We start from the raw sequence: 72,089 nt of genomic DNA, 5'->3' as shown, positions 1-72,089 counted from the left end.
TTTTGGCTTCAGGATTCTGTCTAGCACTAATGTTATTGAACGATATGATATCACTCTTAAAAATCTAAGCAGGGCGATAAACCTGAATAAATGTGAGATGTCTTACCTACTTCTTTCGATAGATACTGAAGCATAATGACTCTGGTGCATGCATGCACTCTCAGTTGCTCAGTCATGTCTGACTCTTTTCAATACTGTGGATTGTAGACAGCCAGGCTCCTCTGTCCATGGGATTTTCCAGGCAAGAATACTGGTGCATTCCCTAAGTTTACACTTGTTTTTAAAGTGAGGATTGATTGGATGAGAATATATATATTTTTTCCCCAATACATTTGGAAAACATTTCTCTGTTATCCCAACACTCCCTGTTCATTAATTTATGCACTGATCAATATTAGTGTGGCAGAGGTATTTATTCCAAGATCTCTCTTCCTTTCATGTCTGGCTTCACTCTGTTAATTCACAATTATTTTCATAATATTTTATTGTGATGCCACAAACTAAGAACAAGTCTCTGGAGGAAATAGTGTTCCAAGGCATGGCCATCATTAGATGACAATAAGCTTGTTTTCATTCCAACAATCTTAGCTTTGTTAAAGGCTAAGTGGAAGAAATTAACATACTGCACGCCTTACAAAGAAAATTGTGTCTAATTATTTTGCTTCTCAAATCATCCCGTGAGGCATTGATTGGGCTATAAATATGTTTCATTTCAGTTACCTTTGGCTAACATTTATAATTTTTTATTGTTGTTGAAGATAGTCTATTAATTGAAATAAGATTATTCTACTAAATAAAGGTAAATAAAATTACTTGGAGGAGGATATTCAAGTAACCATTCATTTTGGTCAGAAATTAAAAGTACAATGAACCAAATATCTAAACATCTAAAATGCAGCGTTCAAACACTGTCTGTACCTTTCAAAAAAATGAAATTCAATTTAGAAAATCCTAAAGAAAAATCTGTATGTTGACTTTGCTATCAAGGGCTGTGGTAGGCAGAGTAATAGCCCCCCAAAGACAGCCAGGTGTGAGTCTGTGTAAGCTGTGGATATACCACTTAGCATAGAGGGTTTTACAACTACAGTTAATATCAGGACCTTGAGGTGAGAGGGGCAGGCTGGTTATCCAGCTGGGGCCAATTTGATCACATGCTTTCTTAAAAGCAGAGAGCCTTTCACACTTGTGGCGAGAGAGGGAAGATGGCGGAAGGGCGGTGAGAGACTCAACATGGCTGACTTTCAAGATGGAGGAAGAGGCTGGGCGTCACGGGGAGCAGGTGGCCCTGAGCAGCTGGGAGAGTAAGTGCACAAGCTCTCTCTTCCAGGAGGAGCGAGCCTGCCCTTACCTTTGACTTAATTGTTGGGGCCTATATGGAACTTGTGACGTACTGAATTGTGAGAGAGTGAGTGTGCTGTTTGTTTTTTTTTTAACTACGAGCTTTATGGTAGTTTGCTTTGACTGAGAGAGAAAATTAACACAAGGTTTTATTGTTGCATGTGGTATTTTAAATTAACCATGAGAGTTTAGAAACACTCTATGAAGCAGCCATAATTAACTCATGTCTTCTTGGGAAAAAAAAAATAACTGTAGGAATTCTAACCAAATTAAATATTTATAGATAAGTAAAAGAGGAGCTACAGACACAGGCCTGGGTTTGGGTTTGTAGGTATTTACCAGGTGTTCTTTTCCAGCCTTTTCATGGGAAAGGAAAGTCACTACCTTAAGTTCCTTAAATTTTCTGCTTTTAAGGAGGCTTGTGGTTAGATTGGCCACACTTGGGTAATCCAAGTTACTCTCTCCACATCAAGAATCTTAACAATATTCACACCTGTAGAAGTCCTTTTGCTATGTAAAGATAATATTTCACAAATAAAGCATGAGATTGAGAGAAAGGATTTAAATTTTGGCTTTTCATGGGGAGATATTGGTTTATATACTTTAAAAAAGCTTTTGTATGTTTCACAATGTGCCTTTCCTGAGTTATAAGCATAAATTAACACTCCAGCAACCAAAAAGTTATGTTTTAATCGGAAAAACCAGCATCTGTATCTTGCAAAATAGTTGAAGTCTCTCTACTCTAGGAAAAAAATCAGAACTATTGTATAGTTTCACCACGCTATAATATCTGCAAGAATCTAAATATGAAAGTTAAAAGTAACATAAAAATGGAGTTTAAAGAAATTTTAGATTTTCCCAGAAGACCAGGGCTTTGGAAATCTGTGAAGTACTTTACTCAATTTACATTTGAATGAAAAATTAAAGAAAATACTTGCGCAGATTACTTGATGTCCTGCAAAAGGAAATAAAAATTTTTAAAAATTGAAACATTAATGGCATACATAATATATATCAGGTATGTCACATATGACATTCTAACCTTTTAAACAAATCCTGTCAGGTATTACATTTTTCTGTTTTTACAGATGAGAATATGGAGGTTCACATTTTAGTTGTAGCTGTAATCATGGAGCTGATAAATGACAGGAGAATTCACTGCAACTTCTACTGACTCTGAAACTTCTGCTTTTTAAAAATCTCCAACCTAGTGCCTCTCCCTTTTAACTGAAAAATAAGCACAAAGATAACCCCCATGTCTGCACAAAGCCAAACAAATCCCTGTGAACAAACCGTACAGACAAGCCAAGTGGAAGCTACACAATGGAACTCAGTCTGCAGTGGATTACAGGCGCTCACATACACTTGGATGCTCCTCCCAGGGAGAGGTGAGGGGCTAGGTCTCCTCCTCTCGATCGTGGCTGACCTTTGCATAGCTTCTGTTTTGATTCATAGGATATGGCATACGTGAGGCGATGTCAGATACTGGGTCCTGGCTTCTTCCTCTGACAGGTGCTCCTAGTCTCTGGGACAGTCGTGCTGGGACCCCTGCTGAGGCTGCCATGCTGTGAGGAACCCCAAGCTGACTATAGGAAGATGTGAGTGGGATGGAGGAGGGGGAAACCCAGCCATCATCCCCTTCTCTAGCCCTTCCTGTCCTCCCAGCTGAGGCTGACTGTGAGCAGAAATGAACTTTCCCTGCTACAATCCCATCCAGATCCCTGACCCTCAGAATCATGAACTATAATAATTCCCTTTGACTGGGGCATGGTTTGTTATCCAGTTGAAGGCAATCAGAACACTGATATATAACAGTTGATTATTTTGTTCTATGTCTATATATGATAACCATACACACATTCATCCTGCTTTCTGGTTTTTCTAGTCATTCTTGAGGAAAGGAATTGCTGTTCATGACTTCATTTTTGACTGTTCTTTCAAACTAATATTCATTCGAATGTCAACAAGCCTTAATGCTTGGACCCTTTTGAGCCAAGCACTTTTCACTGAGGAATCGCCACACAGTTCATTGTTTTCATGTTTTATCCCAGTGACTTGCGGTTGCAGATACACATTTTAGGATGAATTTAGGCGTGCTGGTGAAAATAATATAGTGTCTGATGTATCAAAAAATCTTAAACTGGAAAACAGGCTCAAGGTCAGTATGCTGTGGTTAATCCCCTTGTGAATGGTAAAGTAGTATATGAGTATTAGTCATTTTCACTTAAAGCTGTTTGATTATTGAGTCCCTACATTCAAGACAGTGGTGATGGGTCTGGTCCAGGTGTCTCAGCTTCTTAAGTGATAGCTTGTGACGCATGATGCCAACATGTAGACTATGTGAGAAATAAGGAAAAACCAAGAAAGATGAAGTCCACAGCTTTTGTAAGCAAGAGATTGTTATCTGGCTGGATGGGTTTATGTTGTTCACAGCTTGACTTTAGTAGGAATTGCAGACACAGCAGGGGGACATCTATGTATAGTCCCATACATCCCAGTTTGTGTCTTACTAACAGATGTGGGGGTTACAAAACAGGCATCCATGTGGACTGGAGCCTTATCCAACAGAATGAGGTTCTTGTAAGTTTCACAGAATGTGGACCTGTTTAATGGAATGTGTTTTACAGAAAGTCAGCCTCCTAAACATAATAGGAGCCATGGCCAGTCTCTCGGGTTAGTAGTATAAAATATGACTATGATGAGGGAAAAATAGAGCCACACTGTCCATTATGGCAGCTCCTAACAGGACCTGGCTATTTAAATTAGATTATTCAGTTCCTGTGCAGTACTGGCAGTGCTCATTAGCCACGAGTGCCTGGGTACCATATTGGGCAGCCCAGATATGGATCACTTCCATCACTGCAGAAAGCTCTGCTTCATATTACTTTTCCAGAACCAAGTTGGGCTCTTTTGGAACCTAGAGGGTGGAAATGCTAAATCTAGCCTGTGATACTCTAGCAACCACTTTCAGTTGAAAGGTCTGCCAGCCTGTGTATTGATCTGGAGAATCCTAAAAGCTGCTGGAGCCTACACATGCCACCAGACTTTGAGATCAGATAGCACAACACTTGAGAGCATCCTTGTAGTGACCTCTCATCTGTCTGCTTTATTTAAACTTGTCCTGGGACTCACCCCTCCATTCACAAATGTTTCCTGAGACCTGACTCGGGCACCAAGATTCTGTGGTGAACAAAACATGTGCTCTGCTCTCATACTATTCATGGGGTTCTAAAGGAAATCAGTCTGGATATTCATTGGAAGGACTGATACTGAAGCTCCAATATTTTGGCCACCTGATGTGAAGAACTGACTCATTGGGAAAGGCCTTAATGCTGGGAAAGATTGAAGGTGGGAGGAGAAGGGGATGACAGAGGATGAGATGGTTGGATGGCATCACTGATGGAATGGACGTGAGTTTGAGCAAGGAGTTGGTGATGGACAGGGAAGCCTGATGTGCTGCAGTCCATGGAGTTGCAGAGTTGGACAGGACTGAGCGACTGAGCTGAACTGCTCTCGTGGAGATTACATTCTATGCGGTGGAAATGCTTTTTTTTTTTTTTTTTAATCAAGCACATTAAGATAATTTTATACTTTCTTAAGTTCTATGATGAATATTTTTAAAAGGCGATGGAGTGGGGAAGGCTGGTGTTCAGGTGACTAGAAAAGTCTTTGTTGAGAAGGAGCTAGTCACACAAAGCACCAATGATTCATTTAATCCATAAACATGTTAATATATGCACCCCTATTATTAGCCAGCTAATGTACTAGATTACCAGTGGGGTGTTTGTACTACCACTAAGTCACCATAAATTGTGTTAGAAATTTGGGACCCATGTCCATTCCCAACATACTGTATTGAAATTTCTTGCATGTGGTCCAAAGATTAGTATCTTTAAAAATCACTAGAAGTAATTTTTAGTCATAGGCAGAATGATAGTAAATACACCCGAATGTTCTCTTGAACTTAACTTAGTAGAAAAGAGAAACAATTAAAAGGAAACAAATATGATCAAGGTTATATTTGCTTCAAAATGAATAAGGCATTGGAGAGGACGGAAAGTGAATTGCAAGAGACAATTAGGAAACTAATTCATATTAAAAGTTACAGAGGACTGAACAGGAGAAATCAGAAAAAATAGTGACATTTTTTTTCCCACTGTGAAATTAGAAAAAATAAAAATAAACAAAGTCAGCAGGAACCCTGAGATTTTCAATTTCATGTCTGATATAAAGAGGATGATGTTTTGAGATATAACCAAATCATAAATATTAGGAGAAGGAGACTGGGGTTGTGTTCAGACATTGTAAATTTGTAATTCTTGTTGTGGTTGCTTACTTTTCCTTTTTCTAAAGTTCCAAGAGAGGCATAAGTAACAAATAAAAAACATGATTTCATGCCAAAGACTAAGCTAGATAAAATTACTCATGCCCAAGAAAATTTTAAGGCTGCCATGTTACCCAGAGTACATACACTGTAAACTGGGATTTCCGAGTTAGATCCACCTTCTTATTACAGATAAAGTTGAGAAGGAAACCAGGCTTTTGTCTTTTCCAGAGTCAATTTTAGAACTTGTATGATGAGGAATATTCTTCCAAAACAAAGTCATCTAACATCAAAGTCCAATTAAAAAGTAAACCGGACTAAATGTATTCACGTATTAGCTCGACCCAAGTCTGGGAACTGGGCCAAACTTTTCAAATTATACTGTCATTATTTACAAAAAAAAAAAAGGAAATGTTAACTAACATTATTAAATAAAAGCACCATACACACACACACAGGGACCAAAATAAATGCTAATGTTAATGAATGTTTAAGATGTATATATACACACAGTGAAGATAAAATACCTCTTGAACATTGCTGGAAATAGTAGCTATGCCAGGAGAAAATTTATACAGTCTCCTTGGCTGTAGGGTACACATTTATTGTGTTATACAAATATACAAAAGAGTCACTTCCACAGTTGCCTAAAACAAAATTGAAGTCTAACACTTTTCATTTGAAGTTATTTCCGCTGCTCCATTTCATGATGAATGGCAGTTTATGAAACTTACGTGTTTTGAAAAATAAATGTAGTATAAGTGATACCTTCGTCTGTGAAATAGAAACTTTTTGTGTGCATTTCAAGGAAAAAATTACATCTGTTGATAGTTTAATTTTTTTTCATAATCCCACTTTTATCTTTTAATGGATGTGAAATAAATGAAATTCCTTTTTCTTTTCTGCCTTTATATTACCCCAGCTGTGTAGCCACCATCAAGATATCATTTTATATTCTTCTAGAATCTTATTTTTTTTTATTTTATTTTAATTTAATTGAAGTATAGCTGATTTAAAATGTGTTAGTTTGGGGTACACAGCACAGTGTTTCATGTATATTGTTTTTCCTTATAGGTTATTACAAAGTATTGACTATAGTTCTCTGTGTTGTATAGTAGGTCCTTGTTTGTTTTTTATAGTCTGTATATGTTAATCCCAGACTCTATTTTATGCTTGTAGAAATATACATTTTTGTTGTTTTTTCCCAAATAAAAATGACTTTGCAGTGTGCTTTTTTGGTTTACTTACAGTGAATGTTTTTCCAAATCAGTACATATGCACTTGTTTCTTTTTAATTACTCCATGAATTTCCTTTAAGATATTTTCTATCATTGATTTAAGCATTTTTCTGTTAATTGAGAATTCTCCTTCAATTTTTGATTGAAGTAAACGACACTGTACTGAGCATCCCTGAAAATATTTTTGCTTGCTTGTTTGTGAAAAGCCAGTATTTCTGGAGGACAGACCCCTTAAAGTAGAATTTCTAGTGAAATTGGGTCAAAGGCGATGCCTCTTTTCATTGTGACAGATAGTGCTAATCTGACTTTAAAAAAGCTATCCTTATGCCCATCAATACCATTGCAAGAGCTCATTTTCCTTTCACTGATGTTATCAATCTATGGAAATGTTGCCAATCAAGTAGATGAATAAGTTACCTTGTTTAACAGAAAGCTGATATTTAGTATTCATGATGGACCCTCTAAGTGTCCTATTGGCCACACTCCATCTGGTCCTGGGCAGATATTTTTGTATTTTGTTTGGATGCCATATTCAGGCAAGTTATATTTTGTGCGTAAGAGTTTTCCTAATCTGACCAGACATTTAGGCCACCTATCTGGATTAAACATCCCCTTTTCCTATCTGAAATATTCGATCTCTCCTGCCTTGCCATAGGGTTGTGTGTGTGTGAGACGATCACCTCTGTGTGGGGTCCAGATTTTCCCAGGGACTTTGAAGCACGGTGACTTCACTGACATGTTGATGAGCCCAGACATGAAGGAGGTGATGATGACAGAAAAGGATAATTGGGAAGTTTTGCCCTGGGGAAGAAATAGTTTGTGTCTGGGAGAGAAGGGCTTGACCATTCTTTCTCAAGTGACATTTCTTTTTGAAAGACAGTGTTAAAAGTGTGCAGTTCCAGAGACAGCCTGGTTATTGCAGAAATATCTACCATGGCATGCTTGAACTCGTTTTCTTTCAAGGTTGGAAAAAATAGAAAAATGTGCATCTCTTGAAGAGATTTCCAAACCGTCATTGTGAACAGTAATCCAGTATTTCAATTTATAAATTGAAAGGGTTTTAAACAAGAAACAATTATTTCAGGCAGAAAGCAAACATAAATGCCAGCAGCCAAAACAACCTGTGAAAAGATATGCTTAAAACGGAGATTTTTATATATGTGTGTGTGTGTATATATATATATATATATATATACACACACGTTTATCTGTAGCTCTTGACTTTTAAATTCTACAGACATTTGACCCTGAGAAATGAATATGAAACATTAAAATGTTGAAGAAAGGCATAAGAACACTTGAAAAAGAATATTTTTAATATTTAAGAAAATACTAATATTGTGTTACCAACTCCAGAGCCAAACAGGAAACATTCCTCAACATGATTAGAAGTTAGAGGGAGAAGAAAACCGTAATAATAATGTTTTATTACTTGTGTTTTGGGAACACTGTTATTTGCCAAGCACCTAATACGTAAAAGTAGATTCACTCTTATTATACAAGTTTGTATTCTTTCATTTTAAGGGAAGGAGTCAGCAAAATTGTCTTACTGCACATTGTAAAAGCTTTAGGAGTGATTAAGTCATGCTTCGTTAGAAAATCTCAGGACCCTTTAGCTTCTACCTGTCATGCTGATTTTTTTTTTTTTTTTTTTTTGCGGCCCTGTCAGCTTGGCCTCTGCTCAAAAGCTGTGTTTTTTCTTAAGTTGAGAGTATTTTTTTAAAAACAAATTCAACATTACTAATTCAAATATTATCTTAGTCTCTGAAAGTAAAGAGTGATACAAATTGCATTAAATGCTTATCTATACTTAGGAAGATCTCTCTCTGTGAGATAATACATTTTATGTCTCTCTCTATATACAGACTCTTTCCTTTTAATGACTACGTAGTATTTCCATGGATACTTTGTGATCCTGTGGACAGTAGCCCACCAGGCTCCTCTACCCATTGGATTCTCTGGACAAGAATATTGGAGTGGGTTGCTTGCCCTCCTTAAATTACTCTCAGCAGTTATTTAATGTTTACATTTTTTCCCCCAAGACAAGGACTCCTTAATGAGCATTAACCATATGTGTTTATTGTTCCAGGTATCAATCTACCACATTCTCTACCCACACATACAAATACTGTGAAAATCATTTGCGTTGGTATATAGTCCTGTTACTTCTTTACTACAAATATTGCCACATAAACTCAACAGCACGCAACAAAGTATTTTTTTTACCTAATTTTTGTCAAAACTAGCATCTTAGCATTTTTTTTTAATTAATTTTTTTTTTAGCATTTTTTTAAAATTTGGCATTCCTAGCACAGAGTCGGACACGACTGAAGTGACTTAGCAGCAGCAGCAGCAGTATGTTTTATGGTATATAATTACTACTTAAAAATATTTGTTTAATATTAGTACTTAAACAATATTTGTTTAATATTAGTACTTAAACAATATTTGTTTAATATTAGTACTTAATATTTGCTGAATGAAAACTAAACCTTGGCTCTTTTCTCTGGTTTTTAAACAAGAGAAAACAGACTGATAAAAGAAATATTTGAACATTTTGTGCAGTATGAACAGACATATTAATGAGGATTTTTTGGATATTTGTGAAATTTTTACAAATAATTTTATTGTTACTCAAATGATTAAATAATAATCATACTTTAAAGAATCATATTGAAATGGGAAAATTGGTTTCATCTCAGTCATACCTTTCAAACTTTTTCAGTGTAATAATAGGTTTTCTTTATTACAAAGTGATTTAGATTGAAGTATAAACGTTCTGGAGAGATTAGATACTACTACATTAGTTTGCCACATTAGTATAAAAAAATACAACATGTATTAAACTAGTATACATGGTTCAAGATTTTATCAACCAACTCAAGTTCATTAAATTTGCTCTGTTTCTGGTTTTTTTTTTTTTTTTTTTTTTAATTTTTTTTCAATAATGGAGGCTCCCTAAATTTCACTGGGGCTTTCCATGTACTAATTTGTATATCTATCATTAATATTTGGTCATTGATTTAAAGTTTCAGTGTTCTTTGGCTAGTTTTAAATAAACTTAAAACTTGTTCTTCGTTCTCTGTGTGAACAGCCAGATTGACAGGGAAAGTGTCTGGAGTAACAAGTCAGTATGGTTGGTTAATACCCTTCTCTTCTTGAGCACGTAAAGGAACATTTTTTATAAGAAGCCTTTTTAATGCAATGATTCTCTTAAAAATCACACCAGTAATAATTCTGTGCAGAAATAAGGCAGCCAAATGTGTGGAAATAAATTCCATTTGTGTATAAAATATCTAAGATAGGAAAAATTATACTTGTAAAATTTAAAGCTAGCTAAGGATTCATTGAAAAAAATTTTCATATACCATCCCTTCAAATCTGGTTTTAAAGAGGCTGTAACATAATTCTAGGAATAAAAACCTTCTGGAACCGGGGTCTATGGAAAAGAGATTACAGCCCCCATAACATTATAGAAATGCAAAGAGCTTGCACGATTATCTCGGAGAAGTTTCTTTTCTTTCCTTGCTGTAGACAAGGAAACAATTAAACAGGGGTTCTGAAAACATTGCTTTCTATAAGCATACATTTCTTCCATTGGTGCTGAATTTTGTATTGATTAATTACATTTTTTTCCTCTTTGGAAAGAAAACTTTTAAGGGTGAAAATCACTGTTGTGCTCACATGAAAACTTCCTATTGACTTTGAGAGGTAAGCATTGACTTTTGATGGGAGGGTGCAACTTATTGAAGACAGAATTTGAACCCCTGGTGAGATCCTGATTCTAGGGTATAGTTTAGTTATCTAAAAAGAATGTGTCTAATGTCAGTCTAAAGAATCATATGCCTTTAGATTTTTATATGGGAAAGTTCAGTAAGACATTTTGACATAGAAAATTTCAACTTTGAAAAGGAACTTTTAAAAAAATGCTGTTTGTTCATTCTTTTGAAATATATCTGAGTACAAGAAGAGTAACTAAACAGCAAGGAATGCTGGGCACAGGGTTTTCACCACTTTGAACTGTCAGATAGTTTCTCAAAATGTATCAGGCACTGGGAAGTCTAGGGAGGTTTTAGAAAGTAATCAAGCAATGGCTGACGATGCATAAGCCTGAATCATCTTATGTGCCATTGCGTGTCTTTTGTAGGCGGGAAAGTCATTGCTGACTGTGATGGGGGCTGGGTGATATAGACTCTTAATGCTCTCAACATTTTCCAACTCGCATGTCAGGCCAAAATTGTAATAACAAAGCTCAGGGCAGCTGCCTGCGCTGGGTTTGGTTCTAACTCAGGTGAGAACATTCATCATGTCTCTACCCTTCATGAATGCACATGCATACAGGTTTTCAAATATAAAGTCAAAAGACATTTCAAGATTTGAATAGAACCCTTCAGACTTAAAAGTAATCTGAAAGCACAAGAGTTTTGAAACTTTCCCAAGGATTAAACAAATGGCAAGATCTTGTCTGTTTAAATGCGTATGTCTTCAGGCCTGTCAGATCTCATAGAGTCATATTTTCAATAGAAAAATAGCAGGTTAAATTTAAACTGTACAGAGTCATGCAGACTCCTCATTTCTTTTACTGGTTTGTCCTAAAATCTGAAGTAAGTGATTTTGCAATTTTATTTATAGTGTAGTATTTGAATAATAAAAACCCAGTGTTTCTTTAATATATTACATTCTTCTGCAGGCCTTCATATATACTCAGTATCTAATATGACATTTATGGTTAAGTAAGTTAATTGTTGCAGATTCATGTAAGTGACTTATTTAGGACTCCGTTAAGGATTTAGAGGGAGAATGCTGCTATTCTTTCATAATGTTATTACCTCGTGCCATTCCAATAACATTTAATAGATGGTTAACATTCTCCAACATTAAGCTTGTGGTATGGGAGCTTTGAAAACATCCCATATATTTGGATTTCTCTTTATCAGTTTATCAGGATCATAATCATAATTTAAAATCAGATTTGAAATACTGTTTTCTAAAAAATCTGATATATGTATTTTTCCTTGGGTGGGAGGCAAGGAGAGACATTCTTTTGGTATGCCCTGTTCATCTTTAGGACTCATTGATTATCAGTTCAGTCACTGTATTTCTGAATATGAGAATAAATATGTTTATTGAAACAAATCAACCATGGTGTGACAAGTTAAAATTTGTTTGCAGAGATAAAGTCAGTTCCTATGTAAAAATGTATAGTTAAAATGGTATAAAACCCTACTTCCTCATAAGGACAACCATTGGTTCTTTGACAGAACAAGTATTGATTGAATATCCAGCCATTCCACACAATAACTTTCCCAGACTCTGAATTTACAGTGATGATTGAAATGAACAGGTTTCACAGAGACTTTACAGTCCTTTACCTGGGAAAAGACTCTCAATAAAATGGTCATAGTAATAGATGTTTTCTTGATTCCAATTTTGATGACAATTCTGAAGGAAAGAGACCCAAGTCAATGAAACTGGCTTAAAGTAGAGATGGGAGAAAGTCTCCCTCTTTGCAAAGAATTGCTGATTGAGCTGAAGGAAACCTTTAGGATAAATGGTTGGCAGGGCAGGGTCTGGGGGGCATTCCAGGAGACATCACAGAGGAAAAGACCAGGAGTGGGACCTACTCAGGGAGTGGAAGGAAGCTCACACTGGAGGAGGATGCAGGGGTGAAGGACCACAGCTCAAGATGAAGTCAGGGACCTGATTAGGCAAGGAGTCTGAAATGGATCCAAAAAGCCCTGGGAAGCATCAGCACAATGGGTCCCTTCAAAAATCCAGGAGATACTGTGTAGCACAGGGAACTATATTTAGTATCCTGTGATAAACCATAATGGAGAAGAATATGAAAAAGCATATTTAGATGTTGGAGTCAGCAGAAATTAACATTGTAAATCAACTATACTTCAATTAAAAACACACACACACACACACAAAGTCTGAGAGGACAGTGGCAGGCATTGGTGGGGTAAGGCTTGACAGTCACTTCTCTGCTATGTTTTTACAGGTAGAGCAGTATTTCAAAGCATTATCTGGTGCTAGAATGCAGTAACTAACCAGCATGGGAGACTAAATCAGAACCCACTGGTACCCGCAAACGAACATCAACTCTGCATGGTCATGTGACTCTGAAACACTCTTTCAAACTGACGTATATATACACTACGATATGTAACATAGATAGCTAGTGGGAACCTTCTATAAAGCACAGGAAGCTAAGCTCAGTGCTCAGTGATGAATTGGGTGGGATGGAGGGAAGTCCAAAAGGAGAGGATGCATGTATGCATATTGCTGATTCACTTCTTTGTATAGCAGAAATGAACACAGCATTGTAAAGCAATTATACTCCAATAAAAATAATCCATAAATACATAAATAAAAGATCATTGTAGGTTGCTGGCTGTCCGAGGGTTAGACTTCTGGTAGCATCCATGACCCTGCAGTGTGAGATCTGCTTTTAGTGGCAGCTCTTATGTTTCTTCACGTAAGCAAATGACAAATGACGCTTGTCCTTCTGAATAAGCAGGTCTGGGTTAGGATTATCAGAAAGTCAGTACTTACACCCAAGAGAATGTTGCCACCAAACCCAGAAAATTCCACCTGATTTGCTAAAGTGAAAAGCTCCTCCCTGATTGTCTGGAAACCTCACCATCTCCCCACTCTGGCTCTTTTATGAGTTATCATAACTCAGCGGTAGCTGTAATGTAACTGACCAGCACTGATGATGAAATCAATAACCACTAAACAAAAATAAATGGTGTTTGGGGTGTAAGAAACACTTAGCCATTTTTATCTTAGGGAAAGTACATCTGACTGAAGTGTGCTCCAACTCCTCATATTTCACATTTTTTAAAAAATAAACTCCAATTCTGCTAAAATTTCTGCAGTATCTAATCAATATATATAACAGTGGCCTGTCTCTCTGGGCTCAAATAGAATCAGTGCGTCATTTAGGGAGGAAATGTTATGTCATTTTATTCCATTAAAAATCATTTCCTGGTGGGAATTTATTTAAAGCTCTCCCTACTCTTCAGCTCAAAAGCTTTCACACAAGTAAGCTTTTGGGAGGAGACAATGGAGAACTTAGTTTTAAGTCTCTCACAACTTAGGATGTAAAAGGTAAAGTGATGCCTCTTCATCCTCCACATAAAAATAGCTTTAAATATGTAAATATTTCAATGCCACTTTTCAGTGGAATAAAGTGAGACGATACCACTTTGAAAGCCTCAAGATCATCAGTTCATTTTTAAGGGTCACTGATTCCTAAGTTTCTACATCCTGACTGATTCACCTATTAAAATGATGGAACCATTTGGGAATATCGAGGTGTCATGATAGATTGGTCTTTTTGCAGGAATATGGTGATTTCTCCTATTTCTATTTTTCTATTTAATACAGATGAACATGAAAGCTGCAATGAGCTGTGTGTCTGAGCTAGGAAACCTGCTGGAATAGGTTGTAACTTGAGGAGGATTTATGGAATCACCAGGAATAGACAACACAGTTTAGCAAGAAGTTTCCACAGGTATAGAAGATGGCATATAGATGGGTATAGAAGATGGCATAACTTGGGACCTTGAAAAAGGCCATAGTAAGCCTCTGATGATAAAAAGAAAAAGTGTATCCTCTAGACAGTGTATGTGGGTATCTGTAATTTACATTAAATTTATAGACATATATAAAAATTGATCTATGAGTTTCTACTTATATCTACTATCTTATCTATGTACTATTTGCTTAAATATATAGGGTGACAAGGGCGGCTACATCTTGCATTGTCTATTCTGGTTAGAGCATGAAAGTACGAAGAGATTGTGATTAGAAGCATTTATGATTCAATCAAGTAGTCAGCACTGTCAAGATGATTTACCTAATCAGGTATAATGTGGGGCGTATGATTGCGGACGATTAGTCTGCTGTCTTAAGAGTCAGGCTATGGATATTTAGGTTATGATTTTAGAGTTTAAGAGGACAAAATTAATTGCCTGCTGAACCCAGAGCCCCATTCAGAAGAGACTAACAGGCAAAGGCAAAAATGCATGATCACTCATGCTGACTTGATTGGCTCTGATGGAACCACAGCAGGAAAGGTTCGTGACTGTCACACCTGGAACTAGGTTTTGCTGACTCATGGGGCACACACGTTTTGAGGGACACATGCTGTGAATTTGCAACGTAAATGAATAAAGTCACACGTAAAGTATAACTATCTGGTCCTTTTCATAGCATATCTGTTGACACTGAAACAATTTCAGATGAGCTATTGACAAAAAAAATACTTACGAATAACATGAACGTATGGTCCTGCAGTCGTCGCCAACTCTGTGTGACCCCGTGGACTGTAGTCCGACAGGCTCCTCTGTCCCTGAAAGTTTCCAGGCAAGGATACTGGAGTGGGTTGCCACGTCCTCCTCCAGGGGATCTTCCTATCCCAGTGATTGAATCTGTGTCTCTTACATCTCCTGCATAGTCAGGTGTGTTCTTTACCACTAGCGCCACCTGGGCTGCCTTGTCAAGTAACAATTTGTCAAGACTCTTCATTTGAAGTTTTCCCCTCCCTTTGTAAGTAAAAGAAACATTTTAGTTGCTTTCATTCCCCACTTTTTTTTTTCCCCCTTATTCAGTGAACAATACTACCTCTTCTGGCCCATATGAGACCTATTTGGTGGAGCGGAGCCTGTTACAATAACAGAACTCTCAGAAGCATTTCCTGTGTTAGAAATCCATCCCTTACTTCCTTCAGACTATTATCAAAGTTGATTAAATCACCTATATTTTAGGCGCTTCGTCTCTGACTTCCTCTGATTTATGGCCGAAATTGTTGCACAGCATGTGAGAGTAAATAGGATCCCTTTTGCTCATCTTTTTAGTGCAAAATAAGTCCATTGATAATAGTAGAGAAGGAATAACAGAAGAGACAAGTCTTTTTTTTTTTTGAACCCAAAGAGCTCAGGACTTATCTTGAGGCTCTCAGCTCACTGCTTGCTTAGATTTGGAGACCCTGTTTCATACACTGCAGCTTGCAGTCAAAGGGCTGGACTTTTCCTATATAATTTCTTTGAACACAAGTGTCTTCTTGGTTGGGTTCTGCATTTGTCCGTTTTGCCAAATTATCTACAAGTAGGAATATTGAAATGAGATCTTAGCAATGTACTCTGGATGTCAGTTTTCTCTTGAAGGACAGTTATTAAAAAACTCCTAGGATGGCTCATTTGCTTCTTTTTGGTACAAAGCGATGTCATCATTTTTTTGAGTATTATATTTCTCCTCAATAATTGATATGTTACATTAAAGGAACACAAAATGGTCTTAATTATACAATAATGATCAAGGCAAAGAGTGTTTCCTGGGAACTAATGGTGGCCTGAGAGGACATGATGGCTTGAGGTCCAGCTGGTTAATAAGCCGCAGGAAATGCTGTGGGCCAAGATCTGTATTATTTCACTGAGATGAAAATGAACCAGAAAGGGGGGCGGCAAAATGGACTTTTCTCCGCTAATGGGTGAAATGGCCTCATTCTGGACGCAGAAGACATTTCAGTAGAAAGAATGTGTTTCATAAGTGCTAGATCGTAATTTTCAGTGGTTTTTGCTTTTTGTTTTTAACACAGTACAGGATAGGGGATATTCTACTTTTGATTGGAAACTTTAATGCAAAGTTTAATGAAAGTACTACACAACTTTGGAGTCTTGTCTAGTCTTGTGTGTGCCGTAGAATGTATGACCAACGTTTGTTGTGATAGCTTTTTTTTTTAATGTGTGTGAGGTAGATATATATTTTATAAACCTTTAATGTTAAAAGGTTACTTTTGAAAACATTCATAAAATAGTTATTTAATAAAAATTAAAGTACAGGCTTTATTTTCTTTTGTTTCTAAGATTCTTTCAAATGTTAGGGGAAGATAGCCGACTAAAAAGATAGCTTTAAGGTCTTAAGCAGTTTTACTTAAATTATAAATACAAGATTGTGTTGTTTTTCAGTCACTGAGCTCAGTCCTGTCCGACTCTTTGAGACTCCATGGACTGTAGCCCCCCAGACTCCTCTATCCATGGAATTTTCCAGGCAAGAATACTGGATTGGGTTACCATTTCTTTCTCCAGGGACTCTTCCTGACCCATGGATTGAAACCATGTCTCCTACATGGGCAAGCAGATTTTTTACCACCGAGTCCATAACAAATGTGAACGCTGTCTTTTCACATTTTTTGCTGCTGCTGCTGCTAAGTCACTTCAGTCGTGTCCGACTCTGTGTGACCCCATAGATGGCAGCCCACCAGGCTCCCCCGTCCCTGGGATTCTCCAGGCAAGAACACTGGAGTGGGTTGCCATTTCCTTCTCCAATGCATGAAAGTGAAAAGTGAAAGTGAAGTCACTCAGTCGTGTCCGACTCTTAGCGACCCCATGGACTGCAGCCCACCAGGCTTCTCGGTCCATGGGATTTTCCAGGCAGGAGTCCTGGAGTGGGTGCCATCGCCTTCTCTGTCACATTTCTTATGTGACAGTAATCCTGGCTCAGTTCATCTATAGAGATTCCGTGAGAGGAGCTGGCATTTGAACATCTTGAGAGATATTCATCTCCCAATGAATGATATTCAACGTATTGACACAGTCTCTATCAGACTAGCTGAAGGGGACGGTCATATGATCAGAATCATTATGTACAGAAATGCAGACATCCTTAAAATAATTCCTAAGTGCTTTATGTTTTTCAAATGAGTGAAACAGTTTGAATAAATATAACAAGTTTAGAATGAACATTTAGACCCATGTCACCATCTGCTGAATGGATTAGAACCCAACTGCAAGGTCAGATTCACAGCTGAAAAGGTGCTCTCTTGCATGGGGCAGAGGAAAGAAATCCAGAAGTCTCTACTCCAGCAGAGTAGCTGTACCTCCCTTAGGAAATTCTTCCAGGTAGAGATTTATTGGAATCTACAAATGTCCTCTTTAAAATGCATTGGACCCCTTGGTATATCATAGGCACCATAGAAAAGTTGCCTTCATATTGACATGAAATGGCTCAAAAAGTAGATTACTTTTCTCCACGTATCTCATATAATTTCCATTAAGGAAATACAGATTTTGGTAATGGTTGGTTGAGAGAAGTTATTTTGAAATAAAAGGAAAGTGTGCCAGGGAAGAATACAAGAGCAGAGAGCCGTGAGTCATCAGACACATTTTAGGGGAAGAGAGGGAAGAGAAGGGAGGTGAATCCAGGAATGGAGAGGCAATGGCAATCCAGACAGAAGAGTCTGCAGCCAATGGTACACGTGTTTCCAAAGAACTGGACGTGACTTTGTCACTCAGTGTGCACACACATGCACACACACGCACACAAAGCAAGAGTGCACTGCAACCGTTTTGAATGTTAGTGCTATTTGGCCCTAAAGAGTTTTTCTGATGAGATGAATCCTGCTAAATAATAGTTTGTGACCCAGTTTGAGTCTTCAGTGTATCTTAGATGTTTGTTTTCTCAATCACATGGCTACATAGATCAAATGCACGGCCTGTCAACTCCCATTCAAGGAGTTAAAAATGAGGGAATGTTGGGGCCCATGTCTGCAGTGTGGTACTGACCTTGTAGTTGAGGCATATTTGAAAGCTTGTGTTTTTCATGGAAGACTTAGAACAGGGCAGGATAAAATATGTTGTTTTTTTCTTCTTGATATTAAGTAGCTGAGACAGTGACTAGAGGCCCAGCTCTGTTTTCCATGCACGCACGTGCAATCCAGGTTATTTTTAAAAGTTTATCTACTCCTCACTTGATGGCAAAACTTTTGAGACAACAAACTCCTTCATTCTTCACTGTTGTGTGTGTGTTTGTGTGCACACATGCTCAGTCGTGTCTGGCTCTTCACAACCCTATGCACTATAGCCCACCAGGCGCCTCTGTCCATGAGAATTTTCAAGCAAGAATGCTGGAGCGGGGTGCCATTTCTTACTCCAGGGGATCTTCCCAACCCAAGGATTGAATGTGTCTGTTGTGTCTCCTGCATTGGCAGGTGGATTCTTTACCACTAGCAACAGCTGGGAAGCCAAATACATTAATATTGAATGGATAAGTGAATGCTAAATGCACCTGAATATTCTGGGGACTAGTCTGTATGTTCTTTTAGCATTATAGTTAGATAAACTTCCCATAGATTAACAAAGCTCTTTGTGTGTGTGTGTGTGTGTGTGCGCTTTGTTATTTAAAAAAAAAAAAGTAAGCCTTGGACAGGAACACCACACTCTTCTAGATGTAAATATTCTGTCTCTTGATCTGTACTGTGAGCTGGAGGTAGGGATAGATTAGAGATTAATCTATCTGAAAATCAAATATAATACCTCATACCTCCCAACATTCCATAGTTTCAGTAGATTTAATTCCATCCTCTATCCCATCAGAAAAGATCTTTCAAAGATAAATGAAAAATATGCTGTTGTTCTGTCACTGCTTAGAACTAGCTGGGAGTTTGCTAGGCCAAGTGGTAAAACCTGACACATGACTATCATTCTTCAATAGTTTTATGCAACTAACATTGTATATTTTTGGTAATAATGAAAAATTGTTGATGTTTGGCTTTTGGCAGGAGTTCAATATACTAAAACTGGGTTTTCATTTGTTAAATCTATACATTCAAATTATATACCAGTGAAGTGAAAGTCACTCAGTCATGTCTGACTCTTTGCAACTCCATGGACTTTCATGGAATTCTCCAGGCCAGAATATTGGAGTGGGTAGCCTTTCCCTTCTCCAGGGGATCTTCCCAATCCAGAGATCAAACCCAGGTCTCCTGCATTGCAGGCAGATTCTTTATCAGCTGAGCCACAAGGGAAGCCCTATATATATGTATATGTATATAGAGAGAGATAGATACCAATAAGACTTGGGAATTTTGTCTCCACCCTATACATGCATATATATAAAAATATTACAGGCAAAGTGATAATTAACAAACTTCTGGGAATGAATACAGAGTATATTCTAGTGTGACAGATTTTTTTTCTTTACAATATTAATTTTATGTACATCTACTGCATCAGATACTCTGGATTCCCTGGGGAAGAAACAAAAGCCTTACCCAACATTCTTCCACAGAGAAATTATATTAGCAGTCAGTGTGTGTGTTTTCCATAGCTCAGTCATGTCTGACTCTTTGTGACCCTATGGACTGTAACCCACCAGGCTCCTCTGCCCATGGAAGTGCCAGGCAAGAATACTGGAGTTGGTTGCCATTTCCTCGACCAGGGGATCTTCTCCACCTAGGGATGGAACCCAGGTCTCCAGAGACTCCTGCGATACAAAGATAAACCAAACACATGTAAAAGATTTCTTGAGAAATAAAAGCAAGTAGTAAAGTATTGAATGAGTGAAACAAGAAAAATAATGCTTTCTGCCTTTAAAGGAATTGGCGACAATGATTGTGGAGAGCAACTTGAGACTTAGAAACTCCATTAATCAATATAATTTGTATACACAAAAGGAAGGAGCAGAATTTCAACCCCCAAAAGGATCCCTTTGTTTAATTTGATTTGTTTCTTTGTCCAAGTTTACTCAGAATTACCTGAAGCTTTCTATCCAAGAACAAGCCTATCCCTTCTCTTATTAATTATTAATTGGAGTCATTACCTGGTAGAACCCAGTCTGCATATTTGCCCTACCTAATTCACGCTGAGGTGCCGTGGGATAAAGATGTGGTGTTCCTTCAATGAATCTGTGTTTCATTTGTGGCAGAATCTCTACAAAAGTATTGTCAAGGGTGTATAGTCAAGTGTGTTGATGGAAAATTAGGAGAATATAAATATGTAAGAACTGGGAAATATATAATCTTAAACACTCTGCATTATTTTTATTATCCCTCTTTCTCACAGCCTTATGAGGCCTTGGATACTAATATAAAGACCAAAATTAGAAATTTCTCTGTGGAAGTTTATTGCTCAGTCTGCAGTGCATGCAGTGTTGATTCTAAAGCTCTAACTCAAACAACGACATAGTTTGAACATCTGGCCAAAACCAGGACAGGAACAGACTCACAGACATAGAGAACAAGCATGTAGTGACTGAAGGAGAAAGGGGGTGAGGGAGAATAAATTGGGAATATGGAGTTATCTAGTGGTAAAGAAACCACCTGTCAAGGCAGGAGACATGGATTTGATCCCTGGGTCGGGAAGATCCCCTGGAGAAAGAATGGCAACCCACTCCAGTATGCTTGCCTGGAGATTCCCATGGACAGAGGAGCCTGGTGGACCACAGTCCATGGGGTCACAAAGAGTCAGACATGACTGAGAGGCACGCATACACATACGTGCACACATGAAATTAGCAGATACAAGCTACTGTATATAAAACTGATAAACAACAAGGTTTTACTGTATAGCACCAGAAACTATACTCAGTATCTTGTAATGAACCTGTAATGGAGAAGAATCTGAGAAAGCATATAGATACGATACATATATAGGTAGATAGGTATTTGAATAATTTTGCAACACACCTGAAACTAGCATAATATTGTAAACCGACTGGACTTCGATTTACAAAGACAAAACAAAAGCCCAGGACCTAATTGTTGCTGTGGTTGTGAACTGTGGACAAAAGTATTTTCTAAGAGGATGTATTTTTCTTTTAGTTGTCATTCCTAGCTTCACAACAATGGATGTACATAGAAGTCACCTCTGATTTTGACACACTCACACATACCCACAGGTGCACAGGCTTTCAAACGTAAATGAACAAATACACAAACATACGTGAAGATTTGTTACTATGCAGCTCACTCTCAAATCTCTTTCCTTTTATGTTGTTAATTAAGATGTATGACTTGCCAGGGTTGATTTAATTTTTTCTCGAGACTGAGTTGAGCTTAAGACACCAGAATATTTGGGTGTTTCTAAGATACGTAGCTTCTCGAAAAATCTGAGGCTCTGACATCCTGTCCTTAAAATGTTCCTTGTTGAAATGTAGATAGAAAGAAACATTAATTACATAAAAATGAAAATATGTGTAACTTGCAAAACTACTTCCCATTGAGTATGTGTTAAGGGCTTGGTCGCATTACAGGATCCACGGGTGAGGGCCTTACCCACATATTGCAGATGATGAAACCCTCATGGAATGAAAGTGACTGGGACAAGTTGCACAAAGTATGAGAGGGAGGTCTCAGCTCTCTCTCTTCAATTCCACAGCTACAGCATCAGTCATAAAAGCAGAAATAGCCCCACTCTTTTTACATGCTAACTCGTTCTGCTATACTCATTCAGCCTTATATATGTTTTATGCTTGACGTAAAAGTCACAAAATTTTAGTGCCAGAATGGACCTTATTTTCGTAATTGGGTGCTGAGCTGCATTCCTTTATTTGTAAGTTCCCTTTTCTCTGAAAGATCTATAAAATCGATAGGACTATCCATTGACTTTCAGGTGGGTTTAAATTTTCATAAGCTTTTAACCTCAAATCTTACCCATAACCCATCTGGCTTAAGAACCAGCTACATTCCAAAGGCGTAGGTAAGGTCAAACCCATGGGAAAGTGGGTTTTTCTTCCGGCACTGTGAGCCTTTCCCCTGACCACACATATAGAATGACCAGGCCTTCCCAGATTATCTCTGGTTGTCTATGTGCATCCATTTCCACTGTGTTTGAGTCAACATGATGCTACTTGATCTGGCATTCACAGCATGTTCGCAGCGTGTAGCACATGCAACTCACCAAGTTCAACCCGACACTGACTAGTCTCCAGTCAGCTCCCCGAGATGAATTCACTAAGGCGTGGATGCCATGGCAATCCTCCTTTTCTATTGCGAGCTTAAGTCACTTCAGTCATGTCTGACTCTTTGTGACCCCATGGACTGTAGCCTGCCAGGCTCCTCTGTCCATGGGATTCTCTAGGCTTGAATTCTGTTGTAGTTTTCCATGCCCTCCAGAGTATCTTCCTGACCCAGTTTCTCAAGTCTCCTACATTGGCAGGCAGGTTCTTTACCACTAGAGCCACCTAAGAAATCTTACTTTCAATTTCTAAATTCATATCAGTAATATTTGTAACAGTTTTTGATATTAGTAAGGCATCAGACCCCTCCCCCAGGAAAAACTTTTTTGGTAATTCACAACATCCAAGCTGCCAATGCACTGAGAAAAACTGAAGCTGCTGCTGCTGCTAAATTGCTTCAGTCGTGTCTGACTCTGTGCGACCCCAGAGACGGCAGCCCACCAGGCTCCCCCGTCCCTGGGATTCTCCAGGCAAGAACACTGGAGTGGGTTGCCATTTCCTTCTCTAATGCATGAAAGTGAAAAGTGAAAGTGAAGTTGTTCAGTTGTGTCCGACTCTTAGCGACCCCATGGACTGCAGCCTATCAGGTTCCTCCGTCCATGGGATTTTCCAGACAAGAGTACTGGAGTGGGGTGCCATTGCCTTCTCTGATATTATAATTTGTATGTATGTATTAATATGTGTTAAATATTTAAATAATGAATGAGAATCACATGGAATTTGGAAGAAGTTTTACACCCTCTACTCCTAGAGCACTTAAGTCACTAGAACACATCAGAGAAGTAAACAGCACTGCTCAGCTGGGCCAGAGAGTCAGGGCAGATTCTATCCTTCACCCGCAATAGGAAAATGAGCTGAGAAGTAACAGAATTCATCAGCAGTGGCCAGAGAAGAAGGAAAGAGCATGCTTCCAACCAATCAGGATGATCGACAGCATGTATGAACATTACAGTGAAACATGAAGTCTTGCTACATGCATCACTAGAAATGGCCTAGCCTGGACATTAGCAGCTAGAGGAAGCCAAGTTTCATGGCTGAGTAGAACCAGTCTTAAAATCTGCATAAAACATGTACTTCAAGTAAACCAAAAGCATTGAGAGGAGCCAGATGGATCTCAAGAAGTTGCATAAAAATGACAAGTGGGATGCCTACTGCACTGTGTCAGTCCTTCAGAACTTTGGATAGAATTTAGCATTGATGCTGAAGCTCCAACACTTTGGTCACCTGATGCAAAGAGACGACTCAGTGGAAAAGACCCTGATGCTGAGAAAGATTGAAGGCAAAAAGAGATGCAGGTGGCAGAGGAAGAGATGGTTAGACAGTATCACTGACTTAATGGACATGAATCTGAGCAAACTCAGGGAGATAGTGGAGGACAGAGGGACCTAGCGTGCGGCAGTTCACGGGATTGCAAAGAGTCAGACATGGCTTAGCAGCTCAACAGCAAGTACATTTTAATCCAAACTTTAAATATGTGTGTGTCTAACTTCTCAGGACCATTGAGAACAGGTCTGCTTACTACTTTTTCATTTGCACTGTGATGGACACCTAGTCCATCCTAAAGGAAATCAGTCCTGAATATTCATTGGAAAGACTGATGCTGAAGCTCCAACACTTTGGCCACCTGATACAAAGCACTGACTCAGAAAAGATCCTATGCTGGGAAAGATTGAAGGAAGGAGGAGAAGGGGCCAATAGAGGATGAGACGGTTGGATGGCATCACCAACTCTATGGACATGAGTTTGAGCAAGCTCCAGGAGTTGGTGATGGACAGGGAAGCCCGATGTGCTGCAGTTCATGGGGTCCCAAAGTGTCGGACACTACTGAGCAACTGAACTGAACTGAGACACCCAGGAGGTAGCCAGTTCCCTGTGGCCACAATCCAGGTGAAGATGATCCTTTTCAAAACTGTCTGAGTGTTCCTGTTTCAGCCCGAAGGAGACTGCTCGGTCTACATGCTCTTGATCTTGCTGCCGGCCTCATTTCTTGGTTACATGGTACAGAGGGGACACAGAGCATCGTCATTTCCCTCATCCCCAATCTCATGTGTTTAAAGTCAAAGATCACTGCTGCTGATTTTAATGTTTTCTAATTACTTCTACGTTAGAGAGTCTCTGCATGTGCTTATAAGCCTTTCGAGTTTCCTGTTTCTGAATCCCTTCTGTATTTTCTCCATCTGTCCTTTGTCAGTGTTTGCTATTGCAAAGATATTTTAAAATATGCTGATTTTGATATTTGTTGAATAGAAACTCCTAATTTTGACAAAATTCTATTCACCTTGTGCTTTGTGTTTTTAGGATAGGAATTCCAAACCTATGTTACTATAACCATCATTCTTATTTTAATTATTAATAGTAGTATTGTGTGTACCCAGTCGTTCAGTCATGTCTGACTCTTTGCAGCCCCAGGGACTGTAGCCCACCAGGCTCCTCTGTTCATGGGGTTCCCCGGGCAAGAATACTGGAGGGGGTTGCCATTTCTCACTCAAGAGGATCTTCCCAGCCTAGACCCAGGGATCAAACCAGCATCTCCTGCATTAGCAAGCAGATTCTTTACCACCCAATAATAGTAGTAACAGGCTTTAAATCTAGTTTTGCCATTCACACTTGGGTTTTTAGTCCCCCTGGAATTCAAATTTGTATATGGTGCTGTTGCTTTCGTCCATATGTGAGGAGTCATGTGTCTCTACAGCCTCTGCTAAGCAACCTGGTATTCCCCCATCACATACAGCCTGGAAGGTGACCACTTATCCTTCAAGGCTAAGTTCAAAGGCTATTTCTTCTAATCAGAATGCTGCCCATTACAAAACTCAAATGAATGAAAATGAGCACCTCTCAAAATGTGTTTACAGTGAGTTGTCTCAGAATGTAATCTAAGAACATCCTGGAAAAGCTCTGATAGGCTTCCTTCTGTAGGCTCCATCAGGGCACCAGATTCAGACTGAATTTTGGATCAGAAAACTATTTTCATTGTTTACCTGACGACTTTTTACTTTATACCTTGATTTTCAAGTAATAAGGTGTCTGTGTCTCTATACATTTCTGGCATGGATCTTATTCTGCCAAACCACACCAAAAAGTGTTGACCATAGCACTTCTGAACATCAATCATTTATAGACACTTAAGATGCAATTAGTTTAGGTATGAGGAAAAGTCATAATAAAGAGTTTTGCTTTTTTTTGTAAAGGTTGACTTTTGGAGATTTCATTTCTTTTGTGTCCTGGTATAAGAAGTTCTTCTTAAGACATATATTAATTTAACACAACATTGTAAATCAACTGCATTTCAATTTTTTAAAAAAATAAAAGAAAAAATATATTGATTTAAACCAATATAATTGTTTTAGATGCTGATTTTGTGTGTATGTGAGGAATAAACTTACATATACACCTACATTCGCAAGAGTCTGAACCTTCTTAGGGATAAGGGTTAGTGCTCCAGAGTCTGACGTCACTGTTGAGAGGCTTTACTAAAGCTTGAGACCTAAGTCTCTGCCAAAACGGTACCTGACTGATTTGTGTCAAATAGTGGTGAGCGCCTCATCATTGCTCGAGTGGGAAAGCGTTGGCTGCTTGCAGCTTCCCTGAAGCCCGCCTCAAAGGTTAAGGAGTGAAATATGGGTTCTAAATAAAGACTTATCAGGTTACTATACATCAGAGCACTGATAAGACTGCCTTAGGAAATCGCCAAATGGAACAAGGACCTATTCAGAAAATGTTGGTTTGTAGATAGACCATCACAATGGAACCCATCTAAGTGACAGCATGGCTTAAGTGTGGAATTTTGACTCCCCGGTCAGGAAATTCTAGGGCAGGAACCAAAGCCTGGCTCAGCTCTTGAGATGAGGCCAGCATCCAGGCTGTTTTTCTGCTGCATGCTGATTTTCTGAGACGTGGGAGTTCTGGAAGATAAGAACAGAATAGCCTATTAGCTCCAACATATGGCCCTTGTCTGATGGACAAAAGGAGTGGGAGGCTTCTTGCGCAGTTCCATTTTCTCGGATGTCCTTACAAGCTGAGCACAATATGATGCTCAAACTTGAAATCCTGTTGCGAGAATGGGAGCGAGAAAGACAGATATGTGAGCCACAGATGCAGAATCTGAGTCCTTCTTTTCATTTTTTTTTCTGAGTGGAATCAAGGTGCTCTTAGGGCTCACTTCAAGTTCAAAAGACTATGCTTCTGTATTTTGCTTTCCATTTCAGCCTGTGCTCTTTATTTTTTGAAGTATAATTGATTTACAATGCTGTGTTAGCTTTGGGTGTACCTCAGAGTGATTCAGTTGCACATATATATATATATATATATTCTTTTTCAGATTCTTTTCCCTTATAGGTTATCACAAAATGCTATACAGTAGGTCCTTGTTGGCTATCTATTTTATATCTAGTAGTGTGCCTATGTTACTCCCAAATCTTGTGCTTTTTCTAACTATGTTATGTGTCATCATTTAATGACAGGACTCTCTTAAAACATAGCTGGGTCTTATCATAGATGTAGAAATACTAAGACACAGAATTTTGTGAAAATCACCCCAGAGAATGGAACCCCTTAAGCTAGTTGTCTCTTTCTCACTAATTCCCTTCAAAAGCGTGAAAGCCCCTACTTCAGTCTTTGGAACAGTGGATGTGAGCATCCAGGGAATCCTTTTCCTTATCTAATCTAAGTCACTCTAGCCGTGATTCCCCTGATTTGTTTCTGATAGAGAAATTGAGCCTATTTGCACATTATAGGCAGTAGCAGTAGAGTTGTAACATTGAAAGCAGACAGAGACAGCAACTGATAGCGTGTTTTTGGTTGTTCTCCTAGTACTGGCGTTGTCATACAGTGTGTATACTGCGGAAGCAACTTTTTGTAACGTGGTTCAGTTCAGTTCAGTTCAGTCGCTCAGTCGTGTCTGACTCTTTGCGACCCCGTGAATCGCAGCACGCCAGGCCTCCCTGTCCATCACCAAGTCCCAGAGTTCACTCAGACTCACGTTGGTAGACTGTATTTTGCAGGGACTGGAAAATTGTGGACTTCAGATTCAGACTTAGGCCTGACTAGTCCTAAAGTCTATATCCATTTTTTCTCTATTACATTGTTCTCCAGAAATCATGAAGAAGGAAAATCCTGGTTCATAAAATCCAGACAAGCATTATGGCATTTAGATGACACTTGGGGAGAGAATATTTGAAACAGGCTTCATGAGAATTCCACAGTTGTACTGAGGAACAACATCTGAAAGGGATGGGGAATTGGAGGGTTAAGCAAACCCACAAGTTCAATAAATTGTATCATCACAGTTCCCTTTGTGCAAATGCATGCTAACTGAATGTGATGCATATAAACTTATGATACTCAAAATGTATCACAAAAGTTACTAGAACGCTTAGTAAACAGTTGTGATTTGCATGAACACATCCACATTTAACCACAGAAGGAGTTAGTGTTCCAGATGAAATATCCGTTGTAGCTGCATAAAGTGATAGAAAATAACTCAGTCCGACCTTAGTCACCCTCGTAATCATGGTCATCACGGTCCTCAGGTTACATTGCCGTCATCATCACTTATTCTCTTAACCACACGATCAATCTTTATGGGCTTCATCAAAGGAAAGCCTTCAGCTCAGCCTTCAGGCTCAGCCGTGTCCTGGGTGGACATGCAGAGGCATGGTGGACCCAGCTGACCCACCAAACAGGAGCCAAAACAACAGTGACTTTGTCTCAGATTGTTGCTTTTTGACTCCTCTCTAGAACACAGCTTCATTCTGTCTCCGAATGTCTGTGTTTCCGTTTGGGACAAAGTTCTGAGAATTCTTCAGCTCTTTAGGTTTTCAAAAGTTTTTCATAGAAACTTGCATTTCATATTGTCATAACATGGGTTTAAAAGAAAGAGCATGGTTTTGTCTTGGAGGAGTTTTGAATATCATCGATAAGACAATAAATGGAACAAAATATAAGCAGAATTGGAGTCATTTCTCTACCATTAACTTATTAACTTGTTGTATTAGACAGCCTGTTCTTGTGTCTGGACCAGTGCAAAGTGAACAGGTTTGACAACACCATGTCCTACCCAAGTTCCACTTGAACTTACTTATTCCATCATTCTTGCAAATGATGCCAGTGGATATGGTACAGTAGAAAGATCAACAGGTTTCAAGGAAGGAGAAAGAAAGAGAGAGTCAGATGGGCCAGAGAAGTTTTGTATTGGACAAGCTCTTGGCTGACATTAAAAGCAAAGAGTCAGCTGAATGGAGAGGTCAAAGGAAGGGGGGTTATTATAGGAAAAATAGAAAGAATAAGGAAAGCAAAAGTGAAACAACAACAAAAAAATGAGGTAGTCATCTGGTATTGGGAAGTTTGGCTTAACTGCTGGGGACGGAAGATAACTTTGCTATCAGAAAGTCATAGACCCAGGGCTGGATTTGATCTCAAGGGAAAATGAGAAGTCTTTGCAAGCTTCAACTGGGCATCCTTTCCTATCAGACACAGAGGGTGGGGGATGTATATCTGAGATAGTTAGACCTCGAGATTAAGCTGGTAGATGAAAGTGTTAGTCACTCAGTCATGTCCGACTCTTTGCCACTCCATGTACTCTAGCCCAACAGGCTCCTCTGTCCATGGAATTCTTCAGGCAAGAGTGGGTTCCCATTTCCTTCTCCAGAGATAAACTGGCTCATCAAATGTTTGACTCCCCTCCCCCCGACCCCTGCAAATAATCCTGTGACATAACAACAGAAAAAGTTTGCAATCTCTTGAAATTACAAATACCTGGTAAAACAGAGTCTATAATTCTACACAGCAATAATTAGCAGGAGCTGAGTATGTGCCTCTACCTTCAGTACAGCCTATAAGCTCCATGTTTTTATGAGTAAGGCTGGCCTGGTGTCATCGTCTCCCTGAAACAGGAAGGAGTTTGAGTTTAGGTAATGGAGTTTGAGTCTAGCTGGGAGGATGCTTTAGAAAACCCTTGTAGATGTCTCTTCCTCAGAGAAGGGTCATCCATGAGTTTTGCACAGTAAGTATAACTGTGACAGGGTGAGTTGACGTGGGTCAAGGGGAGGACCAGTTTACACGAAGATGAAGCTTAAATATTCTTAGTGTGTATATTAATAACCAATGATACTTTTTAAAGTCTTCAGATAATGGACACTTAATTGCATGATTTTAGCATTGTAAGATGTGGCAAATGGAAAGTATCATGTCTATTAAAATACTCATTTTTAACTTCTTCAAATGTTGGCATACTTTGATTGACCCTGAATAGATATGAACGTTAAAGCAAAGTAGACTGTCTTCCTTCACGCTTGGATTATTTTTGAATACACAGACATCTTGTCTAGCACATTGCAAGGAATTTTTAAAAAATATGATGGATGTTCCTAATAACCTATGTTGAACATCTGGCTGAAGTGAGATTTTATAAATGAAACAGCATGTCTTACGGCTACGTACCAAAGATGTTTCTGGAGCATCATATTTGAGCATGAAGAGGCCGCTGAAGCAAGGAAAGCAACAATATAACAATGATCCAACAAGGCACTGGCTAATGTATATATAGGGCCTAGGTGTTTACTCAGAGAATTGATGCTTAGCTGAAGATGGATTATATTCTGTTTACTCTAGTTATGTTTTGTGTTCATTTTGATTTAGGTGAATTCTGAGCCCCGTGAAATCAGAAAATTGATTATTAATTTTTGTTTGTGTAATTATATTTAATTCACAACTGTCTGCATGGTAAGTACTTTTTGAACTCAATTCAGTTAATATACATTTGGTAGTTTTTTAATGCTTTTTTTCTTATTAATTTTCAACTCTAATCCCCAAATCTACATATAGCATGGAAACCTAGAACAAATTTGTAAACCTGAGTAATTTGGTGTCAGTTGGCTGTTGAAAACATTAAAAGTGAAATAAGACAATTGAAATGGTAACAACAATGAAATAGGTTAAGGGGGGAATTCAAAATCATGTTGCTTCTCAGCTTCCAGTACATTCTGTATTTGCAGTAAATTTATGGAGACTCAGCAAACACACAATAGTTTCAGCAGACATTCACAGCATGGGATTCCAAGATTATTGCGGGATTTAGTTCGAGTTTATTTTCTAAGTTGTCCTGGAAGCTCTCCTTCACAGATATGTCTTCTCTTCAGTCTCATGTATCATGTCTTATTTCAACTTCTCCGACAGCAGGTCGGGCATTAGCAGCAGAATAATCTGTACGCACAGTGGGGGAGAGAGACAAACCAAATACACATGGAATTGGGAACCAGAAGTTTCCAGCAGTGGATACATTTATTCTCCCAAGTAAATGAGCAGGTCTGCTCAGCATAAGGAGACATGCTCAGGGATCAATGGAAGAACTTCTGAATATACAGTCATCCTGTGAAAATTTATATCTGGGCTAGAGGATGTGTTTGGATAACATAAGTAATATTCTTATAAAATTTTTGGAGTGATACATGAGGAATGAGGGAAACCATAATATGAAAAGCACATGTGAGTTCCTTGCCAATAATTGAGCTGTCCTTTTGCCTCATAAAGACACTGATTTTCATCCCATCCTGATCTTTCCAAGTAGCTCAGTTTAGTGTATCTTGAGAATTGCTGTGATAATAAAACACAACTGAAATTGGTGTAATGAGCTCAGGTTGGGGGAAGGCACAAGCCCCTGGATCTTGGATAAATACACGTAGTTTAACAAATTTGTCAAAATGTACCCACTGAGGGTATCATGTTCCTTACAAAAATAGGATGCATACCTTTATTTATTTAATTTTTTTTCTTAATCTCAGAGCCTATAGGATAAACTCGAAAAAGAAACTGTGCTAGACTTATGTCTTTAGTATACTGCCTTAAATTCTAGAATTTCTTTCACATATTTACCCCCAGGATTTGTTTTAGATCTATTTGTTATAGAAGAAGATTGAGAAAAAGACCTTAGAATAAAGTTTTCTCTCCTCTTCCTAACCTTCTTAAAATAGGAGAAATGGTTTCTGAATTATCAAATAGTCCACTGAGAACTCAGCAGGTGGCTCCAAAGTAAATTCACAAACTTTCAGAATGACATTTTCCTCAGAAAATCCCAGGATATGATTTTACCAACTTGATGGGATTCAAACCCAAGCCTCTTTGCTAGGAGATAAAATAGAAACCACTGATTTCTGAAATTGAAAATAATACCTGCAAGGAAAATATAATCATTAAGAATGAGGAAATAAAGTACCAATATACATTGGATTAGAAAGAGGTTAAAAGTCATGTAACACTGAGGAAAATCCCTCCCAGTTTCAAGTTCTGTAGTATCAGAAGCACAGTCTTGCTATAATCTTTTGATCTCAGTTAATGGGTAGTCATAATATTTGATTATTAATATTTTCGTATTTATCTTTGGATTCTTCTTCTTCACTCATAACTATCTTTAGAATCAGTGGACCCAGTTAGAACATCCACAATACAGAATAAAAAATACACAGAATTTTCTAGTTAGCAATTATATTGATTTAAAACTTAATTTTTCCCCATGAATTTTGGTATTGATCAATTCACAAAAACTACTGTAAAAATAATCACAATGACTAAACTTTCAACAAACATTTAATGAAGCTAGTTTCTCACAGATATACTGACTAAACCAAATTCAGTTGTAAAAGCCAAAATTTTATCCTTGATCTGAAAATAAAATAAATTTGATCTCATAATTCATTTACTCTAGCACGTACATTACACAGGCATGTAATGAATCATATAACATATAATGACCATCTATTATATTGAAAACATAGAGACACAGTGAACTCACAGAGGATGGAATAGATGTCCTGTTTGGCTAGTTATAATTTGAGAATAACTGGCACTTATGTTTCCTTGATTTTGAACTGAAGGGTGGAGCTAGTGGTAAAGACCCTGCCTGCCAATGCAGAAGACAGAAAAGACATGTGTTTGATCCCTGGGTCGGGAAGATCCCCTAGAGAAGGAAATGGCACCCCACTCCAGTATTCTTGCCAGGACAATCCCATGGACAGAGGAACCGGGTGGACTACAGTCCCTGGGATTGCAGAGTCAGACACGACTGAAGCGACTGAGCATACACTGCTATAAACAACTGAATAGTCTTTGTTGTTATAGTTTCAGAACATTTGAAATAATTAGATGGCCTCTATGGGCCATGGTAAAAATTGTGGAACATTGTTAAAAGTACGTTAATATTACAAAACCTTACCAAAAATTATAATAGTATATGCTATTTAGACATTTGCGTCTTTTATGTAAAAATCAACAGTAAATTTCAACCATGGAAACTTCTAAGAGGAGTGGACTATGCAAGGGTTAAACATTGCCAGTATCTTCATAAAAATTTCTTAAGAAAAGTCAGGAAACTAGTGCTAAAATTCTTAAAAATTCTAAAATTTCTGGTTCTTACACAGTTCTCTTGTCCCACTCAAGATACTGGACAAACACTGTCATTCCAAAAAAACACTATAAATTTTTCCTTTCATTTCCATTGTAGGGTTCAGTATCGGTGAATGGAAGAAAGGCAGTGAACACTTCACTCAAAATAATATATTAGGAGCTATAACCTTCATTTCATTTCCCAGTTCTACAAGACTCATCAACTGTTTGAAATTCTTTTGTACCTGATACAGAAAATAAGAAGGTCATATCCCTTCCAGTTGTAATAGTCCATGTTTCTATGAGATAGTATTTTGTACACTACCTACCCTGACTTTTATTCTGCCCCAACTGCATGTCAGTCCCTGGGCTAAGACTTCTTTACATTGATAAAAAACATTCAATTTTTAAAATACTCATTTAAGGTGGCTAGTTGTGAAAAAGACTGACAGAGAAGTTTAGACTTTCTCCAAGAACATAGAGCTCAGTCAGTCAAGGAAAGAGATTACCTCATGTATGGTTCTGAAAACCCAACTTTTAGTACCAGGTCAGAAATTCTCTGAAGAATCATTTAATTCAAGGCTTGCTTTTCACAGAAAGCTTACAGGTTTCATCAGATAACTCACACATCTCAGTGTTACCGGGGCAAACTTTTTCTGAAAGAGCCAGATGTAAATAGTATTGACTTTGTGGGCTGTAAGATCTCAGGAGAGACTCCATGAGGAAGTGAAGCAGTGGATGGGTCTCTGTTTCAATAAAATTTTATGGACACTGTGTTATTTACATATTTATTTATGGATACATATTTATAGACATTGAATAAAGTTAGAATTTCATATAGTGTTCACCTGTCATGAAATTCTAGTCTTCTTTTTTGTTTTTTTCCCCCCCATTTAAAAATGTAAAATCAAAGTTATCTCACAGACCTTATAAGAACAAAGAGCACCCATGGGCCATAGTTTACCAGCCCTTATTCTAGAGTAGAAAATGTAAATCGAAATGTCTCATACCCCACGGAAGTTCTCTAATATCTACAAGTCATGGGCAGACTTTCTAACTAGAGCAATCTTATAATGATGAATTACTGTTGTTCAGTCGCTAAATCGTGTCCGACCCGGTGTGACCCCATGGACTGCAGCACACCAGACTTCCCTGTCCTGCACCATTTCCTCAAACTCATGTCCACTGAGTCGGTGATGCCATCCCACCATCTCGTCCTCTGTCATACCATTCTCCTCCTGCCCTCAATCTTTCCCAGCACCAGGGTCTTTTCCAATGAGTTCTGATGCTTTACATCAGGTGGCCAAACACTGGAGTTTCAGCGTCAGTCCTTCCAGTGAATATGCAGAGTTGATTTCCTTTAGGATTGACTGGTTTGATCTCCTCACTGTCCAAGAGATGATAGCGGACACTGTTTACCCAAAATATTTGCCCAAAGATGTTTCATATGTATTTTTTTCGGTATATCTCAGAGCAGCTACATGAGATAGGTATGACTTATTTACACAGAGGAGGAAAAGGGGGCTTGTCTATCGTAGTGAGACCACTGGCCCCACACCTGAACGTGGCAGAATGCAGACGTTTACCTTTACACTTGAAACACTTAAAATGCTTCTACATCTAAAGAGTAAGAAAAAAAGGCAAGTCGTTTTCTCCCATTTCAGGAGGAAGAGGTGACCTAGACCAAACCACTCAATACTAAAACTGGGCCGTGCTGTTCTAGGGATATTTGGAAGGAATTCTGATGTCTTAGTAATGAGAAAAAAAAAAGAAAATACGTGTGCAGGTGCCGCCCAGGTTCTGATTACTTGCTGCCTTTCTCTGCCTGGAAATGTGTGTTTTAATGGCTTCATATATCAAGCACAATGAAAGCACAGGAATGGTATATACAGCCACCGTGCTTTTGATTAGTGCAGTCTTTTTTTTTTCCCAACTCTCATATACATCTTAAATGTAAACTGATAGCTCTTTGGCTTAATTTTATGAGGAGAATGAAGACAGACGGCAAGAGGAGCCTCATGTACACATGCTGTATATTTAACTGGCTATATTTAACTGTGCTAGACAGCTACTCTTTGGGGTGAAAATTGTCTGACCTTCCTTTATAGAACAGTTAGGATTTTACAAGAAAATGAGCTATGCCTTTTGTTTTTACAACTTTTCCTTTAGGACTACCTGGTGAAATTATAGCTTATCCATCACTGGTTGGACAAAACTCCAACTGTGTTTATTGCTTTACATTTGTTTTATTTAACGCTTGACCCCAGAAAACCTTGTAAAGTGTCTTCAGTTTCTATAGAATTTAGAAACTTTATGCAAATATATTACTATTTTCCCATACTTCAGGGAGAAGGTCATTTTTCCCTGTCAAAATTTTCAAACTCTGGGCTTCAAGTAATTGAAGGGAATGAGTATTTGTATTTTAATATTTATCTCATTGGTTTTCTAAATTCAATTTACTAAATGCTTGCGTCTGCCAATGTCATTATAGTACAAAGTGTATATAGTACATGTTATTATAGATTTAACAGCAAAAGGGAAAAATCCTGAAAAATATTATTAATATACTTCAACTCTTTCAATATTTCCTATATTTCAAAAAAGATACACACACAATATATGAAGTTATAAAAATACATAATTTGCTTTGTTAAGTAACTTATAAAGTCAGTACATTGTGTAAAGAGCCAAAAACTCTAAGAATATACATTACAAATGAATTAAAACTATTTTCACAGAAATATAGCAAATCCATTCCTCTCAGGGTGAGAGAGGGCTTTCATTGTTGCCATTGAGTCTCTTATAACTGAAATGAGGGGGCTTCCCCAATGGCTCAATGGGGAAAGAATCAGCCTGCAATGCAGGATACATGGGAGATGTGAGTTCCATCCCTGGGTTGGGAAGATCCCCCAGAGAAGGGAATGGCAACCCACTCTGGTATTCTTGCCTGGGAAATTTCATGAGCGGAGAAGCTTGGAGGGCTATGTAGTAGTCCATGGGGTGACAAAGAATCGGACAGGACTTAAAAGATTGGACTATAGCCCGCCAGACTCCTCTGACCAGGGGGATTCTCCAAGCAAGAGTACTAGAGTGGGTTGCCATGCTGTTCTCTGGGGAATCTTCCCAACCCAGGGATCAAACAGGGGTCTCCTGCATTGCAGGTGGATTCTTTACCAACTGAGCTACCAGGGAAGCCCCAGACAACAACAGAAGACTGTTACGTATCAGAAATATCTTACTGAGAAAACTAGCTCTGCTTTATCTGGTGCAGGAATAAGTGATTGTAATGTAGTGTGGCACAAAAGTATTTGAATTAATTTAGCAAAGACAGATCAATATCCCCAAATAAAAGATTAACTAACACCTGGCACAATCCTTCTAGCACTTGTCACATTGAGTTGAAATAATCTCCATGCAGCTTTCTTACCATTAGGAGCCCTGCTCCCATCAGGGATTTATTCCATTTTGGGTCTTTGTACATTTAAACCTTAGCCAAGTACTGATAAATCATTGGTGCTCAGTAAATGCAATATTTTTTCTTTCAACAAACAAGAAAGCGGTCTTCGCAACAAATGATAGAAATATAATATTTGCAAAATTTCCCAAATAATTAGAATCACACACAAAACACACAGAGCAAAGGAGGAAGGGAGGGAGGAATCTTCCTTAAGGACATCAGACTTATTGATTGATTGAAGGTTATATAAATACATTGACTGATTTATCCCAAGCCGTTTAGTCCTGTTAACTCTCTAGGGAGAAGGAGAAAGTGCCCTGGCATTTATTTAGAGTCTCTTTTGTAAAACACATAGTGTAAGGGCATTTCCATTCTGTATCTCTCTTTGTACCAACAGATTTGGGAAAGCATTACACAAGCTGTATGTAGTGACTAATCTGTTTTTATCCTGATACTTTTCACAGCATTTTGAAATACGTTACTATGTGACAGCGGTAAATCATAGCATTTTGAAATACTTTACCATAGGACAGTGGCAAAAATTGTTTCCTATTTTTAAGGTTTCCATAATATGTTTTTCATATTCATCCTCTCATCTCATATAAATTGTGTCACTAATTTTTGTGACAAAGTACAATGTCTATGAAGTTGCAATCTGATACTTAAAAGACTTTTTAGTAATTATCAACATTTTTAGGAGGAATTATACTATGGGCTGAAAAAAATCATACCATGGCAGGGATGAAAAACTGTGATTTGTTTTAGTTGTTAAAGTAGCAATTTTACAAGTAACAGAAACATTTCTGGGAAAAACAAAAAGGCAAAGAAAACAAGAAATTGTTGACTGATACCCTGGATTGTTTTATGTCTGGTTTCAAGTCTTCTTAAATTTCTTTAAAATTATCCTTGATAATTTCAGAGGAGCCTTCAAACTTATTTTTCATAGTTATTTTCAAAGTTTCTTCCAAAAAAATGATCTAATATGGAGCTTTTTGTATGGCATGATTCTCTAGCTGTGGGGACATAATGCATCCACTCCCCAAATAGAATAAAGATATACATTCTTTTGTCACATAACCACATCTTTAAAAAAAAATAACTTGATATATTTCTACTCACACAGAACTAACAGCACGTTTATGTTGGCTTATTATCCAATTCTGCCCTATGTTCCCAAAGTACTTAAATAAAACAGGATAATATACTACTTAGAGCTAGCATCCACCATGTTTCAAATGGCAGTAAAAGCAAGTTACTCTTCCAAAGGTTATGTTGGCACAAAAACATTCATTAAATTTTAAAGCATTAAAATTAGAAATATGACTTTGATGTTTAAGCTGATGGCTGTCCTTTTTTCACTCCTGAGAGTAAGTGATTATTTACAAACATATTTTTTACAAGTCCATAATTGAAAAATTTATTTTAAAGAAAGCAAAAATGAGTAGTTGTTCCATGACTATTCATCAGAAGAGGAAAGGCCTTGATTCAACACTACCTGCCAAGTTGTGGGTTTCAAATAATATATAAAGAAATATTGCTTATTTATGCAATATTCACTATGCCTTAACTAAAGTACACATGCTGATGGGTTTTTTCAACATTGATATTCATAGATTCCTGCCGTATGATTGCATCTTATAATATAATATGGCTGTATTCATAACGATTTCATGTGAATCTATTCAATTTGTATAAATGCTCAATGAATGCTACAGTTTTAATATCAATTGTATGAAAGTCTCAAATCATCATTGATTCTTCTGGTCAAAGGTTGAGAGATAGTCCTCACTCTTGACATGAATTTTTGTCTGTAATAATAAAAACATATTTTGATAATGATTTGCCATGTTATTACACATATCTCATTTAAGCCAGATCACCAACCTATGGTATATTTATTGCTACCCATAGTTTATTAATGAGAGATGTGAGATTCAGAAAGGTTGAGCCATTTATCTGAGATTTCTTAATAAATGACCAAGGCAGGAATTCAATTCTGTGTCTAAAATAAAATATTATTTGTATTTAATAGCAGTCAAAATGAACAAGAGGTTTTACATATAGGTAGGATATATGTAAAATTTGACTTCAAGGAACCTAGTCTATTGTTGTTTATTTCAGTTCCTAAGTTATTAGTTAATTCCAGAAGTATTTAATTTCAGAGGGTAAATGTTATTTTCTCATGTTATTCCACAAATGGTAAGATTTTTTTACTTAGGAATATTACAACAAGAAGATATGGGCTTTGCCTAAAGCAGAAGTGCTTTGAAATACATATAAAAATTTATTTAGATGGTGACTCTTTTGTTTGAATGATCCTCTTTCTTTAAAGTCTTTAAATATCAGCTGACCCCCTGGTGTTTATGGACGATTTGTGTTTTGCCCTTGATAATGAAAAATTAACTAAACTGTTTTCAGTATTATAACCATAAGCTTCTCTAGGGAACTAAAAATTGAGTCTGCAAACATAATTTGATTGACTCCATAGAATAATTTTTTTTGGCTTCCCTTGTGGCTCACCTGGTAAAGAATCCACCTTCAGTGTGAGAGACTTGGGTTCAATCCCTGGGTTGGGAAGATCCTTTGGAGAAGGGAAAGGCTACCCACTCCAGTTTTCTGGTTGGAGAATTCCATGGGGTTGCAAAGAGTCGGACATGACTGAGCGACTGTCACGTAGAATAATTTTTGATGGTCTCATAATTAATTTATAAATATAGACGTATATTCAAAAGCATCAGTTCCATCTATGTCAAATGAAAAGGAAGACGGGCAAATGGAAAGTGGTCTGCTAAGCCACCCCTTAGATCTGAGTCACTCTATCCACTCCCAGGAACCAGCTGAAGGGAGTACTTGGGAATTTCCTACCCTCACCCAGAAAGTCTTTTTATTAGAATCATATGGTTATTAGTCATTACTTACCAGATGGAAAACATGAAGACCAAAGGGTATTTATGTGGGAGCTGGCTTCTTGAATCCCTGTGCAGTCATCACTTTACTGCTGAAATCTGTGCTCCATTCCTGTTACAAACTAACAGTCTTTATTCCTTCACCTAATCTACACGCTTTCATTCCTTTGAAGATTTTTTAATATTTTATTTAAAAACATATCAGAATGAACAGAAGCATTAAAGGAGCAAAGAAAAGTAGTGTGTTCTTTTAAAGGTAGCTTCTTTCTGCACTCATCAGTGAAGGGCACTTGGTCAATAAATGAGTTTCTCATAAGCCCTGCCTCTCTCTCTTAGTCACTCAGTCGTGTCCAACTCTTTGTGAACCTTTGGACTGTAGCCTGTCAGGCTCCTCTGCCCATGGAATTCTCCAGGCAAGAATTTTGGAGTGGTATGCCATTCCTTCTCCAGGGCATCTTCCTGGACCAGGGATTGAACTCGCAAGTCCTGTGTCTCCTGCTGGGAGAATTGCGAGTGGATTTTCTACCCACTGAGCTATCAGGGAAGCCCTCCCTCTCTCCACACAACCTAAATAGATGTGAAATATGGCTTACAGGGACTGCATTCCAGGTCGGCACATCCCAAGAATTCCAGAAAAGCCATTAGAATCACTCTTCTACTCAATGTAGTGTTAATGAAGAACATGATTCAAACTAATAATCAGATAAGAAGTTGTGTAATATTAGGCAAGTAAAGAGCATCAACTTTTATGAAACTAAGTTTCAGAAAGGTTCCATGGATTGCCTAGCATTCCACACTAAAATTATGCAAAGACTCCCCGGAATTCAGTTATCTATGAATTGAGTTGGCTGATGGAAAACTGTATATGAGTGTGTTTTCTCCAAGATGCCCTGGTCCTCAGCCACCTGAGATGTTGTAAAAGAATTATTTAATTACGTAAACATAATGACACAGATCAAAGCTCTCGGTACCTTAACTGTGGCATCAGTTTGTGTCTTTTAGCTAATAATAAAAGAAATCAACTGTGCCTGGCTGATTTAAGCAAAGAAATAAAGGATGAGGGATGGCTTAGGGAGTCAAAGATACAGTTACAGGGCCTGACTCAGAAAGGAAAGAGTAAAAAAAAAAAAAAAAAAGTTAAATAAAGATAACACAGATAAAGAGAATATGAAGTGACTTTTTCCCAGGTCACCTGGGTCCAAAGGCAGACACAAGGTTCAGACCCAGGTGTGTTTGTCTCCTGTGTATTTTCTATTAATACCCTTCTGCTTCCAGATATCGATGCAGCCTTTACATTGGTTTCTCCTGGATGGCAAAGCGGGTTCACTCCCCTTTGTCTTATCTTGGAGGTACCTACTTTCTACTAACCAATAGATTTAATTAGTTTACTTACAATGTGTGCCTAAATAATGCTGTTAAGTTTGGTCATGTAGGATTCTGTAGATACTATTTACATACAGATTTGTTTGCTTTACTAAGCTGAATACTTGTTTAGCTATTAAAATATTATAAAAGTATAAATATTCTAAGATATTAAGCAACTCTTAAAAAATCTTTTTAATTTAATAATTATGACCAAACTGCTTTTGTAAAAGCCATGGAGTTTGGGTATAGAGATTGGGTTCCATTCCCCTTAATTTTTCAAAATATTACATGATACAAAAATCATATGCACAAGTTACTCATAGCCATTTTTAGAAACTGTAATTTTTGATTCAAAAGAAATCTGCAATCTTGCAAAAATGAGACTCAGTTGTTTAACAGTGTTTTTCCAAAGAAATTGTAGCTGTTTCTCTTGCCTTTCTGCTTAGACAAGAGACTTGTGATAAGGAGTTAAAAAAAAAAAAAAAGGAAAATCCACTGGGCCTATAAATCTAGGAAGTAGTCTTACAGTTGCAAACATATTATCTGGAAGTGAGAACAAAACAGGTTCAATATTCAGACTCCATCTAAACTTGCTGTTGATGCGTCTATACAAGTCGCTGGCCATGTGCTCTGGGACAAGTCACACAGGTTTTACTTTTTTCACCTGGAACAGAGTAGCTCAAGGACTCCTTCACTAAGTTAGAGTATGCATTTCTCTTTCCATGGGGCTTCCCTGATGACTTAGTGGGTAAAGAATCTATCTGTAATGCAAGAGACACAAGAGACACAGGTTTGATCCCTGGGTCAGGAAGATCCCCTGGAGAAGGAAATGGCAACCCACTCCAGTATTCTTGCCTGGGCAAGAACTTCATGGACAGAGAAGCCTGGCAGGCTACAGTCTGTAGGAATTCAAAAGACTTGGGGACAACTTTAGGACTAAAGACTTTCTCTTTCCAGATTAAATTTAAGCAGAAGTGAAGTGAAGTCGCTCAGTCATGTCTGACTCTTTGCGACCCCATGGACTGTAGCCTACCAGGCTCCTCGGTCCATGGGATTTTCCAGGCAAGAGTACTGGAATAGGTTGCCGTTTCCTTCTCCAGGGGATCTTCCCGATCCAGGGATCAAACCTGGATCTCCCACATTGTAGGCAGACGCTTTACCATCTGAGCTACCAGGGAAGCCCCAAATTTAAGCAGATGTGGTATCAAATCTGGGTTATTTTCTTTTTCTTTCAGACAAAAAATGTGCAAGTATCTGTTATCAACCAGATTATATTCACTTTTCCTATACAGTGTTCTGAATGCAGACCCGAATTTTTGTGTATGTGTCCAGAATAAGGTGGAAAGAGCAAGACAATAGTTCAGTAGGACACATCTGTTTCTTTACTATGACACTTGCGCTTTTGGAAAACTATTTTATGAGAGAAACCAGTTTTATGCGGTCTGGGCCTGAATTTGGGATTTGGTTCTTCAGGTTTCTACAAGTTTCATGAATGTACTGTAGTCTCTCTGTGCATCAGTACTGGTGCGGTTGGTGCTAGTGGCTGAGAGGCAGAATGGCTACAGCTAAAGCCTGGGCCAGATGACGTGTCTCCAAGATTACCTAAAAGCTGGATGGTGTTCACATCACCCTATAAATGGTTCATAGCCAGATACTGTAACAAACACCATGCCTCATTTTTAATGACAGAGAATGTAAGCTTACGCAACCTGCCATTTCTTGTGTACAGGTTATCCCAATAGGACTGCAACCGTGGGAACCCTAAAACGTGCTCAACGTGCTCTAGATGACAGACTGGGAGAAAAAGCACAGAATCCTTTAAAGGAAAAAGAAAATGGGAAATATGCTAGGCAGCCAAAAATAGCCACCACAGAGAGTTTTCCTGGGATCAATCATCCCATGACAAGGGAACAACAATGAGTAGGCATTGAATCAAAACATGCAGAGGAAACTATATATCCATCCACAAAATAAGAAAAATAGACCCTTATCTCATTTCATATCATACATATCATACCATACACAAAATTTAACCCAAAGTGTACCAAAGACCTAAATGTGAGATCTAAAGTCAAAAAATCTTAGAAGAAGACAAAGGTGAAAATTTGTGTGTCTTTGAATTAGGCAGTAGATCTTTAGATACGATGCCAAAAGCATGAGCCACGAAAGAAAAATAGATGTGCCTGTTGAAATGAAAACCTTTTGTGCATCCAGGAATACTATAAGAACATGAAAGACAACCCAAAGAATGTTAGAAAATGTTTGCAGGCTTCTGTTTGATAAGCATCTAGAATCTATGAAGTCTTACAACTCAGCAATAACAAAAGACAACCCAGTTAAAAATGTCACAGTATATTTCTTAACTTACTCTTCAAAGGAGATATGTAAATAGCCACAAGCACATGAAAGATGCACAATGGCATTAATCACGAGAGAATGCAAATTAAAGCCCCAGTGAGAAACCACTTCAGTGCTCCTCGGATGGGTGTTATAAAGAAACGATAGCAAAGACTGGTGACGATATGGAGAAATTGGAACCCTCATGCGTTGCAAATGTAATATGGTACAGCAACTGTGCAAATCACTTTTTAGTTCCTCAAAAGGTTAAACATAGTACTACCATATGACCCAACAATCCCACTCCTGCATGAATGCCTGAGAGAAGAGAAAACATATGTTCAAACAAAAACATGTGTATGAATCTAATAGTAGAAAAAAGTAAAAAGTCCATCAAGTAATGAATGGGCAAACAGACATGGTATCTCCATAAGATGGAACATTATTCAGTATAAGAATGTCAATGTAGGACAAAAACCACCACAATATTGTAGAGTAATTAGCCTCCAATTACAATAATTAATTAAAAAAAGGAGGAATGAAGTCCATGTTATCACATGGATGAAACGTAACAATATATGACATAAAAGAAATCAGATATAAAAGACCACGTTTTATGTACGATTTTTGTACGATTTTGTACGATTCCACTTATACAAAATGTCTGCTATAGGCACATCTTCAGAAACAGGAAGTAGATCGGTGGTTGCCGGGGGCGAGAGGAAGAATGGGATTGGGCTAAAGGCTCATAGACATAAGATTTCTTTTGAGGGTGAGGAAAATATTGTACATTTAGATAGTACTTATGGTTTTACAACACAATGACTATACTAAAATAACAGTCGCGTACACTTGAGAATGGCCAATTTTATGTCGTTTGACATATCTCAACAAAAAGTGAATTTACTTACCAGTCAACTAAATATAGGTATATATACATGTGAAATTAGTTATTAATAATTTATTCTTGTTAAAAGGCTGTTAACAATCGTTTATTAGAGAAAACTGAACCAATGTTTAATTACTTCATTTATTAAATAATTCTCGAGTACCTACTGTGTGCCATGCATGGTCGTGAGTTCAAAGAAAGAGATGAGACTCCTTGAGGAAACATTTGTCCTCAAACACTTTTATTTCAGGATCCATTGTACTCTTAAAAATTGTTGAGAACCCTAAAGAGCTTTTGATCTTCCCAGGTGGCTCAGTGGTAAAGAAAACGCTTGCCAACGCGGTAGACACAGCTTTGATCCCTGGACCAGGAAGATCCCCTGGAGGAGGAACGAGCAACCCACTCCAGTATTCTCGCCTGGGAAAGCCAATGGACAAAGGAGCCTGGTAGGCTACAGTCCACGGGGCCACAGAGTTGGACACAACTGAGCACACACACACACAAAGTTTTGCTTATATAAGTCCTATCTGTTAATATTAACTATACTATAAATAAAGCTGAGAAAAGTTTTAAAAACATTCATTAATTTAAATGTAACAATGGGAAGCCCATTACATTTTAATAGAAATCAGATGTTTACTAAAATGTTTTTCTAGAACACATCAGTGTAAGAAAAGCATTATTTTACATTTTTGAAAATGTTTTACTATCTGGCGTAATAGAAAGCTGGTGTATTTTTACATCTGCTTATGCAGTTAATCCATTGTAATCTATTATTCTGTTTTGCTTGAAGCATAAGAAGAAAATCTTGCCTTCCAGAGATATGTGAAATAGCAGAGTGTTTAAATTACTTTTTCCGATCATCATGAATATTCTTTTTTGGTACTGTATCAAAACTCAACAAGTGCTCATTTGTTTAATGTTGCAACTGCTGCTACTGCTAAGTCGCTTCAGTCGTGTCTGACTCTGCAACCCCAGAGACGGCAGCCCACCAGGCTCCCCCATCCCTGGGATTCTCCATGCAAGAACACTGGAGTGGGTTGCCATTTCCTTCTCCAATGTGTGAAAGTGAAAAGTGAAAGTGAAGTTGGTCAGTCATGTCCAACTCTTAGCGACCCCATGGACTGCAGCCCACCAGGCTCCTCCGTCCATGGGATTTTCCAGGCAAGAGTACTGGAGTGGGGTGCCACTGCCTTCTCTGTAATGTTGCAAAGTAGAATCTGAAACCCTATCAACCATCTTTTTATAACGTTACATTCAAATCGATTGGTTGGTCTCACACTTTGAATAGACTTTTTACTGGTGAATGATTTTGTAGCATCCTCCATTGGTCATTTGGAAAATATTTGCTCACCAAATTTTAAGGATTTTCAAATGTTGACTCATTTCATCATACAAATTGCATGATGATCACTTCCAATCTTAAACGGGGCTTTAAATATTGGGAAATTGCCAAGCTGGTGGTGGCAGACACACATTTTCTGCTTTTCCCTTGAAGGCTCAGACTTCACCTTGAGCAGGCAACACCTACTGTCAGGTGTTTTCCTTAATGTAAGACTCAACTTTCTGTTTTTAGGAAAACGTCTTCGAAATTTGCTGTTCTCAATAAGCAGTTTGTCAGTCCTTCTTTCAAGCAACAGTGAAATTTCACAAAAGCAGCAGCCAGTTAATTTTGCAACTGAAATAAATGAATGAGCTCTCTTCCTGGGAGTCCAACATGCCCCTTGGGTGTGCAGCCAGAGCGCGCCATTTGTCACACAAGATACGGAAAACACGTGTACTCGAGGGATGGAACTGTATACAATTAACCTTTCCACCACTTTGTTTGCCCTTCCCTGGTGGCTCAGACGGTAAAGAATCTGCCTGCAGTGCAGGAGACCTGGGTTCAATCCCTGGGCTGGGAAGATCCCCTGGAGAAGGGAATGGCAACCCACTCCAGTATTCTGGCCTGGAAAATCCCATGGACAGAGGAGCCTGGTGGCTACAGTCCCTGGGGTCGCAAAGAGTCGGACATTCAACTTTGTTTAGGACCTTCTCAGAAGCATTGTCTTGTGCTTTGCAGTGGGTGTGTGGCACTGAAGACTGCCCTGGCAGCTTGTCCAGCAACTCCTGGACCTAGATCTGGGCCTCTGGGCACTTGTGGCCACTGGTACTGTTGCTCCAACCATGTTGATGTCAACACAGCGGGGTGGTGGGGGGAGGAAGGAAATGATGTCTTCATATTGTTACGATAATAACAGATTTGAGTTTGCAGACCCTCTAAGAGGATCTCAGCAATGTCCAGGGATCCATGCACCATACTTTCACAACTGCCACTCTAAATTCTAGGGCTTCAGATTTTTGTTTTCAGTGCTCCTTCTAAAATTTTTTCTATTTGATAGAGTCTTTCTCGTTGTTTCTTGGATTTTTCCTCCCATCACAGTTTCATTTAGGGCTTCAGTGGATATGCTCTCCTTAGATATATCTCTCCTCTCTGGAACATTCTCTAGCAGGTCCTGTACTCTGTATACACCATGACAGTCTTCCCCACCCCTGTTCTTCTGGACCCTTGCTCTGGACAATCTGGCCAGCCTCATCTCTTGGGGACACAGGGAACCTTGTGAGCCTGGGAGTCCAGGCAGGACTGCTGGAGCAACCCACCTTTGAGCTCATAGCTGCCTTCATTTTCCTGATGAAATACCTTAGTCTTGCATGACCATTTCCTCTAAAAGCTCTTGCCTGAGATGTCGAGGAGGTGTGCCGGCTTCTTAGGTGGTCTTGTTAAGTACCTGAATGGTGGGAGGGATCATTTAATGCCTTGTAAGCACACCCCAGCTCTCCAGTAGAAAGGAGTTGGCTTCCTGACAAAGGGCCATCAGAAGAGTCCCCCCTCACCCTCATATTCGTGTGTCCCCTTTAAAATGCTTAGTACGTCCTGCCAACACTGGGGCCCGATCCTGGGAGCCACCTGTCCTGGGAAGTAGAAGCTTTAAAAGAAATCATGTTTGAAAGTAAAAGACTACAATTTCCTTGCAGAATATGAGCTTCCGCTGACAGTCGTGATTGTCAGCTTATCTGCTCTGTTTGGTGACAGTTATTATCATCAAAACTGGAGGAGTAAATATACCTTGTCTATTACCTAAATTGGGGTGGATCCGAATGGAACCCTAACCATATTGTGTCTCTCATAATTAAGGTTGTCATTCTCAATCTGCTGTTCCCAGTGCCTCCACAGGTAAAGGTACACTTTGACAATGCATGCGAGATTTCCAGGGACTGTTTTTTCCCAACTGCTTATGATTTTGGGGGGGCAAAGTTTTCATAACATCTTTAAGCCAGTGGTGGTCCAAAAATCAGTTAAGAATCACTTAGTATTGATACATTTCCAGATAGATTGGCAAAAATTGTATAATGATTTAATGCGTTTCACATTAACTTTTTTGCAATGTAGAACTTTTGATTAACTTATCTATTTTCCACTTTTCCTTTTTTTTTTTCCTTCCAAAATTATGTGAAAGCCATGGCTGAAGCACAGCATTTCCTCAATAGATGCTTATTGATTAAAGACTTCTGAGGCTGAAAAATGAAAGTAACTGGTTAACATATACTGTGTGGGTCAAAATTCACCCTGATAGTTATTTTTTTAGAGCTACTCTTCTACCATGTTATTCTACTTTGTAAACTTACTATTGATGATGATTTAAAAAAAAATAAAATTGGAGACTTAACGATAAAAAGAAATAGAAGTACACTCACTGTTGCATTCTAAACATAGGCTTTCATGCTATAAGGGATCCTAAAATATCACAGGTATTAGAGGGAAAAATAAGCTGTTGTTGCCCAAAAATGGATTCCTTTGTGAGTTCATCCTGCTAACCCTTAGGGTATTGACAGCCTATTATTTTTTGCATGTGCCATCTTTTTCCAGGAAACTGAAAGAACGGCTAATTATATCTTTTGCAAATGAGTGCAGCAGAATGGCTTTTGTTCACCACAATTTCAAGTCTGTTCAACAGGACTGTGGAATGACTTAAGAATTTGCTATGGAGTGTGAGAGAGAGAGAGTGTGTGTGTCTGTGCGTGTGTGTGTGAACCTACCATTTTACTGGCATGGGGATGTGATTGTGCATGATGCTTTGTTAGGCATTCATCCAGTTTCTTTGGATCGCCTTTGGAGGGTGTGTGACTCTATATCTTTCCTTCGGCTTCTATATTTCTGGTATGACAGACATAATTACTGCTCTTAAAGTTGGTGCAAGTGTTCCTGGGAAAGGGCAGAGGAGCGAACAATTAACAGAGAAGGTTGTGAAAATAAGCCTATTAACAAAAGCCTAATGATTTCTGGAATAATCCTTTCATCTCTTCCCTACATCACCATAATTGCTCAAAAGTAATTGTATAAGCAAGTCCAGACAGACCTCAGTTCTATAGACTCACACTGCAAAACCCATGTAGCCTTCAATACCAAGCAAGTCTTGAGTTCCAAAAACTTCTTCAAGTGAGATTCCCAGTTGCTTCTAGAGGAGGAGAAAAGTATTAATATGCATGTGAACTATTATCAACAGGTCTTTTGAGAAGAGCATGCAATAAAGTGCTGATGAGAGTGGGGAAGGAGGCATCAGACTTCAAGTGTATAAGTGACCCATACAGTTATTAATTTCTCTCCACACGTAAACCCTCATCTTCATGTGTCTTCGGTCCTTCTTCCTCTCTCTCTGCTTCCTTTTCCCTTTAGCCCCACATCTTGTGGGGCTATGTATTTGTGTCTATGGCAGGAACAGAGCCAAACTTGCTCCCACTGTGTCTTTCATCTGCCTCGCTGTCACAGTGCCTTGGCCAAAAAATTCCTTTGGGTGTTCTGAATGCCCTTTTTGGTCAACCCAGTACATCAGCTCTTCTAAACTTGGTGCCATCATCCACAAAGCCTTTCAAATGACTCTTAGGCCACCAAATCGCTTTGCTGCGCAAACATTCGTTCTTTGTGTCACAGCCAAGAACGTGGGACTTTTCTTAGGACAACTGAGGAGGCAACTGCATACTTAACTTGGATCCTTTGATGTTGCTCAAGGTATAAAGTGAAGATTGCAGTTCACTGTCATAGCTTTGCACTAAAGAAAGCATTTGATGGCATTCTTAATATTCATTAACTTTTCCTTAAGGGGATTTTATTGCTCTTGGCACTAGTAAGTATAACCAGTGCCCTGTGGCCAAGGTGTGCCTCAGTATTTTAAAAGAAGTAATGTTGAAAATGTTTTAGGGCTTTCTGGTGCACTGGAATGCTGGTAACTTCAGATCTCTTGATTGTATTATTATCCTTACACTGATATCTCAGAGCTGTTTCAATAATGAGCCGTAATTCCACGTTTGATTAAGATTACCCTTCCCACTGTGAGAAAAGGGGGCTGTTTGGGTGCTGATGTCTTTCTCATCAGTGAGATTGCACGTGGAATCTAGATCCCACACCAAGGACTGAACCCAGGATCCTGCACTGGGAGCATGGCATCTTACCCACTGGACCACTGACTGAGGAACAGGACATGCTAAATTATCTTTTTCTACCTCAAGCTCCTTGAGGGCGGGGGCCGGACTTTTTTTTAATATATCATGTCGTAGCCTCAATTCGTTTTCTACCTATATTGTAGAAGTCAATCAAAAACTATTTGTTGAGTGAACACATAATGTTTGCTGCTAAGGCAGTTTTGGCTTCCAGTACAATTCTTCATGAGAAAAATGCACCCCAGCACTCTGAAGTTCTCAAGACATGATCTTGTGTAAAATAAAAAAAGGAAAAAGTATATGACTGCTTTGGAGACTCTCTTTCTCTTCTGTGACTATATTTGCAGTGATACATCTGTATGTATATCCATGTGAGTGAAGTCACTCAATCATGTCCGACTCTTTGCGACCCCATGGACTATAGCCTACCAGGCTCCTCTGTCCATGGGATTTTCCAGGCAAGAGTACTGGAGTGGGTCGCCATTTCCTTCTCCAGGTGATCTTCCCAACCCAGGGATTGAACCTGGGATTCCCGCATCGTAGACAGATGCTTTACCGATGTATACACCTATACCTTGTCTGTAGCTGCATGCTGGTCCTAGCCACCTTGTGGAGCATATGGCTGGTTTATACACAGCTGCTGGTTTATATCAGTCACAAAGCTGAACACACACTTCTGCTCTGTCCTCACAGTTAGGGGCATAATGCGCTCTCATATCCTCGAGAATGGTGCCTGGTGAGGACAACTATTTTTCTAAGCCCATGGACTGTGATAACAAGGGCATCGTCATGACTTTCAGACCCCTTATGGTTGCCTTGAGTCTGCGGCTTAATGGGTTACTAGCTCTGGAGCTACACGTTCAAAGGCCAAGAGAAACTCGTGGAAGACAATAGTGAGTATGTGCTGTTGTGACTGCAATCACTCAAACTCTTTAGGCTTGAGAAGTGATTGAAATTTACTTTCCATACCCCGCTGATCTATATTACACATCACAAAATACCTGTGCTGTTATGCATGTACATTGGAGGGGGGTGTGTATATATGTATACACACATAAGATACATATAAATATATAAATATATATATATACATATTCTGTAATGTGTAAAATATCTCCACCTAACATCTATAGGTTAGTGATTAAATATGGTACTCTTTGGGAAAGCATCTCAAATGCCACTATTCTTCAGCAAAAACCCCACCGGCTTCAATTTATTCTGAATTCTTTTCCTCTTTCAACAAGGCACTGTTACCCTAGTCTTTCCAGCTTCCCTTTCCCTCAGCCTCCAGGACTGAAGGTTGCTCACTATGGTCTGTATCTGCTCATTACCTTCTAAATAAAGCCTTAAGCCCATGGTCCCTGTTGGTGTATGTTCAAGGAACTGAGATGGCTGCCTTTAATCCCTGAACTGTGAGAGATGGTGGAGTTTCTTCATGTAATAATAGAATATATTAATTATGCATCATGGACCAAGTTGCTGTACTTTATTTTTTTTTCCCTCTAGAAAAAAAAAAAGAAAGAAAAACTCATGGTGTACAAAATCCCACAGGATTAGACCCAAGAAACTCAGGCCAAGGCTAAGCCACTTGTAGTTCAGTGGCTAAAGTGGGCTTCAAGTGCCTGAGGATTATCTCTATTCATTTGAATGTTTTCTGGCTAGAAAGTTAACAGCTGAGTGCATTTTAAGTAAAATACTAAAGGAAACGGCTGATAAAAATATCAATGTCATATATCTGCTTAACGGAGATGCATATCTGTTCTTTCTCAAAGCACTGTTAAGCTGTCACCCGCGAGCTTATCATAGAAACAATTATCTCACGGTAGTTTTATCTCCAGACATTTTCCTGACCAGACAGAAAGAATCTGTGGAAGTAGTCACTCCCCTCGTTTGTTTAAAGAGAGACCGCGGAGCTTTTCATATGAGGAATCCACTTAGGCAAGATGGGAATATCTGCAAACATAGCCACTGAAGTCGCTTGCTCTATAGAGCTCAGCTCACAGAGAGACAGAGAGTTTTAAATGGCTGAAGCCAAATAAACACAAAAGCAAGGGAGTGATGCTAAGCTTTCCTTTGGACATCGACTCCCTCTTTTGTTTATAAAACTGCCAACTGACAAACTCCTAGCGAAGCCATATTTTTTTTTACATCTTTTAATTACTCAGCGTTCCCTCATGAAATGTCAGAGCCCCGTGGCAGAAAGGGGCACGTTTGGTTGGCGATCAGGGAAAAAAGCGTGTGAAGTGAGGAGGGTGCTGGAAAAGTCTGGCCCGAAGCGGGTGCCAAAAGCCAATTGTGAGATAAGGGAGCAAATGTGATGTAAACAGGAAAGAGAAGATGGAATTTTGATATAAAGTCAAACACGTAATTTGTGGATTGTCTCCTGCGAACCCACACATTTACATTTGGAGCTTTCCAGGCTTCAGTGAATGATGCCAATCTTTTCTTTTCTGCACATCATCTGGCCACCCAATCTTAAAGACTTTTTATGGAAATCAAATGAATATTTAAAGCCACAGAGGCCTGGGAAGTTTTCCTGTACCCCTGACTTCTTTCCTGTTACATTATGGCTTATCATTATTCAATTAATTTTCCTTTTAGTTAGCATAAAAGACTTTAGAAGAAATGTAATGGCAAATAACATAATGGACCTGCAGCTTTATTAAAGAATCTGTACAGAAGATCCTGGCTATTTAGAAAGCGTATATGAACACTTTATATATAAATTTTACTCTGTAAATCACCAAATGTGTTGAGAACATTATGGCATTTAATTTATTTCCTAGGGACTTCTCCGGTGGTCCAGTGGTTAAGACTCTGTGCTTCCGATGCAGGGGGCATGGGTTTAACCCCTGGTCAGGGAACTAAGATCCCACAAGCTGTGAGAAGCAACCAAAAAAAAAACATGTGCATCCTAAATGCAGTAAAATGTGATTAAAGTTTTAAAACAAGGCCTTTATACACTGGGTGATTTTATAAGTACAAGTTGAGATGGTGCTTGATTAAATCTAAATGTCTGTTTTCCACCCCCAAAGCAGTGCTTTCACAGAACATTTTACCTTTCCTTAACTTTCATCACCCAAACTAACAATTTATAATATTTTCACATGACCAAAAGAAAAATTATTGATACATGTGTCATTATCAAGAAGACCAGCTTTAAGATCTATAGGATGAACTATAATGGGAAAGAATCTGAAAAAGAATTACACACACACACACGTAACTGAATCTCTATGTTGTACACTTGAAATTAACAAATATTGTAAATAAGATAAAAGATAAGATCTGAGATGGAGAGTCACTCCACTTATTGGTGATGTGACTGACTTCCACACATCATCTCACAGTACAAGAAATTCAGGCTCAGCCATTGACAAAATGACATATCATTGCACAAAATGAACCTTCACAGTGCATTTCTAAGAGAATGAAACAGTGAACATCCGGCAGTGTTAGCTGTCTATCCCACCTGAATTTAAACCAGGTACGGTAGAGCCCAGGCCTTTGATGTAAGGCTGAGTCTTCCACCCTCTCCGGCATCTCCCAGATTGAATTCCAAGAGTGTATATGTCTGTATTTCATCCAACACTGCCCATGGCAAGAGATGTTCATTAGCTTGAGATTCTTGGTTTGTGAAGAAGGAACTTGATCTTGCTGCAAGATACAGAAGACATGGAGGAGCCAGCCCTGGGCTCCTGAATAACTGTCAAGTAGTAAATGAAGTGTTTTTTTTTTGGCTGTTCCATACAGCCACTCACTGGAATAATAGCTGTCTCCAGAATTGTTGACTTTCTTCCAAACCTCAGGGTGGTTCTCGCCAGGTGATTTCTAAGGGCTGGTGGCTGGAGGGGCATGCCCACATGAAAAGGAGTTGGTGTTCCAAAGTGCCCATGCTTGTCTGATTTGTGCCATGTGAGCCTCATTGACTCCCACTGTCCTTCATAGCTTACAGATGCCATTCCAAAGCCATTTTCCCTGGAGGGTCCATAGCGTGGTCTAGCACCATTCCTACACAAATGGTCCTCAGAGTCTGGTGAATTATTTGTATCAGTATTACCTGGGAATATTTTGGTTTTAACTCAGAGAAAGAAGCTAGAGTAGGATGTTCCAACTTGTAATAGACGGTCTATTCCATGAGGATGTCGGCATGTCTGCTTTTTGCTGGTTACCACTGTCACCCCAGTACTGAGCACAGCGGCTGGCAGGACTGTGTTTGCTGAATAGACAAACTGTTGTAGTAATTTCCATCACATTACCCCCAAGTACCTCCAGACCCCAAAGAAAAGTTTCTAAACAAAGACCCAAGGAGAGAAAGTTACTTAAAAAGGGTATCAAAATTCTCCGTAATTCTTTTTCAGAGGAAAAACAGCTTGATCATGTTTTCATTCATTGAACACTTAGGAAATTCTCTTTCATTCTTCTGGTGGTTCTAGAAATTCTACTATGGAGGCATTCATATGTAAAATTCTTTGAAAAATCTTTATAGCAGAAGTGAACCTGATAATTATCTGTAGCATCAGTATTTTACCAACTATTTTAATGTTCTAGGTGGATTTGGTAAGAACATCACTTGAGTATAAAAAGTGAAGTTGCATAACTTGTTGCAGATACAAAGATGTATTTTTGTTATATTTTCTTAATTAAAAGAGCATATATATTTTTAAACTCGTACTAAAATTATGAAAAAAATTATATTTTGAAGTATCTGTTAATCTTAGGATTTAAAATTGATAATAACTCATGGTTATAGTATCTTGCATTACCCATTCATAAAATTTATTTTCTGTTAATGCTACCAACTTAACATTTTTCCCCATGAACCACAAAGAAATAGTTTTTTGGAAAACTATAGTAAACTAGAGATTAATTAAAATGTTTAGGAATGGGCTTATAGATTTTCCATGATCGTGTTTTGGGGTGTTCTAACTGCATGGAGGAAGAAAAGTGTATTTCAGTTAAGACTGCCTGTCTGCAACCTTGGCGTTTCACTGAGTCTTTGCTGCAGGGAACTCAGGAGAAGGCACAAGACTCTTCTGCTTAATTTGTCTTTAAAGTCTGATTGTATCTGGCAACTGAAGACATGGAATAGTAATGCGTCCTCAGTTAAGAGAAACTTTCGGTGTTTGGATAATGAATACCCAGACAGAGTGCATTGAAAATGCAGGAGACTGGGAATTCACAGACCCCAGGTTGGATTTCACATCTTCTAATTATTAGGTTTGTCAGTTCAGGGAAATTACCTTAGTTCCCTAAACTCAATGTATTGATCTGGAAAACAAGGGCAATAAATTCTAGCATTCATGGTCGAAATGAGCAGTAAAGTAGCTAACACGTGTGAAAGTGACTAAGCTAGTGTTTGACCACATGACACACCATTTGCTATTTTGTACACTTTGTGCCAAGGAGTGTAACAGTCATTTTATAGGTTACCACATTACAAGTGTGAATGTGAACACAAATATGCTCATGAGTTTCCCGTTTGTAGAGCACCTATCCATGTGCGTGTGTGCACACACACACAGATACACACACACACACCCCTTTGCAACAAAGTGGTCACGGCACTAGAATTTTATAAGATGACTTAGAACTGTGGGAAGCAACTTCATGTAATAGTTAAGAACCTTGCAGACATTCACCAATAAGATGGGCTTCTGGTCCTGCTTATTTTCTGCATTATTTTGGGCAAGTTATTCAATGTTTTCCTGACACATTTTCTTCATAGGAGAGTCCATAACTTTCATCATAGTTTTATTGTGTGGAATAAAGGAGATACTTTATTAAAGCACTGTTACACAGAATCTCTTGAAAAATATATTTAAGTTTGGAAGATAAGAGTCCCTTCTTGGATGAAATGATAATACCTGTGAACAAAGGGAAGGATCAGTGGTGAAAATCCAAATGGATTTCCAGCTTCAACTCTTTGACCTTGAGGTTGAAACTTAAACCTCCTTACCTACCTTTTTGACATTTCCTAAGTTTGTTAATACTAACAGTAATATTCTACGTCACAGGATACCTCTCTCCTAACTCAAGCTCTTTCAAACTTTGTCTGTGTGAACTTTGGAAAGAACAAGCTCTCTGAATTTCAAAGCTCTCTGAATAAATGGGAAGTATTAGTATCACATTTTATTAAAAGTTGCCTTGATGACTTATATTTTGTGTTTAATATAGATACTTTTTGGCTTCCCTGGTGGCTCATTGGTAAAGAACCCACCTGATCCTGCCAGGAGACAGGGTCAATTCCTGGGTCAGGAAGATCCCCTGGAGAAGGAAATGGCAACCCACACCAGTATTCTTGCCTGGAGAGTCCCATGGACAGAGGAGCCTGGAGGGCTACAGTCCATGGGGTTGCAGAAGTGTTGGATCCTAATTAGTAACTAAACAGCATCAATATTTTTCAAGTTATTGAATTGAATGATGATTAAATTAATGAAGTCACCAAAAGGTGACTTAGCAGAGAAGGATTTTAATAATCAAGTAGATAGGATAACTATCCCAAGGATACCATAAGCCTTATCCATAGCCACCAACGGGCTTAGGAACTAAGTTTCCATGGTGGGAGGGAAGGAGGTTGCCCTGGTCCCAGCCACATGGAAATCCACTTACTAAGGCAGATTTGGCCACGGCCGTGGCTGAGTGCCCTAACTGCCAGCCGCAGAGACCGAGACTGAGTCCCCAGTATGGCACCACTGCTGAGACTCATCAGCCAGCTGCCCAGGGGCAGGCTGATTAAACTGGACTTCTTGTGCACTGCCATGATATTCACACAGCATTGCTTCTGATGCAGAAACTCACATCCCAGCAAAAGAAGCGTGATAGTGGGCCCACGTCCATAGAACTCACCCGTCTTACCACAGCCTCCATCGTGCTGAAGCTTGTAGAATGGTGGGCTCAATTCCAGTACCAACTCAGGGCTATCTTGCAGAGTTGGGTCCCGCCAGAAAGCTGTATATGCTCAGAATAAGCATCTGCTATATAGGGCAAATGATTTTGTCAAACTGTCTTTACATTGTATGCTAAATAGAAAATCATTAAAATTGTCAATTTATTCTCACTTAGAATTGAACAAGTCCTTTTAATTTCAGTTTCAAAATGTATTCCTTCAAAACAGCATATATAAATTATATATAGAGAGAGTAAGGAAAAGCTTAAACAGATGGTTGTTTGGCAGAAAGTCATAAAACTTACATTGCACAATGAATTCTCAAAATTATAGTACTGTCAACATTTTTGTTTCTTTGGGGTAGATTCTAATGGGTTTGGGGGGATCTCTGCAGTTTAAAAAAATTAAACAGAAATAAAATTTAGAATAATTACATAGGAAGGCTGAGTTAACGTTACTCAATTTCTTTTTCTTCAGTTTATAGCCATTTTGCTGTAATTGTTTATTTTAAATCAACTGTTAAAACACAGGGATATATAGTGGGTATAGGTGCCCTGCTGAAAGCAAATTTAAGTGATCTCAAATATCTATGAACTGTTTCTTAAGATAGATTACTAGCTGAGTCAGTGCTTTTTAGAGTCACAGTTTTCTAATTAACATCCATGCAGAATGCAATGTTTATTAAAAACAAGAACTATATGGATGCTAACTTGATGCTTAAGCATATATTATTAAATTCAAGGGAAACAATAAATCATTTAGAGCTTAGATAAATAAAATATTTGGGGGAGGAGGATTATTTTAATCATGAGCTGGGAAAATATCCATGCCGTACTGTGAAGCAGAATTAGAGCAACTTCCTTGTCCTTTGAAATCAATGCCATTCTTCTTTGAGTGTAGAATGATAGACTCTGGTTTTTCCAAAATTAAAATAAAGCTTGTAGCTAATGTATTGTTTTCTTCTAGTGCACAGTGACTCTGTTATATGAATGCAAATACCTTTGCAGAGGGCTAGAAAATAGGTTTTGGACTAACTATTAATATTTTCATAATATCTTTATTTAAAAGCATAAACTTTTTTTTTTCTTTTTTTAGAGGATTTTCCTATTTGGGAATTGTTATCCTAACTTCCTTTTCTGCTTATGTTAGCAAAAATACTGTAGTTGTGCTTCCACTCAAGGACCCTAAGATAAAAAGAAAGGTTATTTAAAGCTTAAGCCATTGAAAGGGAAAAAATGGAAAACTGATCAATGAAATGGAAATATATGGAAAGATTCAAAGAGTACAACTCATGGATTCAGTCTTCTTAGTACATCACTTGCTAGACTATGGAAACCTTGGATGGCAATACTAAACTTTTATCTTTACACCATGCACTACAGTTTCAACATTCTTGGTGGTAATGTATTATTGATAGTATTCAAAATTCATGGTGGTGGTTTTGAGACACATGATTTCATTTTGAATGTCAAGGCAGTAAGGCAGGAAGGTCTGCACACTTTGACTTTTGTAAAGGAAAATGTAGGGAGAGACTCTACATAACACAAAGTCTTGTGAAAAAATAGGGAGCAGCCTGGGAGGACTGGCAGACATAAAGAAGGAAAGCGACAGATACCTAGACGCAGCCAGATAATTTTATCACAAGTCAATACTGTATATCCTTTTTTCTTCCCAATTCACAAAAGGCGTCTGTACACTAATAACTCTACTATGAAATTATTATAGATGGATTATTATTTGAAGTTTGAGTATTTAGCATAGGTTCATTTATTCCTTCCTCCTTTAACTTTCACTTTGAGTTTTTAAAATATTTATGCATTCATAACATTTTCTTCAGTATGTTAATAAAAATCTCTCTCCACATTAAACGTCTTACTTTTTATGAAGGTAAGCATAATGCATGCTTTATTTTTGAAGTCTTGAAAGCAGCAGTTACAATTTTACTATCCTGATTTTGTTGTTATTTGGCTACTAAGTCATGTCTGACTCTTTTGTGACCCCATGGACTGTAGTCCGCCAGGCTCCTGTGTGCATTGGATTCTTCAGGCAAGAATATTGGAGTGGGTTGCTATTTCCTTCCCCAGGGGATTTTCCTGACCTAGAGATTGAGCCCATGTCTCCTGCATTGCCAGGCGGATTCTCTACCACTGAGCCACCAGGGGAGCCCCTTAACATCCTGATACCTTGTTTTAACTCTGTAGATTTTTCCACTCTATTTATTTGAAAGAAAATCGTTGTTTAATAAATGTGATTGATTATAGAATCTTATTGAGCAGGATCTTAAAAGCAGTTTTCAAAGTTTCTTCTGTTTCTTGCAGGAGATACATTTTGGTGAGAGCTATTTTCGCTGACTCTTTCAGGTTATTTATTCTGACTGTTTTTTCATAAGTCTAGTAACTCTTCTGTGTCATCTGGTTGTGCTGGGAATTGTATATTCTGCTGGGTTTCAACACTGGCTGCAGTTAGGCTCACCTGAGCATCTCTAACAGCATATTGTTAACCGAGTACCATCCCCAGACCAGTTGGACCAGATTCTCTAATGTCGTGGTCCTGACATTAATATTTAAAATGAAGATCTTTGCAAGGTATTTTAATGTACAGTCAGAATTGATAGTCACTGTTACAGGTAGTACTGAATTCAAGAAGACATAGATTGTGACTCCTACCCTCTGTGAGAGAGAAATGTTCACAAATTGGAAGGAAAAAAATAACAAAATCTGATAACACAGCTGACTCAGAGGGCTCAGACTAGTGGGAGATCACAAACACACTTTAAATAATGAAGCTTACTCCCAGTATAAATATCTACAACAAGAAAAGAAATGTACTCACTGCGGCTTGCACTCCCTAATGCATGGCTGGCTGTCTAGTGGGATCTCGGCCCAGACTTGGGTTTTATTTCAGGAAAGAATGGCTTCAAGCAGGACACAAGATGAAGCATGCAAATATCAACTATTTTAAGAATAGCACTTGCCATGTATACCCTATGACTTGATTTTTGGATTAATTCCATTTAATAATTTTCCATATACATTTCTATTAATTTAAGTCCCTGAATAACTATAAGGTCAAAGGTATATTTGGTATTTTTCTACTCTGTACATAGATGGATCAAGTACTTTAGAGGAAGATGTTTTATGAAATTAGAATTTAACTTTGTTATAATGTACTTACTATAATAATAAGAAACTCATAACTTTCTGCTTTCATTCATAAGATAATCAGTGGCAGATTATATTATATTGACTTAATTTTTTATTGTATTCACCAGGTTTCTGGTGTCATAAGCACTGCCCTACAGGTATAAAAGGATATTTACATTAGATTTCTTTAAGATCCTTTTGGCTAAAAGTAAAAAATAATTTATGTATTTATATGGATATGGATGTGATCATTGCTATATTAGAATATTTATTTTTAATAAATATTATAGATTTATATTTGAAGACTATATATGTGGATTTCATGATACTGAACACAGTGATTTTTCTTCTGTTCCTCTTAATTTCATAATTAAGGTCAGAGTCCTATGATACGCAAGAGTTCCCCTTTATACTAGACTTTTCTAAGTATATGTAAAATATACTATGAAGTTACAATAAATTTGCTTTGAAAATAGAAATTTTTGTGTTTCTTTTCTCAAACCAGTGTTTCAGATCAGATCAGATCAGTGGCTCAGTCGTGTCCGACTCTTTGCGACCCCATGAATTGCAGCACGCCAGGCCTCCCTGTCCGTCAGTGTGATATTTTATTTCAAATTTGTACCTTGAAATTGGCTCACTGATTTGTTAGACTTGAAAGAAATTATGGATATTCCAGCTTAAAATAGCTTAACTACTCTAGAATATAAATCTACGTTATATTTGCTGAAAAATGTTTCAATATTTTTAACAATGTTTTTATATGCTCAGTCATGTTCAACTCTTTGTGACTCTACTAACTGTAGTCCACCAGGCTCCTTTGTCCATGGGATTCTTCAGGCAAGAATGCTGGAGTGGGTTGCCATGCCCTTTGCCAGGGGATCTTCCCGACCCAGGGGTCGAACCTGCGATTCCTAAGTTGGAGGCAGATTCTTTACCCATTAAGCCTCTTGGGAAGCCCATTTTTAAACAATACTGTAAACTAAACATTTGCTACCAATGTGTTAATGTTTCTTTTCCCTTTCTGTCTTAGTTTACAACTACTACTCAATGTTTAATGGTTAATAGCCTTTTCAGAAATAAAGAGTGTTGGGGAAATAAAATCTTTGGGAAAATAATCTATTATGATGATTCTTTATATAGTGATTTGTAAAGCAGTTCGAACTAAATTGCATAAATTTGTGAAAGGACAATTACTTTATGAATTGTCATAGTTAACATAAAGCAAAAGATATCTTTTGATTTTTAGCAATGTCTTAAGATGTCTAGTCTTATATCTTAATCACTTTTGGTTAAACACTGTCAGACTTAAAATAGATGTTGAATCATAAAATAACTTTGTGTGCATGTTGCATTATTTCCATGTATTCACTTGAAAGAAAATATGAAAACCCTGCTGGGTTCAATGAACCTTCTGTAACATTCACACTTTGATTTTGTTAATGCATCTTGGTAAGTTGCACATCTAATACCCATTTGTAACACATCCAGCACTTCTGAATTGAACCTAAAGATCATTTTGTAGGACAGTAATATGTGAAGGGTAAAGCTCCTGCCAATAATGCAGAAACACCTTTCATGAAAAGAGAAAAACTGAAAAAAGAGAGAGACAGAGAACTTGTCACTGAAAGGGTAGGATGATAGGCGCTTTAGACCATTAAGGTCTTGCTTTGTCTCAGCCTTACTCACTTACCAGGATGTTGTTCTTGTTGATCTGTTAACATCTATTATTCATACAGCTTGCTCATGCTGTTGCAAAGAACATCAGTGGAATGCATGCTTATGTGACTGATATTTCAGATGATGTAAATAAACAGTAAGACTCTCAGATCACATATGATCTCACTACTTTCCCTTTTTCCTCTTCATTTAGGTTGATTCTTCACTTGTTGCAAACTTTCCAAGATCTCTTTTCTTTTTTTTTTAATTTTTAATTTTTTTTATTTTTGTGTGTGTGTGTTTATTTTTATTTATTTTTTAAATTGTTTTTAATTTTATTTTTAAACTTTACAATATTGTATTAGTTTTGCCAAATATCGAAATGAATCTGCCACAGGTATACCTGTGTTCCCCATCCTGAACCCTCTTCCCTCCTCCCTCCCCATACCCTCCCTCTGGGTCGTCCCAGTGCACCAGCCCCAAGCATCCAATATCATGCATCGAACCTGGACTGGCGACTCGTTTCATACATGATATTATACATGTTTCAATGCCATTCTCCCAAATCTCCCCTCCCTCTCCCTCTCCCACAGAGTCCATAAGACTGTTCTATACATCAGTGTCTCTTTTGCTGTCTTGTACACAGGGTTATTGTTACCATCTTTCTAAATTCCATATATATGCATTAGTATACTGTATTGGTGTTTTTCTTTCTGGCTTACTTCACTCTGTATAATAGGCTCCAGTTTCATCCACCTCATTTGAACTGATTCAAATGTATTCTTTTTAATGGCTGAGTAATACTCCATTGTGTATATGTACCACAGCTTTCTTATCCATTCATCTGCTGATGGACATCTAGGTTGCTTCCATGTCCTGGCTATTATAAACAGTGCTGCGATGAACATTGGGGTACACGTGTCTCTTTCCCTTCTGGTTTCCTCAGTGTGTATGCCCAGCAGTGGGATTGCTGGATCATAAGGCAGTTCTATTTCCAGTTTCTTAACGAATCTCCACACTCTTCTCCATAGTGGCTGTACTAGTTTGCATTCCCACCAACAGTGTAAGAGAGTTCCCTTTTCTCCACACCCTCTCCAGCATTTATTGCTTGTAGACTTTTTGCACACATGTTCAGTCACTAAGTTGTGTGAGACTCTTTACAACCCCCTGCACTGCAGACTGCCAGGCTCCTCTGTCCATGGGATTTTCCAGGCAAGAATACTGGAGTGGGTTGCCATTTCCTTCTCCAGGGGATCTTCCTAATTCAGGGATCGAACTGAAGTCTCCTGCATTAGCAGACTAACTCTTTTTTTTTTTTTTTAATTTTATTAGCAGACTAACTCTTGAACACTGAGCCACCTGGGGAGCCCCTTATTCATGTTATCTCAGGTCTATTTAGCTAAATAAATGTCCTGATGCCTTGTTCTGATTTCCTGAAATTCTCATGGGAGCATTGAGATTAAATATTAGTACATTTCTCACATTACTATTTTGGTACAAGTGAATTACATATGTGAACACAAATACTGAAGTTCATGCATCTATAACTTATGCACATGACTTCATAAGCAATATAAGGCATGGACTCCACTAAGTGACATGCTAGAAGAAAGAGAGGGCATTATACTCTAATTAAGGAAATCTGGACATACGTTTTATCTGCATATTCATACAAGATGGAGATAGCCAAATGGAATTGAATGGTCATCATATCTGCTTTCCCTATTCCCGGCTCATGGATGGTTCTGATAGGGATGCACTGGTTGATCTGGGTTAGAAGTAGTGACAAGATGGCCTCATGCATCATGCATTGTCATGACTCAAGTTCAGAGAGGGAATCAGGTACCCAGGATGCACGTTGATTTGCTTCTGCTTCTTCAAAACCCAGAACACCCATGGTGATGCTGCCCTGTTGGGACTGCAGGTCCTTCCCCATTTGCCTTCCTGGTCGTTATATTGCCCCGGGCACACTCATGCTACCTCCTGACTTTCTCTCTCTCCCCTTTCCCCCATTTCAAATTTCAAAGAAGGATTTGAGAGAAGAACTCAGTCGTTTCTAAAATGACTTACAAAATAGAAAGCATTCCTTTGACTTTTTCACAAACATTGATTTCCGATGGATAAGATATAAAAGAAGCAGTGATTTAACTCAGTATAACTCATAGTCATGCAGCAATTTGGGTGAGTTGATATTGATTTCAAAATGAATACGAAACAAACAGTTTTCAAGAATCCTCTAGTTTGGAGTCTGAGATATAAGATGAAAGGAGAAAATAAAGTAGAGAAGTCCACTATACAGTGAGTTTGTTTTGCCATGAAGGAAGTAAAATGGGATAGGATTTTGAAGAAGCAGGACACGGTAGCATGGATATATCAGGAGGAATTTCATAGAGGTGGATCTTTCAAGATCAATGTTATCTCAGTAATTTGAAGTGTGATTAAAAAAAAAACAAACCCATAAATACATTGATTATTAATAGTATACATCCCAAAGCATAAAGCCTAAAAAATGTTTTACAGGAAGCATATCAATTTGTCTGGCAATCCTCTGGTGGCTCAGTGGTAAAGAATCCGTCTGCCAATGCAGGAGACTTGGGTTCAATTCCTGGATCAGGAAGATCCCCTGGAGAAAGAAATGGTAATTCACTCCAGTATTCTTTCCTGTGAAATCTCATCGACAGAGGAACCTGGTGGGCAAAAGTTCATGGAGTTGCAAAGTCGGATAGGACACAGCTTAGCAATGGAGCAAATTATATCCTAGGCTAGGAATAGTTCACCCTAAATGAGTGGATTTGTAGGTATTAATATTTTTCAATTTTAAAGATAGAGTCATAATATTACCAGACTCCTATTAAAACATTTCAGAAACCAGAGATGCTCTTGAAAATGCCAAGAAACCCTGAGAATGTGAAGTATAATAAGATTATAAAAGCCCACACCAAGTCCAAAAGGTAAGCGCTAGTAAGAGATGGGTTATTGAGGAGGCAGGCAGCCTTTATAAAAAAAAAAAATCTGGAGCATTAATTGATTGAGAGCTCAGTCTGATACAATGGAGAACAGCAAAGGCCCACAGTGTAAATGCCAGGGATGCCAACCTTTGGAGAACCCATGAGTCAAGGTAACGTATTATATCTACAACCTGTGTCCACTTCTTAAGAGGGACATGGACAAATGAAGATACATCCAGAAGAGAAGGTAAAGATGGGTGAGGAGAGCATGGCCTGTGAGCATCATTTGAAAGAGCTGAGTTTGATTTGAACGGGAGATAAATTGGTGGAGACAGATTGGCACGTGTGGAAGGAGCTATTTTCACAGCCTTTCAGGGCTGTTATATGAAAGAACATTTAGACTTTTCTTTGGCTCTTGACGGCAGAGGGAAATCTACCAGGTACAGACGTAAATGCGATACCTTGCCTCCCTTCCCAAGAATATTCTATCCATCCCTCTGTTGAAAGCACTGCTTTTTGATATGTTGCAAAATAGCACTTTCATCTGGTTTGCAAGTTTATATTATATCCCCGCAAAGTGAAATAGACATGGTGCTATGGGTTCACTAGTTCATATATAAGAAATTAAGGCTTTGTTTGCTGTTCTGAAATATATTACAATAGCAGAAAACACAGTTTAGGGGTTTAAAGAACTGATACATGAAACGTGGCATTGAATGGAACTAACTTCACCTTGGACGCTCTCACAAAAGAGGTATTTGAAAGTATTCTTGCCTGGAGAATTCCGTGGACAGAGGAACCTGACGGGTTATAGTCCATGGGGTTGCAAAGGGCTGGATATGACTGAGTGACTAACACGCACACACACACACACACACACACACACACACACACAGAAACAAAAGTTTTTTGAATAAACATCAAAAACAAGACATAATATTAGCATCAGAAGTAGGATGAGCAGCTCGGTATAAGCATTTTAATTACATTTTCTTGATAGATATCTGCTCCACGAATGGATATATGGAGAAATCATGAAATAGGCAGCTTATGTTCCACACTTGCAGAGATTTCTAAATGGACAGCTTGGTGTAGTATAAGCAAAGGCCCAATGATACTGGAAAGCATGGCCCTAGGTCTCAATTTCTCCCTGACATGGTCCCACATCCTTTTTGTTAATGGCTTTACCCAGGTCCTATGCCACTGTGAAATGTCCCAGAGCCCACGTGGATGGAATGGAGATTTTTGATCTGCAAACTCAGGCTCCCAATGGGAGGCAGCTGGTCTGTAATAGGGAAGGAAAGTCTGGCTATTCAGGGTGTGGGCCTTGTTCTTATAATCGCAGCAATGTGCTGGCTTGGCATATCATCAAATATTCTTTTTGAACCTGTCTGATCACTTCCAGAGAGGGGAGGTTCTATTTTGTTATGGTTCATTGGCAGTCATTTAGAAAAATGCATGCATTTTAATGGAAGAGCCTCTCGTCCTGGGTGTTTTCGGTCATGTGTTGTAAAGGACCCACTAAATAGGGATGATGCTCAAGCTAACTTTAATACTCTAGCAATTAAAAAAACAAAAAAAAAACCAGAAAGAAATGGAGATTTTTGAAACAGAGGTTACATTTGAAATGATCCAGGGTTAAGAATCACATATAGAAGCAGATTAAGTTTTGAGAAAGATCAAAAGCTTGAATCATATAAATCCTGTTTGCTGGAATCCCTGTTACTCCAGGGGTGAGTCATGTTCAGTGAACAGAATTCTCTTTCCTCATGACATTGTTTTATTCATCCCCTTACCCTGAAATCTGAAAATTCTCATGTATAAAATGTTTATAGAAATTATGGTATATAACCTGTCTTTTTAGAGGCACTTGGCATAGGAAGGCCTACTAACATGAAAATTCCTATTTTCAGTCTTTAATGTTGAAAAATAAATATATTCAACTGCATAATATTTGACAGTCAGTTATTAAGGGAAGCTAGGGCAGTATTTATTCCCCAAGGGCTTCCCTGGTGGCTCAGATAGTAAAGAATCTGCCTGCAATGCAGGACACTTGGGTTTGATTCCTGGGTCGGGAAGATTCCCTGGAGAAAGGAATGGTAACCCACTCCAATATTCTTGTCTGGTTGCCTGAGAAACCTGATGGACAGGAGAACCTGGCGGGCTGCAGTCCATGGGGTCTCAAAGAGTCAGGCACGACTCTCTTACTTTGAAATTAATGCTTTCACTTTGCAAGGTTCTGAAGTTGAGATTGAAAAAGACACTAATGCACATCCATCAAGTAAGCAGAATAGTGAGATATGGTGAAGGTGCCGAGACCATGTCTCCAGTCTGGAAATCTCTCATGATCATTTCATCTTTTTTTTTTTTTTCATCCCTGGATTCAAATGTCTACTGCATTTAGGGATGTTCTCCTGTCATCATTTACAACTCAGAGTAGAATGCAAACTAATGTTTTTCCTCTTGAGCTTTGTGTTGGTTAGGATTACTTTCAGTTGTCTATAAAAGCAAATCGGTCCATAGTGCTTTGCATAAGTAGAGAGCCACTCTTTTTTTCTCATGTAAAAAGGAACACAAATGTAGGTCCTACAGGGTCTGTGCGACAGCTTGATGAAATTATCAAGGAACAATTGCAGCCAGTCAAGAGACTGATGAAGGAAATCAGAAATCTGGAGAGCTGAGCTATTTGTAATAGAGGTTGTCCTGGAGAAGAAGTCTTTGACTCTGTAGCTATATCAGCCTCCTAATATGTGTGCCTCCAACTATTCAGACTTTTCCACTTCATGCTCAACAGTCTAGACAGCACTGACTTTATCACATTGTAAAAAATCCAAACTTGACTCCATCTTCATGGAGCCATGGTAGAGAGCCCAGGGAAGGCTAAGCCTGTGTGTCTGGTCCCGCCCCACAAGCTCTCTAGTGAGGGCGGGGACTGAGGCCAGCCTGTGTCTAGTGAGAGTCCCTGTATGTGAATATGGGCTCAGGAGCCCTGGAATCCAGTGTTTCTCAGCATCTACCACCAGATCTATCACTGCATGGCCATGGGCAGGCCTTTTAACTAACTTCCTTTAGAATTCACTTTCTCAAGTTAAGCTGAAAATACTACTACTCACCATAACAATATATTTCTAAAGATCTAATAATGCAATATATAATACAAAATGGATCCTAAAGCTCATTTCTGAGTTTTGATCAAACAAGTCATTTTTTAAAATGTTTAATACAGAATTAAAGATTAAGGAACCAATGTCAACACAAAGACTATTTGGGTACTTTTCTTAATGGCAACCCACTCCAGTATTCTTGCCTGGAAAATCCCATGGATGGAGGAGCCTGGTAGGCTACAGTCCATGGGGTCAAAAAGAGTCAGACACGACTGAGCAACTTCACTTCATTTCACTTGAATCACAATTAAAAACAGTTGTTGTTATTTGTAGAGTATCAATATTAACTTTAAAATGATAAAATTTGATATGTAGACAGATCATTTGACAGAGCATTTTACATTTTCTTTGCAGTGTAACACATTTCTCAGTTTACAGGCCAGTGGGTGTCCTTTTGGGGAAGCATTTTTATCTGCTAGCTTTCAAGAAAAACATCTAAATGTCTGCTATTAACTTTTCTCTCATGATACAGATAGAAAGTAGACATGTAAGTGACATTCTATGTCATCAACGTCTTTGGCTGTTTGGGGAGGTGGGGTTTCCCTGATCAATGCAAAGGCCTTCATGCTCTTGTCAAATTTATACAAAATGTTTATTATTGCCCATTTCTTCTGATAGAAATGATAGCAATTGAATTATTCCCCATGTAATTTTGTGAGATTTCTAGGAGGAAAGTAGAAATTTCAAGGAATTCCGCAGTGTCTTCTGGGTCTCACAAGAGAAAACCATGGCGGAAGGCCTAGAAGCCCCCCATTATGATCAGCAGAGGTGCCCCCAAAATTCCTGGGCAGAACTGCATACCTCACTGGAGACCATGGAGAATGGAGCTGTCTTTAGCAAGAGGCTGAAGCATATGAACGTTTAACATGTTCTTGTGCAGTCACATATCTTAAGTTGAAAGACTTAAGTGTGGAGAACCCAGATCAGGAAAAGAAAGTGACAAGAAGCTTTATCTGCACAGCACGGCTGGTGAAAGATGGCATGCGGTGTTAGCTGACCTTGTGACCGAGTGCCAGGGCCTGGAGTCTGTCTGAGGTCTAAAGTGCAGGTATTAAAAACACTTAAAGCATAAAGATGCCAATATGAATGATTAAAAAAAAATTAAAAGGAGGGATGCTGCAGAATCCATAACCTAAATGTAATCTTGAATTGCCATAGAATTATTGACCTAAACACTAAAACCAGCTCTTAGAAATGACTTACATGCTAAGTAGCATTTATCCAAGAAGGCCATATGCTGTAGGTACAGCCTGTAAAATGCAGAGTTAAGGTTCAAATTAGAAGTCAATATCTTAATCCATCAGCATTGTGAACAGATTTGATAAGATCCCTTTTTGTCTCTTTTATCTCTTTCTTCTTTTGGAAATTAAGTTGATCATAGACTCAGCAAGTAAAATAATAGCTTTATGCCACAGGAATAGAAATCATGTCAAATTTCATTCATTTTCCTTTTTTTTTTTTTTGTCATCTCCACAAGTGAGGCAGGTTGGCAAATAATTTGAATGAGCTGCTATGACTTTTATTTATTATTAAAATTTATTACACTTTTCCCCCAAATACAAATGGCGTTTAAACTTGATAGCTCTTATCTTAAATCTGTTACGGTCATTCCAAGTTCTGCTTTGCTAAATTACCCTTTTCTTTACTCTCTTATCCATAAAGTCCTCGTCTAGACCCTGGCTAACTAATATATTTAGATTAATGAAATGTCTTTCTCATAGTGCTCTGACTTTCTGCTTCCAGCCTTTCTGACTTTCAGCTAATCCTGCTCTTAAGCATGATACGATCCAGAAGGGATAAATGATCACAAAGACTCAGTTTTATTCCTCAGTTCTTAGGCTGACTTGATTCCAAGTACCTCCATGCCCTTGCCTTATTTCTGGCTGCAATATTCCATTTTAAAAAAATCTTCTTCATTCATTCCTCATTCTTTCTTCACAATCCCATTTGATTTGATCCCCATACATAGAATTGTTCTTAACCTCTCGCGTATTTTGCGCCCCTCATGCCGTGACACTCACCACCAGATACCTACAGGATAATTTACTCATTGAAGAGTGTTTGATGAGTTCATGTGGCATCTTTGCCAAGGATTTTGCTGCACTGGCCTCTTGTTGCAAATTTTGTCTGTACAGCTTCACACTTCCTGTGGAGTCACATTTCCATATGCTTGTGAAATCTACAAAGGCTGTTCTATTTCCTCTCTGGATCTCTTAACCCCAGACTAACTTCTCACTTTTCTGGAATCTTCGACCATGTGAATGTAGAAGATGAACTTCATAGCACCTATAAACAGTATGTGCTCAGCAGTTAACAAACAACAGCTTATTCACATCTCCTCCATTCTAAGAATTTGTCAGTTCAGTTCAGTCGCTAAGAGGTGTCCAACTCTTTGCAACCCCATAGACTATGGCACACCAGGCTTCCCTGTCTTTCACTATCTCCTGGAGTTTGTTCAAACTTATGTCCACTGAGTCTATGATGCCATCCAACCATTTCATCCTCTGTCGTCCCCTTCTCTTCCCGCCTTCAATCTTTCCCAGGAACAGGGTCTTTTTCATTGAGTCAGCTCTTCACATCAGGTGGCCAAAGTATTGGAGTTTCAGCTTTAGAATCAGTACTTCCAATAAATAGTCAGGGTTGATTTCTTTTAGGACTGACAAGAATTTAGTAGAAACTTTTTCCATGCAAGCCCACGAAGAGTTTTAAAACAGTGTTAAGTAATTCTCCAAAGATCGTGACTGAGTACTTAGAATCCTAATACTAGTATGAGCTTTATAACCTTGAGAAATTTCTTGTCTGTAAGATGCCACAAATAAACTTGTATCTCACACTGCTGTTTTGAATATGAATTAAAATAATGAACATAAACTGCAGAGCACTGCCTGGCACATTGTGGAATCTCCATGGATGGCTTTAAGAGTCCTTTAAAGTGCAATTATTACTTACAGTTTAAAATAATGGTACATAGAGGTAGCGTGATAAGGCAGAATTTGTGAGCTGAAGATTTGTCTTTGATAATTTCTGGAAACAGAAGTTTGAGTAACCCTTTTAACCTCAGTTGTAAATGCAGGTGTTGATGAGTTTATCACAGAATTCTTTGTGACAATGAAGTGATTTCTTGAATATGGAAATGCTTCAGTAGCTGGTAGACTTTATGGAAAAACTGTTACTGAAATATGAAGTCGTTACTGATCTTTTAACACATATATGAATTTTATGAATAATTTTTACTCAATTATAGTTTAAGTTCAGTCATAGATGTAGAAATTGCCACTACTAATAAAAGTAAAAAAAGAAAAAATACCGAAAAGCAGTTAGAAGTCCTCTGAATTTTATAAGATCTTTCGTATCTTTTCTTTTTTTCAGTTCTTTGGAAATTTCACTGCATTGGACTATATGATACAGGTAACTGTTAATTATAGTGAAGTTTTAGTTGTTTAACATGCTTTATGATTCTGTGAGGCATTATAAAACCATTTCTCACTTTTGAACTTATTGATAAAATGGCTTTAGAAGGTGATTCTTTTCTATTCTGATAACACCAAAAAAAAAATCTAAGTACTGTTTGTGTCATATTTTGACAAGCCTAAAAGCATAATCAAAACTAACAAGATTCTCTCAGTATCACTAAGCTAAGTTTTCTCTGACATTTGTAAACATGTTTGCTTGATTCTCGTTTTTAGTTCTGGCAACAGAAAGCTGCTAAACGTCATCTAAGTTCACCATTGTTTATGGCTTTATAGGTAAAACAGAACAAAATAGAAAGTATTTATCTGGCTATTTAATTACTGAGAGCATGCATCAAGGAATTTTTCAAGTGGATATTTTATAGTCTTTGATTCTTTAAGAATGTGTAACTCTGAAGAGATGGAAAATTGTTTGCTAGAGTGGGCAACAGAGTGGGCAACGTGGGCTGTGGGGTGGGTTGGCAATGTCACCCCGTCTCTCCAGCACCCTCTTCAAAGACAAGTTGTTTTGCGTCCTAACAGGTGACCACAGTGTGATAACCTCTGACTTGCTGTTCATGTACAATCCATGGCCATCTGGAGTATGGATATGCATAGGTGGTTAATATCTATTTTGGTAAATTTGAAAAGAAATTGTGTGTGTGTGTTTGGGTACTATATATCTTACCCAGATCATGGGAATCAATAGATATATCCAAATAGAAACAAATCATTAACAAATGGGAAAAATTCTATGAATATCAGGTTTAGGTCCAGAATTGACACTTTCAGGGCTCTTTCTATTCTTATTTAGTAATCACAATAATGATTGTATCGTTAATAATAGCTAGCGTTCGTTGAGGACATTTTTAATCACGACTCTTCTGAGTGATCTCTGCCCACAATCTTAAGCTTCACAATCATCCAAGTAGGTAGATGCTGTTATTTTTTCCTATTCAATGATGAGGACATCGACACACAGAGAAGTTAAATAAACAATTCACAGAGAGTTTGCCCTGAAATCACTTTGAACAAAATATGACCACTATCAAGTGCCAAGTGCTTTAAATTCTATTATACTATCAGTTTTCTTGTTTACCTTAAGTTACTCTTGATTTTATGAGTGTGCCTTTAAAGAAAAACAAATTTGGGGGATTCCCTGATGGTCCAGTGGTTAGGACTCCTCACTTCTCTTGCAGGGGACAGGCATTCAATCTCTGGCCAGGAAGCTAAGATTCCACAAGCCATGTGGTATGGACAAAATATATATATATATATATATATATATATATATATATAAATTAATTAATTAATTAATTAATAGACTAATGTTTGGAAGGGCTGATGGATTCAGTCATTAATTTAGTGCTCAATGATTAATTGATCATAAAAG

Source organism: Bos javanicus, chromosome 12 (genome assembly GCF_032452875.1).
Source record: "Bos javanicus breed banteng chromosome 12, ARS-OSU_banteng_1.0, whole genome shotgun sequence".
Classification (NCBI taxonomy): domain Eukaryota; kingdom Metazoa; phylum Chordata; class Mammalia; order Artiodactyla; family Bovidae; genus Bos; species Bos javanicus.
Note: the sequence above shows the minus strand (reverse complement) of the source record.